The sequence below is a fragment of the Hesperophylax consimilis genome, chromosome 27 (assembly GCF_061612785.1).
Source record: "Hesperophylax consimilis isolate HC1 chromosome 27, BYU_Hcon_1.0, whole genome shotgun sequence".
NCBI lineage: Eukaryota > Metazoa > Arthropoda > Insecta > Trichoptera > Limnephilidae > Hesperophylax > Hesperophylax consimilis.
In genome coordinates this window covers 5,172,431-5,244,519 of record NC_142862.1, presented here as the reverse complement: position 1 = coordinate 5,244,519, position 72,089 = coordinate 5,172,431, and the positions used below count along the sequence as shown (strand labels likewise).

Genomic DNA, 72,089 nt, shown 5'->3' with positions numbered 1-72,089 from the left:
TTCCACTGTATAATATTATATCATATGCTTGATGGTGGATCAAATATAGCGATTGTCAAAATGTTAAGACGAGACAATATCCCAAAATAAAGCCAGAACCTTAACGACGTAAGTGAAGCAGCTGTGCACAAAAATATGCCAAGCGAGGTCCTGGTGTATTGGACAGACCTGCGGTTGGATTTGCCCTATCAAATCTCTAAGATACAATAGAAATCTTAACAACATAAGTAATGAAGTCGTGTAAAAATAATATTCGGCGCCTCTTCATCTGTATCGTAAACATTACAAAAATAACACATTAGAAAAGATGTGTAATTGAAATACCTTATTTTGATGAACCTATTAGATGCAAATGAAATGAAATATTAGCAGCCCTTGCTATAAACCACGTTGAAGTACGTTTTTTGTTTATTAGCAAGATTGCCCGAAATTTCTACTATGGCATTCCAAATTAGAAGATTTTTATTAGGATAAATAGGGTAGTGAAGGGATGGAAAACGAGAAAGTACATTATTGTAAGATAGTTACGATATTGTTTTATCATGTCACAAATCATATCACACAAGTTTTGCTTAGTAATTTTTATTACACGTGACAGCTATTTCAAAATATCATACTGTTTAAAATGCCAATTAATTAACACTTTCAGAAGGCGAAAAAACTGTCACGCTTAGTAATACATACATAGCGGGAGTAGTTTAGAAATATTTTTTTTTTATGAATTGATTAATGAAAGAAAAAAATGGTAATTAAAATTATAAGTGATAGGAATATTGTTACGCGTTTAGACTTGCTCTATTTTCATTATATATTTTTTATTTAACCTAACCAAAGTCATCACTGTACTGTGCAGCGTTCGAGTAGCAACCTGCCACGGCTCTATTATTTGTATAAAATAGAACAAATGTTGAATTTGAGTCAACATTGGGTATATATTTCTGACGGATGTTCTTTTTCATATAAATGAAAGGCCGGTTCTTACTAATTTATTGAAGAGATTTTAAGACATAGATTGGGAACGCGCCATTTAACCAATTATTTCGATTTTTAAATTTGTTTTCTTCATTTTTGAAAAATTCCTGAAATTTTTACTACTTTTTTGAAAATTCTTAGATTTACCGATTTTTTTTTTTAATTTCTCAAAAACCAGTAAATATACTTATTTTTATTAAAAAAAATGTAAAAAAAATATATTTTCCCATGTTTCCATCCTTTGGAATTTGGACGATGGAATTGCTTTGCTATGGCAAAATGTTTTAAAAAGGGAAAAAGCAAAGTAGTATGCGCAAAAGTAAAACCCTACCAACATTTTGAGAAGCCCTTCTTTGACTTCCGCAGCCATCTATCATTCGCTAATAATACTACTAGAGATGTAGAGCCAACATTATGTATTCATTTATTCATCCCTACGATAGTATCTTCACGGAGAAAATTACAAGCACTTACATAGATAATTGTTTTTTAATTGATAATTTCAGTTGGCAGTGCGATCTTGATTGAGCAATTACTGTGAACCTCGCAAACGGTCTGACTTCAGAGAAAGCCATCTATCCCTATCTACATAAGCAGACAGAAAAATATTCATACCTGAATTTGCATTTGATTGCAAAACGAACTCGTAATCTTCAAAATTGAAAGAGTGGTAGACACATTGTAATCGTTAAAAGTTTGCATTGGTTTACTTGTTCAAAATCTTTTTTACTGCTTACTAAATGTAGCGCGATATTTCATGCATAAATTCACACGTTGAAGAAGGAAGGAAGATTGATTTTAATAACTCTAAACGCAACATGAAACAGAACAATTCACAGAAAAATAATAGATCAATTTTACCAGGACAACAGCTTTAAGCATTTTCATTTTTGTCCATATCATATATCAAATTCAGAATTAACTAATAATATCATCTTGCAACAATTTTTACAATATCTTTGGCAGTTGTGTTTTTGAATGATTAGATAGTTCTAAAGAAGTGGTTTTGAACCTAGATAGTGTCTCGGATAAAAATATCCGATTTGTATTTATATAGGATGTCTTTTTATAGAAGTCTTAATAAATTAAGTATTATTTTGTAGAATAACACTGACGATAATTTTTTTTGAAATGCGAAAATATTAGAATTTTCATGAACACGTGTTCCAACATACTCATAACACATTCGTGTTTCACTGACAGTTTGTTAGTTAAACTGTCAATTCATTGGTTAACCCCTGGAAAACCATTCGTGCACCAGTGACAAGAATTTTTTTCTGCCAACAAACCGTATGAAAATTTTTTTCATTAGCGATTTAAACTTGAAAGAGCATCATTTTACATAGTACAATCGTTTGCAGCTGAAACACTTAAGAGTACATTTTTGATTTCCCTTAAAAAGGGTCTGGTGTTCCAAAGGTTGAAGTCCTGCAGTCCCCTTTTTAACAAGAATACAAATAATTTGACCAGATTTTCAATAAATTTGCAATACTGATATTACAGTAAGTTTTCTCCGTGCCAGACCACTTCATTGCAAAGGAAATGCTCTGACAACTGAGCTAATTCCACCAGATCATCTAACGTCATTTTTATTGTATTCAACTTCGACTGAGAGTTACCAACATTATCATCATGTTTTTAACGCATATTTTGATTGCTTGTGATGCATTTTGAAAAAATTATATTGATATTATAAATTTACTATCCCCTGTTGATGATGATGACCTATCAATAGTTATATACAAGAAAAATTTCAGCCTCGATATTAAAATTGGAGACAACTGCCTCGAAAAGAAAATGAACACAAAATATTTGGGTCTGATCGTAGATTCCCAACTCACGTGGGATCTCCATATAAATCATATAAAAGAGAAAATTACCCCTATAACTGGTGTACTATATAGGCTTCAAGGGTTACTACCCATTCCTTTACTAACTTCAGTATACTATGCCATGGTACATTCACACCTTTCCTATCTCTGCTGTGTCTGGGGTTTTGCCTCAAAGAAATTGATAGCTGACCTGCAGGTGGCTCAAAACCGAGCTCTCAGAAATGTGTTTGAACTTCCATGGGACACTCATGTTAGGGACATCTATTCAGTTTCTGGTATCCTTCCAATTACAATCCTTCCTAAATATGAAATCACAAGCACCATCCTACAAATTACCCAAAAATCAACTCACACCAACATCAAGCCACTTTACAATCAAGACATCCACAACCACAATACTCGAAATAACAATAAAATCCGCATTCCTCAAACACACACTACAAAATATGGGTTAAAATCACTGAACTATATTGCCTATACACTATATAATTCGCTTCCAGATATGTACAAACACATCCACCACAATAAAAAATTGCAAAGCAATGCTTTAAAAGAATATTTTTTAACTACATTTAAAAATGAAAATATGTAACTGTGTTGTCATTTCTTGTTGTATCTTATCCATGTTTTTTTTTTTTTCTTTCTGTACTTGTTTTCTATTGTTGTTTGTTCTACTTAACGTGTCATTATTTTAATTTTTAATTTTTATGCTGTATTGAATGTGAAACTTATATTTGATATCAAAATACCGTTGTAAAATTGTTCCTACTACCTCCTACATATGAATTGTAAGTTCATCCTGTCCTAAAATGAGTTCTGTTACTCATCGGGATTGCTCTAGCAAGAAATAAACACAATAAAAAAAAAAAAATATATATATATATATATATATTCTCGCAGTATAATGTAAAGCGTCTGGTCAACATTCTCAAATCTAACCCCTGACCGTATATAGATTTTCTATTTTTTTTTCTTCACAATATTTTCTTTTCTTCTCGTCAAAAAATCCCGACCCTAAACGAAAAATTCGACACTTACGTTCAGATGACGATAATATTATTGGTGGAGACGAAATAAATTTCTTCCTTAAAAGCAATCGAAACATTCCCGGAACATTCGTCCAATCATATCGAGGATTCGCTCCGAGGGAAGACGTAAAAGCGCCGTATAGACATCGTTTAGCTTGAGTATAAGCGAAATACTCTTATAAAGTACTAGCATGAAGGGAGTCAGAATACTGGGTATTCCAATAGTGGGAAATTCGGCGCTGCGGTCTCCATTGGTACAATTTTATAAAAATGCTTAATATTTTAGAAATTCGGAAACCCTTCACGAAAGTAAGTAATGATTATATTGTAAATTATTTGTTTCTGCAAGGTTATAGTGCTATCCTTCTGTGTTTCATTGTTATCGTTATAGTGTCAACAAATTATCTTTGAAAGAAAGAGCTTTCGGTAGGTAAAGGTTAAATAGTAAAATAAATCCTCCTGCGGTTTCTCTGTTTTAATATATTCCACTATGAAATAATTGCGATTAAATAGATAAGTAGCGAGAACTGCGTTTCACTGTGACCGATTGCGAACTATTGTCCCGGGAGGAAGTGGAGAGAGGGATAAGGGACTAAGGAATAAATTATTGCCACAGCAAAATCCCGATTCCAAAATCATGAAAGCAGTTCGCCTTCATTGGCGCAAACACTATTTTTCGTAACTGCCCGGTGCCTGTATGGAATCCTTATTGTCAGGCTGAATAGAGTGCGAAGGGATCGGAGAATGTGGAAGAGGAATGTTGGTGAGTGTCTGACTATTCAGATCTGGTAACTGAATAAGTGTCCTGCCATTTTAACACGTTCACTGCCAACTCCGCCATTTGGCGTAGTTCGAATGTCTCGAGAATCTCCGCACCCGCCAATTGGCGTGTGCTTCAATACAACCTTCAATTATCAGTGTAAATCTGGTAACTGATGCGAGGTGTTGTATGTATGCTGGCCCATTGCTTGAAATAATAATAAAAAATATTTGAACGTGGTTTTTGATTGCCTACTCTAGTTTTATAGTTGTAACTTGGTGTGTGATAGAGCTTTCCATGTTTATATATATGAGTTTTCCAAGTCTTCACTCTCTAAGGCTGGCAGTGCACAAGATTTTATCTCATTACACCGTTAAGAGTTAGTATAAAAAATGAATCTAAAATTAATGCGTGTATTTATATAATAATAACCAACTTTTTTAACATCACTCTTCTTAATAAAAATGATCAACAAGTTTCAAAACAAAAAGTTTATTCAACAGGATACAATGTAATACACTATTCTAATGAAGACTATGCTCTCGTTTAAAACATGTTGATATTTTTTATTAAAAATAGTGATGTAAACACAGGTAAGTTTAATGTAACCATAACTCTAACCATTCATACCACTCACCATTAGTGCGATTTCACGGAATTGCCAATATATCGCTTTGACAAAGTTTTTGTCCGAACGGTACATACGGTTATAACGATCTATACCCCAATCACGTTATAAAAAAATGTTAAATTATAATTTAACTAATTACTAACCTGAAAGACAAATATATATTTGGACAAATCTTACAGGTCCGCTTATTTTTAACCGCCAAAAAATATTGCTTATAATAATTTGCTAATAATAATTGATTGCTAATAATTACTATTTATTGTTTTTTTTTATAGCTTATTATAATTTGTTATCCTTTGTGCTTTTCATAAAAAACTTATCTTGTAAACATAAGTTTACCTTTAAAAAAATAACAAAATGATTTAGTTGTGAAGAAAACTTATGCGTTTCTATATTATGTTTGTAATATAAGTATTTATTTTGGCTTCTGATATACTTTATACGTACGTATTTCTGCATAGTGTAAAATTTTGTTATATGCTTCTGCAGAACGTAAAATTATATTATATATTTATGCATAATGTAAAAATTCCGACATGTATAAAAAAAACCAACCACTATTCTCACTATAGAGTATAATTCCACACTTTATGGATTTTTCTTCTACCTTCAGCTTACGTATTTATTCTTAGCTTTCAGAGCTTTTTCTCGTACTTGTCCCCACAAAGGCAGACGTCTGACAGAAATAGAGATGAGGCATAACCGCACTCTTTGTACGGAGCAGTATCAAGAAACGTATTATCTTGATAGCTCCGGGGCTATAGCTTTGGAGGTGCGATTTGTCAAATGGAATATGAATACTTCAAGTTCAAAATATGGAAAAAATAAATAAAAAATATCGTGGGAGTTGCCAAATGGAAACCATGTTGAATACTTTGATTATATAAATGTCTAGATAGAGTGTCGCACTGTTATTCCGACAGAAAGAACAGGCCAGATTTGAAATACTTGTGTGCGTGTCACGCACACAAGTATACGCAAATTATATCGTTGACGTAAGCGCTTAACGTCACTGTAGGCGTATTGAGTGATACCAGCTACCTAGTATTTCCCAAAAAAGTTGGGAAAATTTTGCGGGACCTATAATTCGTTTAATTTTGAATTCATTTAAGTAAGATAGTTTTCTACATAAATATAATGATATAAATGAAAGTATAAATGAAAAGAAAATCATTGTTAAAAGAGATTTATTTTTATTTGATTATTTTTAACAAATAAACAAGAAATACGGAAAATAAGAAAGATACATTCCTAGACGCTGCCAAATGGCCGGCAGGTATCGCTGTGTCTAAATTTAAATTTTTATCATCATCAATTAAAGAAGGTGGCCCACAACCAGGTAAATCTTTACCTACCTAAAAAGTAGTGTCTGGATACCTTATCAACTTAAATACATAAATATGATCGACCAAATTCAAAAAAAATTCCTAAGGTACGTTTACATGTGATCATACGGAATATATCCGAAATTCATGCATCACGTGGAAATGCTAAAGGAGACAAATTATCAAAGCCTGGAGACCATGCGTAATGCCGGACTCATGGTATTTGAATTAAAGTTATTAAAACATCTTATCGATTGTCCATATCTCCTGTCATGCTGTGGCTTATTCGCTCCTGATAAACACTGTCGAACTCGTAGCCACGCCCTATTCTGCATACCGCACAGATGTCATGGCTCAACATAGCATGACAAGAGGTATGACATTGCTTAATGCCCTACCAGCAAATATAGATGTGTTTAATATCACTATACCATGTTTAAAATAAATTATGTATATGTATTGTTAGTTGTAAGAAAATTGTACCAATATTGGACCTACCTGTCTGTTGTACAAAATAATAATAAAACATGTCACACTAAAAAAGACAGTGCAACTTTTTAAAACTAAATCTATCGATAGTTATTATTTATTCTTAATGACCTTCCCTTTGAATTTGTTTTTTAAACAGATTTCGTTTAGATTTTACATTCCGGTTAATATTTTCCAATTTTGTCTTATAGTGATATCTTAAGGTCAAATATTTTTCCACGACCAATCTTATCAAATTGACTTGATGCAGAAGACCGCAAATATGTTCAGTTTTTACTTCGAAATAATTATCACCTCCAACAAATTGTTTCATAACAGCGGATACTATTTTTGCATAAGTTATGGGCGTCATTATAAAATCATTTGGAGCAACGTTTCAATTCTGAATGGTGGTCTTACACCAGGGCGATACTGGTAGTATCTTCCACTCTGGATAAACAAATTTCGAATTCATAACTTTTTAAAATATAGTGTCAACGCGAAGAATTTACAAACACTTAAACACAAAGACAAACTTTCACATTTATAATATTATTATATATAGTGTACTTTGGGTAATTATTAAAACCTAATTTAAAATTAACAACGCACTCATGGGAAATTTTTTTATTTACTAGATTCTTATATTTCTTAAAGGGATGAATCATTTAAATTTACTGAATTTAAAGTTAATGTTCTTTATAAAAAGAACGGCGTCATTAGCGCCTTGCAATTTTTACCTTATGTGGGTATTTTAATTTGAAGAACAGGCAACCCTGTAAACAATGCGTCAAAATATGGCGTTGTCAAGACTACGGTAAGACTAAATTACACTATTAAAACTGAAAATGGTTATTATATGGCTTTGAAAAGGTAATTTACCTATGATAAGTAACGTTTTTAGTTGTTTTCAATCGTCCTTTGTAATTTCTGCACACTTTTATAGCGCAAATCGTCATTTTCAAATGTCACACAACACGTGTTTACCGCACAGCGATAGTTTCACAACTGAGCGGACTGAACGAGCTTGTCAGCCAACAGTTGGCTGATCTTTTTTTTGGCGTTTCGTCGCTCGAACGCTCAATCTAGACATTTATATAATCAAAGGTTGAATAAAACACTAATATGAAAGTTACAAGCTATAATATTCAACTTTTATAATTTTTCCTTTCCGATGCTAACAAGTGAGTTGACATAATTTCTAATGATTATTTAAATACTATCGCAGACCGCGAAAATCACGGGATTTTTAGTCTTAACCCTAGAACCGTACCCATCATAGATCATACACTAACAGTACCCAGGGGTAATGGAGTACCCCGTTAAATAAAACATCTTTTTTAGGTGAGAAAAAACATTTATTCAAAATAAACTTACATAGACTGTTATGGCACTTATTTCAGTCTTACATCATACAATAAGGCTTAATTAAAAGTAACTTTTCTTAACAATTTTGGCAAATCTTTGTTTGGTGCTCTAAACATATGAAACGTTTACATTTCTGACATTGAGCGCGTGACTTACGATCTTTTGACCTGGGACAAAATGAACATCTTCCAGATTTTGATTTTGAAGGGGTTGTAGCATCATAAGACCGCTTTTTTCCTAATATTCCGCTAATACTTTCTTGGAGATGCATCGACAATGTCTTGTATAAAAATCGATCTTCCAAGTGAGGTTTTATAAGGTCAAAAGCTAAAGTCTTCAGATAAGTTCGTCTATTCTTGAAAACTTGTTTTCCGGTAGCGTTAGATGAATGCAGTAATATCATAGAATTGATTCCGACGATATTCAAAATTCCATAGAAGACACAAAGGCTCCAGCGACGAGTTTTACGAGACACACTGTATGTATGACAAAGTTGATCAAACGTATCCACACCCCCCTTGGTTTGGTTGTAAAAACTTATTATTTCTCGTAAATCAACAGATTTTTCTTGGTGTAGTGGAAAGCATAAGCACGTTTTTCTTTTTTCTTTTGTTTAGCTTTGGAGGCACATATGATAGTAAAGTAAGTTCGTTATGAAAAGCAAACATTGATGTATTCATAAAGTCAGCAATAATTTCATCAGGTTCATCTTCCAATTCATCCCCAAGAATAATATTTTTAATAATAATAATAATAAGAATCACATCTTCTTCATCATCAGCATACAGAAGAAGGCGATAAATTTCATCTCGCGATAGATTTTGACGTAAAGCCATCTAAAAAAAAGAATTATTCAAGTTACACGCAACTAAATGCAAAATACCTAAATATAATAAATAATTACACATTTTTTCCAAAACAAAGTTATGTGTAAGGTTATTATGCAAATAAAAATAACATTCAAATAAAGAAACACGTATCAAATAGCACAATAACATGCTTTATTTCGCAAAAACATTAAAATCATAGTAATGAAAATAATTACCTTAACCGTACCCTGGGGTACTGGAGCGCCCCACGCACGTTTTGCCACGACCACACACTAGCAGGACTCCCGCTCGACTGATGCTTCGAAGCGACTCCCCCCCACTTGCAAATACGCGGCGGCAAGAAAAGGTCCGTTGTAAAACGAAAAAGTTATCGCAAATTTTCAAATTTTTTTTAAATTTGTACCCCAGGGTACGGTTCTAGGGTTAAATATCAAAACATTTAGTAATTTTCTGTTTAAATTTTGTATTATGAGTAGGTAACTACTCTATTGCTTGTCTGAATTATTCACACTATTTGTTCCAATTTGGAAAATGACAATCAATTCAAAACATATTTGAGTTCGTTGAACCGAATTTCCGAATAAAGTATGTTAGATGATCTTTGTAAATGTACTAAGACATAGAGTTAACTGTAATTTACATGTCATGGCATCTCAAATGTGAAAGAGAGAAAAGGTATCTGACAGTATAATTCACAAAATATTTAATTATTATTAATAAACATATTGCTTTTTAGAAAGTTATTTTGGTTCAGTATTTTATCAATCTGCCTTTGTATAAGGAAACTAAAATTAATGTCTAAGTGGTTCAATATTGTATCAGAATGCCTTTTTACAAGAAAACCAGGTGTCTGAATGATTCAGTATTGTATCAATCTGCCTTTGTATTCAGAAACCTGCTAGTATCTGAATTATTCAGTATTGTATTAATCTGCCTTTGTATGAGGAAACCAGTTACTGTCGGAATGATTCAGTATTGTATCAATTTTCCTTTGTATAAGGAAACCAACTGCCATCTGAATGATTCAGTACTGTATCAATCTGCCTTTGCATAAAAAAACCAGTTAGTACTTGAGTGGTCTTAAGTCTACATCATCTGGTATACAACCAGGCGTCACTGCCCACTAGTTTAATCTCTAATCTTTCTAAGAAGAAAATATTGTATGAGGCCTATAAAAACTGCTTTAGAGTTCAAAATCTCCGGCTTACGAACCTTTTTTTTGGTTATGGTTTTATTGTTTAATGTGGAAAATTTAGTTCTTTACAACATGATCGTAAAACATTTAAATGTTTGTGACTAAATCTCGTAAAATAAGATAAAACTCACTTTTTTTCTTGCATAAATCAAAACAGGCGGTTGATGTTAAACGGGAATATAAACTTTGTTGCCATCTACATAAGGAGTGTTATTGTTAGCAGCCCGATTGCAAATTTTACACAACCTGGTGCTGAGGTTGATTTCGAAATTAATGAAAAGTCTTAGTGGTTTTTTTATTGAATTCCTACAAGCGTAATATAAATAATAATACATTCCGCGAAGGAGTTGTTCATAAAAGTGTTCGTCGCAAAATACAAAATTTACATACTGATGTAAAATTTATTCACTGAGTTCATAAGGCACTTCTATAAGCTGGTTCATATACTTGAAAGTTTTTTGTTTTGCTCTTGAAGATAAATTAACGTACAATTCGAAGTCAGGTCACGTTTCGCCAATGTATCGTTTTTAATCAAATCTGTACTCATTTTTCATTTGTATAACAAGTCGGTCCCAATGGGTTAATTTAAATTGATAAATCAGATTGGTAAAATATTTTTTTTATTATGAAAAATCCTCATTGGTAGTAGAAAAGAACGAGTTCTTAATAAATATTGTACCTTCGAGGATTCAAAGGCACACATTTTATTTTTGTTGCGTACGTAGTAGGGTATCTGTATTAGTATACTACGTATAAGTACCTACTTGCTTCAAAAGTAGTGGGGAGAGGAAGAAGATGAGGAAGAAGAAGGTGGGGGATTACCTGGCTATTCAGATCTGGTCACCAAACACGGCTTATGCCATATGAATCGACGATTCAATTTTGAATGTTGGTCTTACACCAAGACGATATTGAGAGTATTTTTGGCTCTGCAACGTGCCGCATATATTATTATAAATGAATAAATTGTGATATAAATAAATTCATGAAATAAAATGTACTTCCGTACGCCGGGATTTGAACCCGCGATCTTTGAATTGCTAGTCGAGAACCTTACCCCTTGACCACGGAGGCTGTCAGGAAAGATAATACGGGAAGAAAAAATAATTCGTTTTTAGTTTATAGCCAACCTTTTGGACAGCATTACAGAGTCCATTATCAGGACTGATGTATCTGTTGTAACGTTGGCCAAAGAAGGAGGTAGCGGAACACGGCATAAAACCCCAAAAATAAGTTGTTATAATTCTTTTGGCCGTTAAAATCTTAAACCATATCTTATTTTAGCATGTTCTACATATTGCAAAAACGTCAAATTAACACTTTTTAATTAATTACTTAAAAGTTAAAATATACATATTGACGCACCTACGTACCTCTCCCTTTATGTATGTTCCTGGATTCCTCCAACCATTTACCTATTACCCAATTCGAGTCATTCTATCCCCTGTCTGACAGTGTGGTGTACCTACATACCTACACGAGTGACATTTCACCAATTTATTATGCTCGACTAGTCTGTTAAGAAGACTGTTGCAGTGAACATGTTCCTTCAGTGTGTTTAATTTAAGTCGATTATGGAAGCTTGTGCATTATTAACTAGCATTGTCCCTAAGGACCAAGGGTAAATCAGAATTCCATATCCAATTTATCCAATAGATGTGTCAAACATTGATTCGCATACAATATTTGCAGCTCCAATTTGTACATCACACCAACCAGGGTATAAATATTTTCTCAAATAACCAGCAAACTGTAGAATTTTCATTTAAAAAAATGTAAAATCTTTTCCAATTCTAGTAAAAAAGGCATAATTAAAAGGATATTCCAATTTGAAACCGATCTGCCCGAAATTTGATATAATTCAGTTAGTAGGTTCGTACCTACATAAAGCTTAAATATAATTCCCATTTTAAACGTTGTATTGCTTTATGATTCTTGGCTCGTAATATTCCTATGTTGAATTAATTTGCTCTCGCAATAATAAAGCTTTATTATTTCAATAGATAAATACAATGAAAATACATTTTATAAAGAAAATAATCAGTTTTTATAAAAATATTTTTTTAGGTAACAGGAAATGTTATCTGAAAAAATCCTTGCTTTATTTGGTAATAAATTTTGAAAAAAATGATATCCGAATATTACTAAAAACAAAAATTGATTTATTTTAATTTTTGGACAGCGCCCTTGAGGTCGTTTTTTATGAAAACGGCGCTAAATAAATTACCTTTATTATTATTAAGCTATTTCCAATTGATGAAAAAAATAAATGAATACCTACCATTTTTATATTTTTAAATAAATTATTTGCTGTAACTGATTGACATAGGGAACTATGTTACCAACCAAAGGAAAACTGCTTTGTTCCTAATAAATATTTAAATATTTAAAATAGAAAATAAAACATTTTTTAACTTAAAATATTATTAATAAATATATATATATATATATATATATATATATATATATATATTATTTATTATTATTATATTATTTATATATTTATTTGTTAACCGGATAAATCATCACAATGATAATTCATCACATCTTTAAAAAGTTATATAAAGTCATGGAAAGTGATGAAACAAAAAATTTATTAACTGGGTTATGTAGGTTTGGTTTAGTTTAAAAAAAATCATCGTTTCTAATGACTTTATATCACTTTTTAAAAGTGTGTTGAATTGTCACTGTGTTGAGTTATCATGGAACCATTTATTTAGAATTAAGAGCACAAGTGCCATTTACACTCATGGTAGTTATTGACAGTAATAGTAGGTACAATTAAGAAAGAAGAAAGAAAATAAAAATTATAAGATGAAACTGATAAGATTATATGAGAAAAGAAAACAAAAGGAAAAGAAAAAAAACATTTGTACAAAAAGTTAATGAAAGGAATCATTTATTTTTTTCTGTATTCAGTGTGTGGTTATCACATTTTATGGGTATCAGACTACCAAGCTAGGCACATTCCCATGTTGCGGTGGTTGATTATATAAACAGTACATTAAAATAATAAAAAAAAATTCATTGTTAGTATTTTATATGTGCGAGTTAGTGTGTAAAAATAAAAGTATAGAATATAAGACATAGTTAAAAATAAAAAATTTAAAGAAAATATCTAATAAGTTATTAAAATTATATACATATAGCATCAAAGTGAGTGTTTAATACTTGGTAAGCAAATGTAAAAATATGGTAAACTGAAAAAATTATTGTAAAAAATTATGGTCACAATATTGTTATTGACAAATACTGAAGCGATCCTTACGTACATGAAAGTATCAGAGGTATCAAACCATTTTTAATAATTAATGCAGAAATTAGTAAATCTTTCTGCTAATATTATTGTAATTTATATATGAAAACTTTTAGTGTTGGTATAGATTCATATGTTACTTAGAGAAATTTCGCCCCTTTTCAGATATCAATTTTCGGACATCGGTTTTAAATTGAATAATTGATATTGATCTTTTGATGTCATTATTTAGTGCATTGAATATTTTAGCTGCGATATATGAGTATTGTCTGTGTGAAAAGGTGGTTTTTGTTAGAGGAATTTTGCATTTTATATGCGTTGAGTAGCGTGTATACATTTTATATGCGTTGAGTAGCGTGTATGTATATAATTTTGTGTAGAGTTTATCAAACAATGAGATGGATCAGATATGGATGAGAATTGTCTTGATGTATAGTTGGCGAATATCTAGGACTATTATGGTATGCTGCGACCTCGTTAAAATTGCATTGCCATAGTGTTTAATTAGTACTTCTTTAAACATCAATAGAGGCACATTAAAAATAATTATCAAAATTAGAGTAAGAGTTCCCAATAGCAATCTATCTATAACAAAATTGTAGGCTGAAACCGTAGTATAATTATTACAACAATATATACTAGAAAAGAAAGGAACATGAACTGGAAGGAACATGAAAATTAATCAACATCAATATATCAGGGTTATTCAAGTGAAAATTTACAACTTTATGCAGGGTTTCAGGGGAGTCTAGAGGTAGAGCACCCCTAGGGCTATCCCAAATCACACCCCCCCCCAGATAGATTTTTGTAGTTTTCGAGTTACGATTCTTTCGTATTTTTTTGTTAAACCTTAACTTAAAAAAGATTATTGGTCGCAGAGACATGAATCACTGTTTTTTTTCTACTTATGTGAATATTATGTCATGTGGAGTATTGTAGACACAAAACAATTGTGGGCACATCTGATACCATTGCGCCATAATAAAAAATGTTGAATTCCGAAGTTATTTTAAATTCTAAACATTTAAAATTTTCGAACGATTTAAAAAAATCACTGAAAAAATTCCGCTAAATATTTTTTTTCGCTGATGTCATCATCTGTTTTTACCCTGTCAATTTCATTGAGCTGTTTTTAATAACCCCAGACAAAGAAACGCCCCCACGCCCAGCTTTTAGTCGATGTCAGCCACCAAATTTTATTGGCGATTGCCAGCAAAATCACTGATAAAAATATTTATAACGACAATGTTGATAATTTTTAAGCGTATCAGCTAGACCACCCAGTGTAATAATATTAAAATATCAAACTTGTTTTCTAGGTGTACTAAGTTAAATCAACACGCTTCTATTATAAATGTGAAGAAGTTTCGTCATAAGCCGGGCAGTTTGTTGATTTTAATTATAGTTTAAACTAACTTTAGTTCATAAGGATTAAAGTTTTAAATTTTAACAATTAATTTCCAATAAGCTTTGGCCTTTTAGAGCGAAAATAAAACAATATTTAGTTTAAATTTAAATTAGGTTTTTTAATCAAGTTTGCAAAGGAAAACAAAAAAAAACAAGGTGAGTAAGATAAAACAATAAGTTTGAGGGCGCATGACGGAAAGACTGTTCGGCCGCTAGTGGGATGCATTTTTACCATAGACGATCAAACTAATAGACTTGCCTTAGTACGACTACAATTTTGGCACCAGAAGGGTTCGACAATTCTTTAAATCAACTATGAAATTAGTCGTATATTTACCACCTAAAAGCGTACATTGAAAAAACCAGACAAAATGTTTGCAGCGCTGTCCACTGTTGGACTTTTCTTTGCAGGAATTGAATGTTCGTCATTTAACGAATCGCCTAGCGTGGCTAGATACTAAATGGAGTAAGTTGGGTAACTTTTAGCACAATTTGTAAAAGTATCAATCTAAATAGTATAAGAAAATATAAAATTTTGGAAACAAGCCCGAAATTTTTGTTTTTGATTCGTAGTTGAGTTTTTTACGCAGCCAGCAAAAAGGACTAGTAATTCGCAAACAGATTTTATTTTCGAGGACCGAATGGTGAAATTACATTGCCTGTATACTGTCAGATTCATTTATATATAATTTTATTATTAACTTGGTTCGCTACCCTTTCCCTGTTTGGTTCATCTATTAATTGGATTGTCTATGATTACATTTGATCGAAGACTGATGAACTGATTAATGCAAACTAATCTGAAAGCATGAATATTTAGCGATGACATAACAAATAGTTCTTCAAGTATGAAAATCTAAACTAAAGATTTTTCAATCACATTAAAAATCTAATTACGAGAACAGGAATTTTTTTGCATTCCGATCGAAACAGAATTAGTATTAACGATAAAATAAGCATTCTATATGGTAAGCAATTATTCATCAAATATTAGATAAGTGCACTCCGCTTTTCTACACAAGTTTTGCTGAAAAGCAAAACGTAGTATTTTAAATAAAAAAAATCTGTTTCAAAAAAAAGTTATCAATAGTTATTTTTATGACAAAATGAAAATATTCAAGCTGAAAAACGCATTATTTGTTATTTATTATCATGATTCTATATCACCTACCAAACAAAAATTTCTCGCAAATATACATTTCGCCCTTCAGGTTTGACATTTGAAAGAGGCTTTTTAAAATTCCACCCAAAGATCATCTCCCCGTGAAATGACAAATAGCGACGGGGTAAAAATATCAGGGTGCTCAAAACGAGGTTGCCGCTTTTGATGCGATCATTGGTACCCCGTGGGAACGAAAAAGTTAAATTACATGGGATGGGATAGGAACATTTGTACTTTCACAATTTTTTAAAAATATTTATCTACGTTGGAGGATTTTACTATGAACTGTTGAAAAAATGGATAGGAATTATATGCTTAAGAAGATAAAACCTGGGTAATAATATTGTAATATGTATTTTTGTTGGTAATATAAAGTATGATCTGGTCACTGATAACAAACTGTCGAAAAGATCTGGCTGATAATATCTGATCTGGTCACTGACAACAAACTGTCGCAAAGATCTGGCTGATAATATCTGATCTGGTCACTGACAACAAACTGTCGGAATGATCTGGCAAGTAATATCTGATATGGTCACTGACAACAAACTGTCGGAAAGATTAGGCTGGTAAAATAGTAATGATTTGGTAAGTGGTAACAAACTGTCGGAAATACCCGGATAATAATATATGTTCTGGTCACTGACAATAAACTTTCGGAAAGATCTGGATTATAATATCTGATCTGGTCACTGACAACAAACTGTCGGAAAAATCTGGCAAGTAATATCTAATATGGTCACTGACAACAAACTGTCGGAAAGATTAGGCTGGTAAAATAGTAATGATTTGGTTAGTGGTAACAAACTGTCGGAAATACCCGGATAATAATATATGTTCTGGTCACTGACAATAAACTGTCGGAAAGATCTGTATTATAATATCTGATCTGGTCACTGACAACAAACTGTCGGAAAGACCTGGATACAAAATATATGATCTGGTCACTGACAACAAACTGTCGCAAAGATCTGGCTGATAATATCTGATCTGGTCACTGACAACAAACTGTTGGAATGATCTGGCATGTAATATCTGATATAGTCACTGACAACAAACTGTCGGAAAGATTAGGCTGGTAAAATAGTAATGATTTTGTAAGTGGTAACAAACTGTCGGAAATACCCGGATAATAATATATGATCTGGTCACTGACAATAAACTGTCGGAAAGATCTGGATTATAATATCTGATCTGGTAACTGACAACAAAGAGTCGGAAAGATCTGGCAAGTCATATATGATATAGTCACTGACAACCAAACTTTTTAAGCAAGATTTCAAGTTTCCATTGTGTTCCCTTGCTAGGGAGATATTTATTGTCTTTTCCGCCCTGTAATGAGATGGTACTACAATAATTTTATTTATTTATTAAGACGCTCTTTTGGGTTTTACATACATAGAATACAATAAAAAAAATACAAAAATCATCAACACTTAATCCAAATCAAAACACATAAAAAAACATTTTATGCAAATCGGTAAATAAAAATTATTTATAATTTTTTTTATTTATACATTAAAAAATATAGGAAATTTAGTTTCCTAGCTGGCATTTTGTTAAAAAAATCACTTTCTTATTTTTAATTTTCTTATTTAATACAAAAGTATATAACAAACATGTGTATGGTGTATCGTCTCTTTTAAAGATTAACTAGGTAATATTTTAAAGAAATACGGGCTTAAAATAGTTATGTAGCTTACCATCTCAGTTATTATGTTAATTCCGAGTGCATATTGATTACTTCGTATATCGAAAACTTTCTCATCCCCGCATCGCTTCGTCTATTACTAATTGGAACGATGCTATAGGTTAGTTTTTCACCTCGTTGCTCTAGCTTACAAATGTGATCCCGGGAATGGATGTCACAGCTGTGACGACCAATAAAAGGTCATGTTTTTCTCTAGAAAGTTAAGTTAACCTAACTCTCTGGCAGGACTAACTCCAGCTACGCTTTGAAAACTGTCGGCTGCGAGATTAACTAAACCAGAGAGATACCCTTTTCTAAAACAAAGGGTAAAAAGAACATATTATTTTCCCTTGAAAGTAATGATACAGGTGTAACCTGTTTCCTCGGTGAAGCTACACAGTGGCTGTTAAAGTTCGTTACACTGTCTTACTAATGTTGAACTGCTATAAATTCGTATTATACAAGCAAATTGATTGTTCTAAAAATAAAGACAAATTAGGTTCACCGTTAAATTGTGCATTTAAAAATTTGTGACAAGAAAAGTTGATAAAAATCTGATAAACCCAAAGTTCACCTTTCGAGAATTTTTGTAGTTTCAGATATCAAACAAAGAACTGCCTTCTTAAAAGCACTGATATAATAGCAAAATAAAAATAATGCGACTAGAATCAATAAGAAAAATGTGATATCACATTTTCTCTCTTGATTCCCGAATAAGATATATATAATATACCGATAAATAAGCACGAATTTCAAATAATAAATATTATTAGGTAATTCATACTTTACACAAATGGAAGTTTACCATGAATTAAATGTGAAGCGACTATATGAAGGCATTTATGTGGGGATTAATAAAGTTACTTGTGATGAATGGCTTCAATCAATAGTGAAAACAGATAAACCGTAGCTCCTACCTTACGGATTAAAAATATATCAATTATTTATAAAAACGAACATCCTAGCGACATCTGTTGAGTTAAAATTTGATCCAGTTATGTTTGCGGTAGACATCTGTAATAGTGAAATTATGTCGAGAGTCTAGAACGTAAACACAGAGGTCGTTAAAATCGACTAGGATAGGGAAGAGTTCCCCTTTTTAGGCCTAAAAATAAACAGTGAATTTTGTCAGCCAATGAGATTTAAACAAAAAGCTATAAAGTTTTGAGGAACCAATCAGTAAACGCAAGGCGTGTTTCAACGAGAGACAAAGGGATGAACTTTGGACCCAACTATTAAGAAGATAATTAATGACCTTTTCATTCCCACAGAAATTAGAGGTGAATGCACTTTAATACAAACATCGAACGGTTCAAGGTTTTAGTATAAAAAATCCTAGGTAATGTTTAGAATAACTGATACATTCATGAGATAGCGAACCATTGAAATCGAGGGCTTTGGGGCCTTTCCATGTTGAAAAGACACACGCGAAAATACAATGGAAAATTTTTAAATTAAATATAGTATAAAAAAGGGCGGAAAAGCGAAGGAAAGTTGCTGGCAGGATTTTCAACCGTCGTGCAATTACTTATGATAGCGGGAGGGTGTCAAGTTCGATGAAAATCGTAATAAAGAAAAACGAAAGCGTTGAGGACATTAGGAACTAATCGTTATCAATTCTAGATGGAGCGGGTATTAGGAAAACGATTGGGAATAAAAATTTTGCATAAAAAATTGACATTTTAGAAAAAGTGCAGCGACTGAACGAAGGGACAATTCGGAGATTTTGAGCTACTACAAAGGTCCTAGGAACATGATAATAGAATACCAAAGGAAGACAGTAAAACTAAACATATTATAGCGATAGATTTAATTCAGAAAAGTAGGCGTTTTAAATTATTATCAGGGCAGATAGATCTTAGAGTTACACAAGACTACAAAAGAAACGAGACGAGATAAAAGGTTGACGATCTCATGTGTATTTTAGGATACAAACAATCAAAATTCGAACATGGGTTTTGTTTACGTTAGAGTAATAAGCCATTAGGAAAACGATTAAATTTAATATAGGGCTTATGAGATGTTTAGATAAAGCAAAAGATATAAAAATTAATTGCTCTAAAATAAAATGAAATTTACGAGCGAAGTACCAAAAATTTGAATCTAAACAAATGTCTAGACGTATGGTTTATGTGAATTTTGGTATGAAAGGGATGGAAAGTGGGGAGGATTTTAGGTCAGACAATAAAAGTGACGGGTATCCCAGATTCAAATTAGGTATATCTCCCATAGAAGTATGGAAAATGATATATTAATTAATAAAAGATTAAGGATGAAATTTTCCTAGAGACAACACACATCTGGAAAAGTGTGGAGAAGATAAGGAAAGGGTAAAGAACGGGGATAAGGGATGATCCAAGTGAAGAAAAGCGATACAATTCTAAGTTATCCGTGAAATTAATAAATACGACTTGAAATATAAATAATTATAGAGTTCTGAGAAATAAAATAAGAATAAAGAAGAAATTTGTGGAGAAAAACGTCGCGAATAAAAGAAATTTCAAAAAGAAAAAGGGAAAACTCAAATCTGCGACATAAAGAGAGAAAGTACTGGTGAAAATGGAAAAGCTCACATAGGTGACAATAAAATTAAGTAGAATTTAGACAAATTAAAATTCAAAAATGCATAGTAAAGATTTCGACATGGATTTAATCATTTTTTGCACGAGATGCATAAAATTGAGATCTATATTTATGTTATTGAGGACAGACCTATCACAAATTGAGAAGAAAAGGGAACACAAAATCATGATAGTCTAACTAAATTTTGTATGGACCTTAGAACAAAGGGATATCGGGCAATTAACGCAGGCTTACTCGATCCGGACCCTGTGAAATTGAAGACCTGAGATAGAATCTAACCACCGCCCAGAGTTAGACGACGAAAGGTCATATGTCGGTACATACGAAAATAATAAGGAAATGTCAAATGGTTACGAGTTGATAGAAGATAGAATTAATTATCAAAAGAAATTCAGATACGTCTTTTGCAACCTGAGATGAGTATAAAATACGGTGCACATCAGTTTTCAGACAGTCGAGCCGTGGATTTGAAAAGTTGTTACGTGGCCGTACTACGTTCTTGGTAAAATAACAGTGGAATATCACTAAGTGTTAAATTTTGAACAAGTCCCTGGACTTAGAGAGTTTTGTGAAAAGTTAAAATTCTTAAATTCAGTTTCTAAATTCCTTTGAAAATCCCATCAGTGAAATTTTGTTAAGTCAGTTTAATTTAATTAAACAGTGAAAATAAATAGAGTTTAAACTCAGTGCTTAAGAGTGTTAAGTGATAAGTGTTAAACAGTGAATTGTGGATTATCTAAATTTAAAATAATTATTTCATTCAAAGTGAAAAACATTCAAATTCAATTTAAGAATTTTTCGGAAATCTAAAATGAACGTGATCGCGGATTGATATTTAAAAATAGATTGTAATTTAGCATCAATTTGTTTAAAAATATTAAGAGTAAATACTTACATCTTAGTTTAAAATAAACACAATTTAGACAGTTCGAAAAGAAATAACAACAAATGCTCAAACCTTTGTTCTAAAAGTAACAGTTCGAAAAAAAATTAATTGTGTATAGTTTAAAATATTGGTGAAAACAGTGCAATTTGGGAGAAAGTTTTAACAGATATTAAATTTATTAAGAATCGAGATAATTAAAAGTTTGCGCAATTCGGAATAATTTTTTTTATAAATTTATATAAAAGATATTAATAAAAAAGGTGAAAATAACAAAAATAGTTAGACCTAAATAATTTATAATTTTCCGGCACATCTATATCACAAAATATTAAATATCAGCTAATTTATATGGATCAAGCAAGAATAAAATATTGAATAGGAATAAATAGTCAAAAAGATTTATTTTGAAATTAGTTGAAAAATACAGTTAATTAGGTAGGGATTCTTTGACAAGGTTGTTGTGTAGCTCCCAACCGGAAAAACCTTGGTGGGGTAAGTTTTCCTTTTATAAATAATTTTCAGGCCCTAGGAGTGAGAAGGTGCTGCTGATTATGGTATATCAATTAAATTATTAAAACAACAAAACAAAGAATTATACGTAAATATATGTATATTGTGTATTTATATTTATTTATTGTTAGTTTGTAAATATTACATAATACAATTAATGAACTTAATGTCAATTTAACAAAATATCTGACATTTTCTAAAACAGCCAGAGGGCAGCCTTCAGAGGACCTTAATCTTAAATTACATTCATGCCAAGGAATTTATCAAAAAAATCAAGGCTTATCATGCCTCTGTCCCACTATAGCACACTCCAAAAGCATCAAATATCTTGGAATTGAAATTGATGATAATCTCCGTTGGAACTCACATATAGATGTAATTACAAAAAAACTAACCAGGTACATATACTTCTTTAGAAACATTCGCAATATCCTCAATATAAACGATATTAAAAAAGTATACTATGCTTTGTGTCAATCACAAATAGAGTACGGAATAACTGGATGGGGGTCTGCCTTGAGCACTCACACAGAGCGGCTCAATATAGCACAAAAAGGAGTATTAAAGACTATACTGAAAGTTCCGCTTAGAACTCCGACAGAAGAAATATTCAAAAACTTCAATGTTTACAATGTACAGAAACTATATTCAAAAAATATTTTATTTAAACTGAAAAAAAACATATCCGAATACTCCACTGCCCAACATAAATACACAACCAGGGCAAAAAGCGAAAATATCCTGATTACTCCCAGTTTGAACACATCCTTTGGACAGAGAAATAATAAATTCCATGCTATAAAATTGTTCAATGCTCTACCAAATGAAACCAAAAAAATAAACGAAATGAGTATATTTAAAACAAAAGTCAAAACATGGCTTAGAGATCAAAGTAATAATCAACTTGCAAACATTATGAAGACAATGTAAAGACAATTCAAAACTAAATAAAAAAATTTAAGAAAAACTACAGGCCGCCTCAGAACAGGAAACCCTAGTGAAGAGGACTGTGAAAAAAATATACTTATATTATACTTTAAACCTACATAATGTACAAATTTTGCTATTGATATTAATAAAAAAAAAAAAATATTAAAAAAACTTAAAATGTCCAACTAGGCGATTGCCCGTTTTAGTACATTCCAATATGATAATGTTTTTACATGTAAATTATAGTAAATTATAGTGTTGACTATTCTGTTGTTAAAATAATACATATGTATATTCATATTTTAGAATACTTTCAGTTATACCACGACATATTTTACTATTGTTTAGCTGACATAATAAACTAAAGAAATATTAATAGATAAAAACAAGAAAATGAATTTGAAAATGAAACTGAATTGAAGAAATTCTGTTGGTAAAGTAATACAAATGTATATTCATAATCTAGTATACTTTCAGTTATACCACGACATTTTTTTTTTACTATTGTTTAGCTGATATAATAAACTAAAGAAATATTAATAGATAAAACAAGGAAATGAAAAAAAAAAAAAAAAAAAAAAAAAATGAAAGTAAAGAAGGAACTTTTCCTTTAAGGAAAAATATCACGAAGAATTGAGCAATTTTCGAACTTTCTTTATGTAAAAATACAGTTCGTGTAATGCTAATATAATACCAATATAAATTAAAATGTAAAGAAGAATGTAAAGAAAAACAAAATTAACAATTCAATTACTGTTTTTTAGCATATTCTCGCATTCAGCTCTCCCCAAGACCAGAAGCCAATTATTTACCTGCATACGCAGAATATTAGTACTCTTTGCCTTCCATGCGTCAGGTATGAGATTGAGCAGTTTAGGACCTAAGTATGAGAATTGTCTCTGTGCTAAAGATGAGGAAGTGGTGGGCGGAACTGTTGGGTTTTTTTTTGCATGTCTTGTATTATGACAGTGGTTTACGGAAGCTAAGTAGTGCCTCTGTTTTTGAGTATGTAATATGATTTTCCTCATGTATAATTGTCTTACATCAAGAACACGAAACTCTGCGAACAATGAATATATATAGGTATATAAAGTAATATATTGTATATAAAGAGTATATATGAGTAATTTATGTACCTATATGTAGATATGTATATGTATTTTATTTATTAATCAAAACATCGGAATGGTAACGATTTTAAATACCTACCCATGGACATATCTATATTATTGGGAAAGAAAATATGTACCTATTAATGTATAAGTCCATGTAGAATCATATATTTATATTTATTTATTAATATATGTACTATTACTTGACATATTTTGGCAATCGAGATATGTGTACTTATATATATATTTATATTTATTCTCCACTTACCTCTAGTAAACTTACTAAATTCGGAAAATGAAATAAATAGTTAACTTCGAAAAAGGAATTAAAAATATTGAATTAAATACTAAAGTCGTGAGGTTTTAATTAATAATGCACAATAGAAATAAAGAGGCACAACTGAATTATGAGAAGAGGGAGAAATTTCTTGGATAAACAATTCTCACATGTAGGTTAGTGTGTCAGAAGAGGTGTTTACATTATCGATTTGTTTATAAATAAAGCGTTCACTGGAGAACTGGGTCAACTACATAGTTTAAAACGACCTTGGCCGTAACTAGATATTTATCAGGATATCATTGCGCAATGTGCAGCGATTTGGGTATTCTCAAATACCTATCATTCACAAACAACAATTGAAAAATCACGGGTTAGTAAGTTTTATATCGAAATATTATATGAAACATTTGATCATTGATTAGGTAGTCGCATAGGTTTCTATTAGTTACCTGAAACAGCTGGAAGCGGCGTGCTCTCAAATATCTATCATTCACAAACGACAATTGAAAAATCAAGGGTTAGTAAGAATTATATCGAAGTATGATACGAAACATTTGAATATTATTGATGTAGTGTTCGCATAGATCCCATCAGTTGCCTGAACCAGCAGAGGGTTGCGTACTCTCTTATGTGGGAATCAATTACATGAAACATTTGAAAAATCACGGGATAGGATGAACTAAATCTAATGTCGAACCCTGGTAGAAAAATTTAAAATAAATACAGTTCATCCAATAGGAGGCAGTGGTCGCTCCTATAACAAGACCATTAACCAAACAAAATAGAGATGGCGATTCTCTTAAATAAAAACGTCGAAACCAAACAAAAAGCCTGGAGTTTGATAGCTCTCCAAAACAAACTATCAATAAGATCTTATTATATTAGTATTTATTCGTATCACCTTATTCTTACGTATTTATTCGGTAACCAAACTTAGAATTTCGCAGAATTCTTTGTACGAGATCCGAGCTTGGAATGCGAAGCAAGTAGCCTCGTATTGCAAGTAATAAACCTTTCCCAAAACGTATGTTTATATATATTTATTCGTATGTACTGTTTATTGGAGAATGCGGACCTGCACAGATTGCATTTTAGGTCTCTGGACCACCCTCGCATTTTCTGTTAAACGTGGAAGGAGGATTCACGACCCGTAATTCCATACCAACTGTGAGTATATGATTGTATATAGGACGAAACCGGTTCGCCCTAAGTAAATTGTAGTCCAAGGAGGAGTAGGAATTTGGGAGTTTCGAGACTCCAGAGAAGACTTGAAGGCAGTGCATGATGACGAAGGAAGGTTCTTTGGGACGCGGTAACTTAAGTACCAATCAGTTGAGCCGTGTCACAAGATTGTGCGAATTTCTCGTTGACTCTCGATCACCTCGTTTACTTGCAGGAGGACAGGAGCCAAATTATGCCAAGCAAAGGGTTATTCTGAGTTCGTCAAATATACAATTAACTAATAACACTGACCTACTGAATCAATCTTAACATGTACCTTATAGCAGCAGAATCATAAAAGGAGTGACTTCAACCAGACACAATAGTTGATCATAGCCAAATTTACTCACAATTAACCATTTGAGTTATATTAAATTACCTGTTCAAATAAACATGTATAATATCTTCTACCAGCGTTAAGCTACGACTTCGTTAGGGTGCAGGGGATCAGAATAGTTACAATGGGAAAGTTAGCTCATTTTAGAGAAACTTATTAAGTCTATATTTGCAATAGAGAGACCAATTCAATTTTGAAGCTCAACACCTTGATCAGAATGAAAAGGGTTACCACAAAAATGAAAGTAATTAAAATCTTATATCATAAACCAAAAAATTACACAACGTTTGATGGAATTTAATTACAATATAAATACGAAAATATTTACGTTCAAGGTCGTAAATAACGTATTAATTAGTTAAGTACATATGTCTAAAAAGATATATAGTACAAGAGAGCTAAGTAGCTTTCTGTAGTTATCAAAGAAATTAAGGGTCCAATTTTCATAGAGGCTTATGTGTTGTAGGGGAGGAATTTTCCATCCCTACAAACACATATGTAAAGCCTTAGAAAAAAAAAATATCGGTCATAGCCAAGAGAGAAGAAAATTTTATATTGTTTTAAACAAATAAAAAGAATGGCGAAAAGTTGAAAATATCACATACTTTAAAAGATTGTGACATTTGCAGAACTAAGGAGAGAAATTATTTTTGCTCAATCGTCAATCATTGTATATTAAAACGAGTGAATAACACATGATTATTATTATTTTATTAACTTAAGAGTATAACCTCATATCGTTATATTAATCATTCAATACAATATTAGCGATTCTCAAAGAAAAATTTGAAACAGAAAAAGAATTTGGTGGCAAAGCCTAGACAAGACTGCGGTCCAATTTGCAGTTCAATTCCTACACGCTACTGAATCTTTTTCTGATTTTTCGGTTTCAAATTTTCGTTTGAGAGTTACTAATATTGTTTTCCTAACCATAATATTAATACAATCATAACCGAAAATGGGTTCTTAAGTAGAAGATTTTGAGCTTTAAAGCAGTTTTCAAAGGCCTCATACATTATTTTGTTCTGGGCTTATAAAACGACTAATGTAAAAAATACTCGATTTTTTCAAAGGCCAAGATGTAGATATTCTACTCGCAATATTTAATTAAAGCATCTGAAACATTTCTAGGCGACCAAATTTTCAAACCAAAAACACATGTTTTGCATTACTACGTATGGCATCGCCTTAAAGATGATTCTCTTTAAAAGGTTTGAGCTTTCAGAAAAGCTTAAGTAAAGGAAACATGTTGCAATAGCCTGCGGCAAACTGTCATCTTATTCGCATGAGAGGATACCAATCAACTTGTGTTAGTTTTTTTTAATCTATGTCAGGTACACTTTGGGTCAATATTAAATTTAAATGAAGATTTTATTTTAATTTTCTATACTTTTCGAGAAAAGTAAACGCTATTATCTCGCCAGATTTATTTATTTTGATGAAAGTGCAACACAATTCAATATTGATACTTATTAATCTAAATTAAACGTCGCTTGAATTTTATATAAATTGCCCTAAATAAGTTCTAAGCCGCATTTTATAAAATGGGCAAACTATACAGCATGTTTATTGTACTTTGTAGACATGGACGAATAACATTATCTACATTGAAATACATCTCCATTAGTTAGCGATAGATTATGCATGAAAATCTAATGGTGCCTTCCCACTTGATTTATTCTTTAAGAATCTATGGTCAATTTAGGTAGGAATTTAAGGATGAATAAAATTATCTACATTGAAATACATCTCCATTTATAAGCGATTTTTTATACATGAAAATCTAATGGTGCCTTCCCATTTGATTTATTCCATAAGAATCTATGGTGAATTTAGGTATAGAACGAAAGTAGAAGTCAATTCATCTTTGAATTTCTACTCCATATAAAAGCCTATTCTCACTGATGTATTCCATAGGTTCTATGAAATAGATCTTAAAATAGATCAGAAGGATCCCAGAATACGAAAAAATAAAAATATTATTTTTAATTTTATATGGTGCAATAATTTTTCTATATCTACAATAATTTTTGTATATCTTGACCACATACTTTAAGTTATTTTTTAAGAAAAATAAGAATATTAAAAAATGCACTAACCCCATTCAGGAGGCCCTGAGGAAATTTTTTTTCTTCAATACCTATGTCATTTTTGGGGATGCTGTGTGGAGTTCTGGGAAGGAAAAAGCTATGAGGGGTGGGTACAAAACTAGGGGTCAGTATGTCCAGGAGTGACGGATGTATGAACCCATCCCTCCCGCTGTGGTATAAGTCGATGGGTCGAGAAAGACCAGCTGTAAAGAATAAAGGGTCTCCCCAAACTGGTTCAAATCTTCTGATCCGGCCCAACACGCATGCTGGTTGGCAGACGCATCCGCCACCAAGATCTAAACACACCTCACGCAATTAACTCGGGCGCCCCTATCAAGACACCAAACGTAACAAAAACTTGGGGTAACCTATGGCAAAAGTGCTGGTTATCCAATAAATGGTTCCCGGAGCAGCGGTACCTACACCCGCCTTCCAAAATTGTGGATAAATTATTGTCAAAATGATATGTACTAAAAACGAAACAATTGCTTTTTTCTTAAACGGCGATTGACAATTCTTTATGTTTATTATTTTTAAGCGGCGGTATTTTTGAGAAAAAATTACATTCTGAGCGCTGAGAAAGAATTTTGAAGGTTTCACATTGATTATCTAAGGAAAAAATATCTTCTATCACCATTACACAAAATTCGATTTTCGACTACCTAGAGGTATCATTTTGAGGACTTGTTTAGTGATGTGGGTCCCTATCGGATGGAAAAAAAGTTTTTGTAAAGAAGCTGAAAAATGAAATAGAATAAAAAAAATTCATAGTCGAATTGAATTGCATGTCTTAATAACGGAATTAATAAACAAATAAACTACAAACTACAAACAAGCTACAATCCCAGTGAGATGGGACTGCTGCTGAATTTTCCACACTTTAAAAACTGTACACAAATACATTTAAAAATGATTTGCCTGTGCTTTTATATTTATATAATAAGAATATAATATGCCCATACGATTTCATCCCGATATGCCCGCTACCCCCACCCGTTACCAGCGTCGTATCGTGATAGGGTCGGGTATTTCTAGTTCAGGGCAAAGGTCACGCGATAATGGAAGGGTTAGATAAAATATCTTTGTTCCTTTGTACGTAGGTACTCAAGTAAATTCAGTTTATTGGAGTTGCTGTGACCGTGGTCCAATTTGTGATCTTATTATGATAATATATAAATCAAAGAGACCTTCGGCGAAACAGATTTTTACAAAAAATAAACCCATTTTTTAAACATCTTTATTTAAAGTTATTTTTGGTTAAGCATTATTTTTATTGTTGTATTTTTGATTATCGAACAATAATTACCGCCCGACCAAAAAACCCATATTAAAACTAATATATATATGTCGATAAATTTAAATCAAAATTATTTGACTCAAAAAACCATCTGACGTACCCTTTTTTAAATGTTCACTCTTCAACATGAACGGTTCCATGGCAAATCAGAACACTTTTTACCTTACCGGCTGCGCCACTGTTGTGTTATAGTTTGTGAGCTGTACCACTATTATATTAAGGTTCTGGAATTATTCCAAGAATGATACACTGAGAGTACTTTGTTTATTGGTAATCGAGAACAGAGAATACGGACGCGAGTTTACTAATTGCGAACTAGGATATGAGAGAGAGATAAAACTTCTACATGAGCTTGTGTACTATTAGAATATCTCTGTCTCGTTCTATAGTTACATGAATCAAACACCTGTCTTTATTTTTCCACAAAGTGATATAGAGTCATGAAAAAAACTAAATCCAATGTAACCTAATAATAAAAATATATATATTACATTCGTACTGATAACAGCTGATCCGATGAAACTCCACGTTTTTTTTTCTTATAAACGATATATATCACAAAAAGAGATGTTTCAAAACGGAGTTCTCAGCGCCGGCACAAAAATAAATTAAAAAATCAATGTCCTTAGTGTATTTTAATGACGTGGAAACTCAGCCAGGTAACATCCTGAAAAGGTCTAAAGTAGTCGTATACTTGATCGAGCAGCGTACATATGTATCCTGTTTTTAAATATTCAATTCTTCCGCCCCCATGCACACTTGAACGAACAAACACGGGTTTTTGAACTCGTCTTTGAAGGTGCCCATTTTCTACACGGGTATACGGGGATGACTGAACATCGAATGTCCTTCAAAATTATTGGAAAAAAGTAGAACATCTTTTTGATAGGAATTTATTTAATAATAAATACTAGTTTAAAACCGTTACTTTGCTTGCGTGGTGCGAGGGAGAAATTACTGTAAAGAATTTTGCCACTGGAATAAAATATTGGGAAAATGTTCTGGATTAAAAGTAGCCTTTATCACTTCCCAGTCCTCTAACTATCCCCTTGTAAAAAAAAACAGGTCGATCGGTCGCGTTGCGTCGTTGCGATGTGAGAGAAGGTCAAACAAACAAACACACTTTCGCATTTATAATATTAGTTAGGATTAGTTTGTAGAATATTTCTCCTTATATTTGTAGTTTAGATAAAAACTAGTTACTAGAGTTCGTCAGTGTTTAAAAACATTTAATTTCAATTAGTCACCTGCGGAATGATTTTTTCGCACCGATGTGTGGGTTGCCTTTGGAATCGCGGACTTTCATTTTTTTTAATAGAAAATATTTATTTCGTTTAAATTGAGATTTCGTCGTTAGGAATTTTGGACTAGATTTGGATTTTGTAAATGTAATACTACCTTTTGTAAATCTAGTTGTGTTTAATTTTCTTTTATTAGAGCCTACACATGAGGGGAATGCATAATGGATTCAGGCTCGTTCCAGTGACTTCTCTATTCACTAGGCAATATTGTACATTTCCCATGTGTGTTTAATGGGGGTAATTATTTGAATAGGGGTGATCGTCCGCATCTCCTCACAGGGTGCATGAGACAGCAGAGTTTAACAAAGGAAGGAAATAAAGAAGGACATTATGTAAAAATGCCTGATAAGGCCAAAAATTCATTAAAATTAATTGCATTGGTTCCAGCTTGAGAAAACAAGGTTGGTAGTGTGATATGATATGATAGTATCATAATACATAAAGTATCCAGATATGATAATAAGCCATATTCTTAAACTTCCGGTAATTGTTTGATTTCGGTTGCCTCCTTATTGAACCTTTTTAAAATGTCTGCTCAAAAGATTCTCATTTCTGAGCACAAACTGCCTCCTGTTTTTTTTATTGTATATTAGTTTTAATGTTCTTGTTTTGTCTTGTCCTGCTGTTATTGTTATTCTTTTTTTGTCATTGCTTTGGATAAAATGTACATTTATTGTTATATTATTAGACCTGTATTGGGTAAGACGCACTGTAGGAATAATTTAAAAAACATGACGACTAATTCAAAATTACCGTTTTTAAGTTTGTTTTAGTAAAGCGCACTTGAAGTGAAATGACACTAAACTGTGCCATATAAATGCTATGTTATATTATTATTATTGTTATTATTTCATAAGTCGTCTTAAAAATGTGAGATGATATAATCACCGGTCCCATATAATTCTTTATAATCATATTTTGATGATTACTATAATTTTGCTTTTAGTTAATTCTTGTCAAATCACACAAAGGAGGCTTTATTAATTGAAAACTTACCAATACGCCAAAATAAAGTCGTAACATGGAAATATTACCAAAATAAATACTGATTTGTAAATTTTCTACGTAAATCATCCGAAAATGTCAAATAATAAAATTATTTACCTTCCAAACTTCGAAGAAGTCATTATAACTTTATTAACTGGGGAGCTATACTATAAGCCAAACTTTTCAGGGCCATAAATGATTTTCGTTGAGAAATTATTCCATTGATTTCTACAGAAGTTGACACTTTTATAGTTGTATACTTAACTGTGACTTTTTTCTGTGAGAGTTTTTGAATAGTTTTCACTAATTGTAAAGATGTAATGTAAATGAGTCTGTACTGGACACATACGCCAATGACATTGACTGTAAAATGCCGGTTTCCTCTCAAGGGTACCTTGGGTAAGGATTTTTAATTCAACATAACTTCACGAATGTCGTCGGAAAACTGACTGGTTGGGCCAGTCGCTTTCATATTTTATGAGCTAAACGTTTATATTCTCTACTCCCTCTAGTTAATAGGGTTAGTTATTCTTACCTCTACACATGTTAATAGTGTTAGTTGTTTTTATCTCTACACATGTTAATAGGGTTAGTTATTCTTAAATCTGCACGTGTTAATACAGTTAGTTATGCTTATATCTACATGTGTTGATAGGGTTAGTTATTTTTATCGCTACACGTGTTAATAGGGTTAGTTATTTTTATCTTTACACATGTTAATAGGGTTAGGTATTTTTAAATCTGCACGTGTTAATACGGTTAGTTATTTTTATCTCTACACGTGTTGATAGGGTTAGTTATTTTTATCGCTACACGTGTTAATAGGGTTAGTTATTCTTATCTCAACACGTGTTAATAGGGTTAGTAATTCTTATCTCTACACGTGTTAATAGGGTTAGTAATTTTTATCTCTACACGTGTTAAGAGGGTTAGTTATTCTTATCTCAACACGTGTTAATAGGGTTAGTAATTCTTATCTTTACACGTGTTAATAGGGTTAGTTATTCTTATCTCTACACGTGTAAATAGGGTTAGTTATTCTTATCTCAAAACGTGTTAATAGAGTTAGTTATTTTTATCCCTACACGTGGTAATAGGGTTATTTATTATTATCTCTACACATGTTGGTAGCGTTAGTTATTCTCATCTTTACACGTGTTGAAAGGGTTAGTTATTTTTATCGCGAAAAAGGAATGCATGGGAACCTGCATCAAACAAAGAAAGAGCAGAAATTTAATTTCCATGTCCCGCGGTTTGTGGTGCGAACCTTGCAAAGGTTATACAGCACGTGTATGGTGATATGAACCATATCAAATAAGTCAACTTTTTAATATGTGAGAAAGAAAAAACAATTATTTTAATTAGAGAAAAATTTTGGTTTTAATCTTCAGTGCAGAGTCCATGCGAACAGAAATAAAAGAGAGAGGGTTATTTTGTAGTAGATCAGATTACAAAGTGATTGAATCCAAGAACGATATATTGAAAAAAATATTTTAAAAATTAATAATATGTATCCAAACGTGACACTTTCATGATCCAAGAAATCTGTTCCGAATGTTGCAATATGATAAAAAAAATTCATATTGCATCATAATATGTTGGTAATATAAATTCACACGAAAAAATTAAACAACTACACAAATTTATTGATTGATAAATTAATAAGAATACATTAAAATATTTATCATAATACTTATTGACGGCCGGCGTGGTCTAGTGGTATACGCTTTTGACTACAGATCCGAAGGTCGCGGGTTCGAACCCGGCGTGCGCAAATAAATTTTATTTGATTAATTTGTGTTATTTCACAATTAATTAATTAAAAATAATATATAGTATATTTGCGGCACGTTCCAGAGTGGAAGATACTCTCAGTATCGCCCTGGTGTAAGACCACCATTCAGAATTGAAACGTTGCTTGAAATGGCTTTAGCCGTGTTTGGTGACCAGATCTGAATAGCCAGGTACTTCCCCACCTTCCTCTTCCCCATCTCCCTCCCCTCCACGATACCCTCAGCCTCACAACATACCCCAATTGGGGATGCCATAGTCTCACTGGCTCCAGACGGGAGCAGTTGGGACTCTTGTGCGGTAATACTGTAAAAAAAAAAAAAAAATAGTAGGTACTTAAAGGTTACCTCTTACTTCCCACCGGATCACTAGTAGGTAGGTTTATTAAATTATATTTAATAAACTGATCTTGCATCAAGCTTTTGAAAATGTCCCTGAAATCTGTCTCTGTACCCTCTGGATGGAAAGATACGGCCTTTCATCCTATTCCAAAGATTACATGAAAAAAAAAACACGACTCTATGCAGAAACGGGCGGCTAGTTTGATAGATTACGCAATCATAACCAGCGAATTGCAATCTTTAGAGCACATGCGTCAGGTAGGCATGCTATCCTTGTACTACCGGTATTACAATGGAATGCTCTTATGAACTAGCGTCATTGATTCCTTCAACACCGGTGCATAATCAGAAACACGCCAAATGCGCGCCCAACACACGTGCACGGTTGACATTTGTCATATGAGAACGGGTCGCTTCTATGATTCGTTCTTTAGCAGCTTACAGCTTTGTCGGGAAACGATTTGTCAGCCTCTGTGTATCCTCCCATATATAACATGAGTCTCTTCAAGACCCATGTTTACTCCTTCCTCTCCATAAAAAGACCCTCCACACAGGATCCCCTCATTTCATTGTTTTCATTTTATTGAAGATAATATTAACAACCAAACGAAATATTTCGTTTGAGAATTGAAGATAATTCTATTCTTCTGCATGGGTTCTATATAATTGCGTCAGAAAATTTTACATCATGATTAGGTACTGTTTCACTAAATTATTTTGTATATTACATATTTGTAAAAGCCCATATCGGGGTATAATAATATAAATAAATGTTCGCCATTCTTTTTATTTATATAAAAAGCTATTTAACTAACGATTGCATTTTCTTTTGTTTTAGGTGAGTACCATTTATCATCTAGTTTGGAAACCTGCAATTCTACCTCTGCATGCAAATGGTAAGTGAATTTAACATAACCAGCGAGAAAACTACATAAATACCAAGCTTCATTATGATCGGACATAAAGTCCCGGTACATCAGTCGGTCCAAACGTCCTTGCTATGTACCAGAGCAGCACAAGCCTTGATAAGCCACATAATATTTTTTTTTTAGACACCGAGAAGCTACTAGTAACACATGTCAAATCTGACGTTAATATGACAATAATTATACACTTCCACGTCACGGAAATTTACGTTAAGTGCTTAATTTTATATATATTAAGTAGTGAAGAATTTTGATCTTATTAAGTAATAATCAATCTTAAATAGTCTGGTCAGGATAATAATTTTAAATTAAGCAGGTTTTATTAACTAATAATAATTTAAAATTATTATTCTATTAAAAATAAAATGAAAAACTTTTTTAAAGTTCTGATAAGAGAGATTTTTCAGCGTCAGGGCAGTTTTTTTTTTTTTTAATTTTTTTAAGTAAAAAAAAAAATATTAAAAAAAACAATATTACGCTGAATCCAGCAAAACAAATACTATTAAAAATTTATCAATAAATCAACTCGTAAATTAAATCCGCCTAAAACATTATACACTTTGAAAGATCTGCGATCTCGCGATGACAAAGAAAAAAGATACACGTTCCTCTATTAAAATCATAGAAAATACCTGTGACGTTGATGATATCGGTAATGGGTGGGGGTTGTGATATGTATAATATAATACAACTTTGGAAATAATGTTTAAAACACAATTATTATTACATACACTTTAGGGTTCTCTGCCAAAACTAAGGTATTTTAGAATTTAATTACAGTTATGATTTCTAGAATCATTGTTACATCGATTGCCTTCCTCGTGTATGTTGGTGCCCTCAAACGAAGTATTTGATTCTAGACCCTCGTATTAAAATTGTACAAAATAATGTAATTTCGGGGAAAAATATATACAAATACATTTTTTTCCATTAGCTCCACCCTAGAGACCCTGAGGAAAAAAAATCCCTCAGGGCCTTTGTATCTTTGGGGATGCTGTGTGAACGGTTTTTTCTTAATAAAAAGAAGGAGAGGGAGACGTAGAACGAGATAGTCTTACTACAGAGGTAAAAGGATCGTAATTATTAATCTAAATTCACAAATTTGTATTGAAACAAAAAACTTCTTCGAAAGCTGCTGGAAAAAATACACATTACTCAACTCTCTTCATTTTAACAACGTAATTAACGAATTTCCTAAGTATCAAAGTGAGCAGAATACTTTTAAAGGGTAAAATAAGATAATCTACCCTTGAACTGAAGGTTTTACATCAATCCTCATGCTACTATCTACAGGCCTGAAGGACATGGAAGGGTGAATACTGACAAATTGCTGAAATCATCATTAAGGGCCTTAATATCTGTTCTACCCTCTCGGAGAGACTACGAGAGGGAACCCGAGTACCGTAGTGCAGAAAAGGATGTGCGGCCATTTTTAACAAAACTTAATTTTGGATTTGCAAAAATACTCAATCAAACTGCGTAATTTGTTAAAGCCAATATGTGGTTTGGATATTTTTTTCATTTCTATGTGTTTAATCCCTTACGCTGATTTCGTCAGAGGGTTTTATTTCTGCTTTGCAATAAAATCAAAATGAATTGAGTATTTCCAAAAACTAAAAACTGTTTTGGAAAGATGGTAAAATAATATTTTAAATATTATTATTAAAAATAAACATACTTTTTTCTAAACACTCAAATTTTGAAAAGAAACATCAACCCAAATCCTTGTAAACTTCCTCAAGCGTTGGAAATATTCCTTATATCGTCCAGCATTTTCTCTCTAATTCCCACACATTCTCACAAAATGCGCTCGGCTGATTGGTTATCATCACAACATGCGCAGTTCGGATGAGGAGACAGAGCCAGGCTATATTACCGAACTGCAGTTGAGTCACGTAATGATCCAAATTGAAACAAGGATTGAATGGATTTGCCGGCCTGATGAGATACCGGGTCACTAGAGCCAGAATGCGGCTAGTGGCCTTCGTCAACACGGTGGTGACCGCAGCCTATCAGCATCAAGCACCAATCCTGAGTGAGCGCTGGGCCATAGCTCGCTCAAGACCACGCTTTACATAGTTCTTCTTAATTGATTATTTTTCATCTATTTTTTGATTTATCTTGTCACTCGTAAAGTTTATTGTTTTTTTTTTAATTTATTTATTTAACCTGCAGATTTACTTGTATTTAAAAAAAATCGTTATATTCATACATCTATAGTACAATAAATATACATATTTATATAGGATTGCATTTACTTCCCCACATCCTCGGATAAAAATTATTGTTTTTTTTAATTCTTCTGTGGTTAACTTCTATATTTACTTTATTTTTTTATTTTTATTTATTCCTTTAGATTTATACACAATACAATATGATACAAGATATGATTAAAATATTTTTAGTGATTATAGATTATTGTACCTTATCAGGTCGAAATTATTGGTTTCTAACTAGGCAAATTGTCCGTTCCGAGGAACCAAAATATGTGATTTGTCTATGTCTATAATATATCTCATTAATGTTATAATTTGTGATGTTTAATCGTTACAATCTTATGATAGAATCGAACTTGAGCTGTTGTGTATGTTTCAATTGTGTACGAGCAATAGTTAGAATAGTGGAAGATACATATAGTGTGTGATTAGTCTTTGTGTATACTATGTCTATTTCTTGTCGAAAGTAGCCAATATGGAAAGTAAGAATACATATGTAGTGCTATAAAATAACGGATAAAATCATTTTATAAAACAAACATTAATGTAAACACTTGATAGATTATAGAAGAATAATTTATATCTCGTTTACAATATCATGGTGGTGTTATGACTCATAAAACAAAAATAAATAAAAAAACATTCGATCTAGATAAAAATAATATCAGATATGAATATGAAGCGTGGTGTTTTCTCTTTCTATGTACCGTTTAAAACATGTTTCTCACCACGACAGAAAGAGAGATAAAATTTTAGAAATCCTTTTAAGAGTTGTTCCCAAATGCGTTCAATTTAGCCTGAAAGGATTATCAAATAGGCTTTCGATACAACTATAGCAATTTTTGTGAGTTTAAAGTAATTGTTTTTTTTTTAATCTTGTACAATTTACTTTGATACTAAATTAGAATAAAAATTATACAGGTATCTTAAAAAATAGGTTTTTTTAATTTTAAATTGTCGAATTTGGGTACCAAAGTAAATCATCCATTTATAATTTAAAAATTATTCAAAATTTTTAATTTTTTTTTTTAAATTTTACTATTCATCTTATTTAAATGTTAGATAAGCCAAAAAGATTTTTTTTAATAATTTCCACAAAAGAAATGAAATTTCGAATTCAGAAGAATGAATTAATATTAATTTTCTGCGATAAGTAATTTTCTTTTCTTAAAAACATTAGGTTTGATTATAAATTCAAGAGCTTTTAATGAATTATTTATAATCAATGGTGAATTCTGAAATATCGCAACGATTACATAATCAATTCGGATTCTCCATTCAAGAGCTAATAACTTATTTGGGCAAAATCTATATAGAAGATAGGAATCAAAATGGTGAAGCGAAAGAGAGAAAAACAACAAACCACTTGAAAATACAAAGTTTTTTTACGATACAATTTATTTTTATTAATAGATGTATTTAAGAATATTTATTTTTGAAGATTTTTTTAATTTGGTTTAACAGAACCTCCCTAACAACTGAACCAAATTCCATTTGGGAGAACCGACATTTATTTAGTATACTAACTGCTGTAATGTCATCAAATTTCAGAGAAATGCGTATGTTTCCTGTACGCATGCGTGAGTGCCACCAAAAGTTAATAAAAAGCATTGTCATCGTCATCAAGTCTATCTTCCGAGTATAAGCTCTATCGGATGTCGTAAAGTGTGTTTGTAGTTTCCATTTCCAAGATTCCACATCATTCATGCGTACATTCAAGAAAACAAAAGAGTAATTCGAATAGACGTATTTAAAAAAAATACTAAATCTCACCCACTGAAGAGATAATTAATAGAGGCGGGTCGTGGACGTAAATGTGTACGTCTAGTAATTTGATTTTTATCTTACTTCGGGAAACTGAAAATTCATTTTAAAAATTTAAAAATCCTTTTTGATCTGGTAAGTGGCTATCTGAGGCCACCTAAGAGTCAAAAGGGCTCATGTAAATATATGAAATCATTGTTTTTTCAACCTATACAGATAACGGAATTGACTGATATATATTTTGTTTTCTTGCTAAGAACAGTAAGTTAGAAATAATTGATGGACCATATTTTATTTTTTCAAACGCGATAGCTAAAAAGTTGTTCTAAATTTGAATGAACGAAATTTGCTTTCTACCTTCTTTAACAGATGGCCTCTTCAGTAAGGTACCTACCCTAATCAATCACGTTCGAATTTTGAATATTATTTAATAACGTATTAATGTTGTTTGAAGGTTGAAGGTTACACGTGTTCCAATATAACAGGGATGCGAGGTCACAATTACGGAAGAGATTTTCAATATTGTTTTTTATACCCACATATATTTTCGAGTTTGCATTCCGTTATAATGATATTCTATGCGCAATTTTTCGAAATCAGATGTAGACTGTGACCGTCCTGAGCTACCATGTGGACAGTAACATTTAAAACGTCAAGTGTGCAAAATTTCATCAATCAACTGTAGACTTATATAAAAATCAAACTCACGCCGCTCTCTTCTTTATATAAATGGATGGATGATTTCGTTATTATATTTTCCTAAGAACATAATATTTTTATGAAAAATGCAAAACGAAAGTGATTGAAACAACACACACGTAAATAACAAAACGAAAAATAAACATCAAATATAATAAGTAACAAAATAAAGGGTAACTTAATTATTTATCTCAAAAGCTGTAGGACTTTTTATAGATTATACTTAGAGATTTATTTTTTTAAAACGAAAGTCACTAAATTAATAACATTCTTAGATGTCACATTTTTTTCCCTCACTATTCCATTATTTTTAGACGGCAGAATAACAGCACAATTGAAAAACAGCAGTTTAAATTGAAAAACACCACTTTCTCTCATTGTTATTATTGATTTATGTTTAAATATAAATGTAAAAAATTATAAATTAAAAATTTGTACCTTTAATTAGTTACACTTTATCGTAACTGCTAATATTATATTGTTGTGTATTTTTATTTATTTGATACAAAATTTTTAACTGTCGTTATTTATTGAGTGAGTTATATAAACAATTCCTAACACGGTAAGATATAAGTGTGTAAGGACTTTTTATAACGCAAAAAAACATGTAATTAAATTAATAGAAGCGGCAAAGAAAGAGGATTAGATGAATTAGACAATAATCTTCAGACTGAATACAAAAACAAATATTATTCTCTTTCCGGTTCCACGCAAGTTCTCTCCAGTGTTTCTTTATAAGGTTCTTGAATAGGACTGACGTAATTAAGTTAGACTTCGTTCCGAATATAGAACTAAGATGTATTCCACGAAACAACTGGTACACAACCATGATGAAAATAATTAAATTACTGCCAAGAAGCTGAATAACAACACTGGCTTTATTTACAATAACTATCGGATAAAGATAAAGACAAAGAAAACTGGTACATTAGGTATGATAATTGCAATTTACATCTTACATTGAGAACAGATGAGCAGAATATCTTTGTTTAGTTATTAGACAGAAGAGATTAAATTATTATTGCGGTGAGCTTTGGTGGTTCAAATGTTTCAAGGTTAATACAACTATTCATTCCACACCACCGTCTTCAACATCATCATATTATAATAACTAACACTTGTATGAATTTACTATTTATTAATTTTATGTAAAACTGAATAAAATGAGTATACTATAATATTTGTGTATTTTTTCTTTAACAGTAATTTTAGCACAGTGTTTAAATGAAAAACGTAATGTGAGCATTTTTTAAAACTTTTTTATGTTTGCATTCCAAATTTGAATTTGCTTATTTCGTCACCTTTCAAAACAGTTTTTTCTCTCTCCAACTTCTTTAATTTTTTTCTTTAATAATAATAATAATTTTAATCTTTTTTAATCTCTCCAACTGGTCTTTGTTGACCCATCGCCTTGCGCCTCAGTGGGAGGGATATATTAATACGTTCGTCACTCATAAACACCCTGATCCCACGATTTCCCAATCCCTCATACCTTTTTCTTGGCCAGAACTTTTTACTTTAAAAAATCTCCACACAAAATCCTCAAAATGACATAGGCCCTGAGGAATTTTTTTTTCCTGAAAGCGGAAAAAAAAAACGGATAAAAAAAAATTATATTTTCTTAAAAAATAAAATAGACTTGCATATAAGTTAGAAGGTTTTAATGGGAATAGTAAAATAAAAAAAATGACTGCAATTATTTTCAGCTCTTTGACATTTTGAATAAAGTGCGGTAAAACGGGTATTTATCTCCTTTACTATTTCATTTCTCACAGTTCCAGGGGACGTGGTCTGTATGGTCTACCACACACTATTAATGATCTCATTTCCTTTGGATTCATCTGCTTTTTCCTTCCTCTGGCAATTTCAAGCATCCAAGAATTTTCAACGTTTAATGGAGAGGCATTTAATGCGATAGGAAGTGGAATCTTCAACTGAAGTGCCACTAAGTTAGTTTTGCTATGCCAGAGACCTAACAAGTTCATATAATATGTATATATTTACTACAGAAAATATACCAAATTGCATCATTATCATCAGAATTTTAATTTAACTCTTTTTTGCGGTAACGAGTTAATACAAATCTTGGAAGAGGAAATTAACCCACTTCGGGTTGTGCAATCGTGCTGACGCTTGGCTGCTGGACTCGTTGTTGATGACAATGTATTATATCAATTGGTGGCAATCACGTACACATACGTGGACATATACGCATTTCATGGATGACAAAACATCAGTTAATATGCGTAATAAATTTAGGTCCTACCCGATCGGTATTTGGTGAAATTGGTAGAGTTTTCGACTCTAATTCTTGTTTAGGAAGGCTTAATGTTGGTAGGTAAGTTACCCGTTTCACAATACAACGTCTGTTCTGATGCGGATATTAAATAAATAATATAGAAGAAATAACTTCATTTGAAGGAGAAATATTAAACAGAATTTATACAGAACAAAATTGATATAATATAGTGATCAAAAGAATATAATATGTCTCATTTGAGGATAGTTAAGTAATACATCATAAAACCTATAATTTAAAAACGTATAAAGACATATAACGTAAAATGTACACATTCAGATCAAGAATGAAAGTAAATACGAATCAGACGTATATGGGAGATATCTCCTTTGAGGATGGTGATAGTTAATTAGTATAATGTGTGTTAAATCTAGTTTTTTTTTCTTTTTAAATTAACGGCAAAGAAATATAATACAACATTAAATAGACAACACTCACTCACTGCAACAAACAACATATTAATATTAACACACAGGAAGCATTCCGTGAATACATATGATGTAATATTATGATATCTAATAACATAATAATACAAAGCACAAAGGAGTCTCGCAGTTAATCAATTCAGTCAATTAATTTCAATAAGCACTTGATTGATTTCGTCACCAGTAAATAATCTCTAGTATTACCATTAAATAGTCAATATCAGAATTATTGTCTCAGATATAATGGCGGCAATTTATCAACAGTCGATTTTCGATAAACCTAGGAGAAAGTAGGTCAAAAATAGAGATGGTCTTTATTATTCCTGTCCCGGTTACTTTATACCGGTGACTTTTTTGCCACGGGAACCGTAGATATTATTAAAAACCACATTTTTTTTCTTGTTTTGGAATGGTTCTTTTTGGATTTTTAATCGAAAATGGAAATTTTTTCTTTTCACAGAAATATTGCCAGTAGCCACCACTTCATTCAAATTCTTCATTTTAAATTCACTTTTGTTTTCGTAAATGAATGTAAATCTTAGAAGTAGAAATTAACCCATTTCCTGACATCAGATCGCGCTGTTAGTCGGCAGATAGACTCGTTTTCATGCTGGTAGCAATCACGCACGCACACACGTGGACATACACGCATTTCTCTGAAATTTTATGACATTACAGCAGTAAATAAACGAAAAAATTACGGTTCTACCCAATCGGGACGAGGTTAAGTTGTAAGCGCGGTTGATTCCAGTACCTGGGCAGAAAGGTTCAATCCTCAGTCAAACTTTTTTTTAATACATTTTTATGAAAATAGATGTATCGTAGTAAAAAAAAACGTTGTTCTTTTTTTTTAAATATTGAAGACAATATTAGTGATTTTTAAACGAAAATCTGAAACAGAAAAATCAGAAAAGGAAACGGTCACATCTGGGACTCGAACCCAGGACCCTTGTCTTTCCGGGACAAGGGTCCTGGGTTCGAGTCCCAGATGTGACCGTTTCCTTTTCTGATTTTTCTGTTTCAGATTTTCGTTTAAAAATCACTAATATTGTCTTCAATATTTAAATATTACAATTTGAGGTTTTACTCAATAAAGTTATTCCGAAAAATAAATAAAGTTGTTCTTTTTACTTTTGTGGAACCGGTTCCAAAATTAACAGGATTTAAATCTGTTCCACTCAGTCTCTGGTAACTGGAACTGTAGTGACCACCCATTTTCATTTCCAAACATCTCTAGTGAAATAGCCACTCCGCGCTTTCGTTATCGCTAACGAGCTTTGATTCTAAGGATAGGGAGGCGATTCTGCCGATTGGCCCATTATTTTTGTGAAAATAATAATAGCTATTATGTTTGGTAAATAATATTACGTTTGAAAAAAATTACATTAAAACCAAAAATTTTAAAAACTTACCCGTTAATCCTTTTCAGGATATTTTATTTAGTAAAGCAAGAGTATTTATTTTTTAATTGAAGTGTTATTTAAATTATATCATTAAATTGATTTGCATCATCAATGTTACTAGCTCCTTAGAGCACGCTACGTTAAAATATCAGTAGAACAGACTCAGCAGCTCACATTGCGTCTGTGTATTGGAGATGGCAATCGGTCTGTTAAAAATGGATTGTCAATCAGACGGACCGCCTTCCTTTGTACAGAATCAAGTAGGTTTATCAAGTATTGTTGGGCTCCAGCCCAGAGGTGGCTCATCAAACTCACTATTCTTATAACAATTGAAAAGGGGTGCTAGATCTTGGAAATAGAGGCACATACCTACGTATTTATGAAAACATCACTGAAACAGAAGTTGGTTCCAGTGTTTAACTGGAGTACTAACATTCTAAAAATGGCATTATTGATGTTGTTGTAGCTGAAAACGATTTTTTTTTTGAAAATTCGATATACGGCCAAACTGAAATTTCCTGAAAATGAAACTGACTAAACAACATCAATGATGTCGAATTTCTTAAACATGGCACTACATCACACTTAAAAGTCACGAACTTCCCACTTGCTTCACCTTCCTGAATATTCTTATCATTTCTCAATGTATTTACACCCGCAATTGGAGATTCCAAAATTCTTATATAAATTTCATATAAGTAAAAATCAGTTAAATTGGCTCCTTTGTCAGGATAATAGGGTTAACAGTCGATAGGTCAAGTCAAACAGTTGCAAAGTTAATGCACACCGAATGCTGGAATACTATCTCTCCATCCCCTAGTAAGGGTAGCTTAACTCGGTATGTGCCAACTTCGGTAGCATAGGGTAAGTCCTCTTCCGGCTTGCGTTGGAGTTATCTCTCGACTTGTATTATTATTCGTTCAATGGGCGTCCAATTAATGTATGTTTTAGCTGGTCCATAGATGCTTTCATTAGCTTCTTCACTGTTTTATGTTAGTTTTGCAAGTTACGCTAATATTGAATGAGTGATTAACTTTGTGTGTAATTTAATGGATCAGTGGTGCAATTATTAAAAACTATCTATGTAACAAATGTTTTAATAATAATATATTAGAACAACCAATATTACAGGATATTATAATTGTAGTGAAGGTGAAAGTATTTGAAAGGACATTCAAAAACATATGTTGCCAATTTACTTTTTAAAATCTTATATTTTTGTTGACACATTAAAGAGACGTCGGAAATTAACCTGCCGATTCAACATCGCTATTATACGTGAAAAATCATCGGTCAAAAATATAAATAATGTAAGAAATACATTTTTCAAATACAAAATTATTAATTAATATAAAATAATATAATGTTTTCTCTTTAAATGTTCCTACTTTATCGCTCGTCTGAATTCATCAGTTCTAATTTTGAAAATTTCGAAGCAAATTTTAGTTCATTAGGAAACATTTTTTATTTCACAGACACATTGCGGGAAGGACAATTGAACAAAAACATTTATTTGACATTACCTAAACCTACACATAAAATAAAATTGATTTAATATGTGAAATGGTAACCTTTCTGAACATGAAAAACAAAACAAATGTAATTAATTTGATCCAGCGATAATAACATATATTTTTAAATATGTATTAATTCATATTTAATTTATTATATAAAAGGGAGTTCCCATCTAACTCTGAACTAAAGATGGGAATGAAAAGTAGTTCCTAATCGAATTTGCAGTTTTTGTTCAATGTATTTACGTTGCTTGATGTTTAAGTTCAATTCGATATGCGTTAATTATAAACACACTGAAATAGTTTCTGGCTTCGTTAACCATATATTTTTACCGTTAAAATAATTTATTTTAGTCAGCGTGACAGTCCATAGTCAAGGCAGAAGTATGTTTTGATGTATATAAAGCGATACCGTGTTGCGCTCTCCAATCCTCTTTGGAGCGGTATTTCAGCATTAATTAATTAGTGAAAAAGAATATGGTTTGCGGCGTTTAGTTTTGGCAAAGCCATCAAATACACGATGCCAAGAACTCTTAAGTTTAGCTCTCTCACGCCATCACTATTAATTTGAATGAGATTTTTGTGGAATTCAATTGCGTCCGTAATTAGGTGTGCTCGATGCGTTTTTGGTCTTCCCACAACTTCAGGAACAAATGAAAAGTAATGGCTTGTTTCAAAGTACTCGCCAACAACTGACGATTTTGTGTCAGGATTTCAAAGTTTGTTGTGTGTATTTAAACTAATTAAAATCTTAGAGCCAGTTGTTTCACAGAATTTGAACAATTGATTAAGTTCCGTGAAAGCTTAATTCAAGTTCGGTTATTATTCAGTTATGTGAAACAACTGATCAATAATGATATAATAATAGAACCTATTCAGAACTTCAAAATTAACTTTGAAATTTGATGAATTGTTCTAATTCTTTGAAACAACTAGCCCTTAGTTTTCATAGAGTTGTTTAACGTTTATTTTCATTTACCCCCAATACACACCATAAACTTTAATATTATTATAATTCGTCATATCTCTGCCAATGTAACAGTATCATTCTGTAGGAACTTTTCATAATTTTATTTTAGACACTTTCAACATTATTTTAATCGCCACACTGAAACGCATGCGCGTTCAGCCAGTGCGCTTTGTTTAAAATAATAAAAACGCATCCTTAGCAATAAGCATTTAACGTTTAAACTACACTGCGATTATACTCAAATAATAATATAATTGCATATTGATTTAAGGTTGCTGTTAAACCCTTGCTGTTGACACGACATTTTCTTTTTTTTTTAAATACTTCAATCCTTTTCAACCACGAGTAAAGATGAAATTTTGTTGATTTTAAGGAGGAAAATAAATAATTAATATACTGTCATCTGACCCCATCTTCCCAAAAGCACGTCGTTATAATGTCCAAAGTCTCTAGAGTTATTATTGAAATTGACAAGGGTAACTGGGTCGATTAGGTTTGATAGCGCGCCGTTTAATCGACCCCTGGAGTCCCAAAAAGGGATTCGGTTAATGAATATAAGTAACTCTGAGACTATATTCAAAACTGTACAGTTCACATTCATGTCACACTCGAGTAACCCTTCTTACAAATTCACTACAGATTCAAGTGTAGCGACTTTACACATTATAATGTAAGGTATAATTACCATGAGAGGATTTGTTGAAATATTATGCAAAGAGATACAAAAACTCGTCTATGAAAAGATATTCTTTGCAAATATTTATTTCCTTTAACTTTAAATGTTTTTTTATATACATCGGAATGTGATATTTTTTAAATGTGAAAAAGCACAAGAGTCCCAACTGCTTTCAACCGTCAAGAGCCAGCGAGACTGGCATCCCCAATCGGGGTTTGTTGTGAGGCTGAAGATAGTGGAAAGGGGAAAGAAATTCTAAGAGGAAGTTGGGAAAGTACCTGGCTATTCAGATCTTGTCACCAAGCCAACGTTTAAGCAACGTTTCTATTCTTAATGTGAGTCTTACACCACGGCAATACTGAGAGTATCTTCAAACTCTGAAACATACCACAAATATACTATAATTTATGTTTAATAAGTAATTTGTGAAAAACCACAAAACAATTAATTTTTTTATTTATTTATTTATTTTTTTTATTTATTTATTTAACGCCCAGAGGGCTTTTACATGGTTGGTAGTATAATTTTAATTTGACAAATACTTTCAAACATAAAAAATAAGAATAAAATTACATTTGATAAAAGCTATGCAACAAGTCATACAAACACAAGAAAAAAAAATGGGTGTGTCAAGCCTACGCAAGACAGAAGTGAAACTTCTAGTATTCTTCTCTCTCTCTCTTTTCATTTCATTCTCTCTTTTTTTCTGTCTATTGACATATTTATAAGTAGCATGTGATAAAAAAAATTAAAAGTTATAAAAAAAGAAAAAAAAAATTAGTTAAAGCGGGGATCGAACCTCGGTTCTTCACGACCACAGTCGTGCGCTCTGCCTGTAGACAGCGAAGATGAGTTAGGAGAGTGAGTTAAACTAGGTATATAATATTTACACCTTGCTAATGTTTTCAGTATTATTAGGGCTTTTTTATACTAATTTTCATATATTTATTGGCAGGTAGAGTAGAAATTAATATTGTTTAGCGTTTGCCAACGACCATACCATGTTGAACACACCGGTTCTCGTCCGATCACCGAAGTTAAGCAACATTGGGCGCGGTCAGTACTTGGATGGGTGACCGCTTGGGAAACACCGCGTGCCGTTGGCCTATTTTTTATTTTAATTTCATGTTTTTTTTATTTTTTTATCATTACTATAATTAATAATATCATAAAATTCTTTAACTTTTCAAGTATGCTACAGGCCTAAAATATTACTTAGTGGATTGATATTATGGTCAACCATTGAAAAAAAAAATTCCTACAAACTTATTAATGTAATTACGATCTTTTTCAAGCGCGTATGTAATGATTATTTTTATCAACCTCGCACACACCTTGCTAATTTTTTCAATATTATTAGGGCTTTTTTATACTAATTTTCATATATTTATTGGCAGGTAGAATAGAAATTAATATTGTTTAACTTTTGCCAACGACCATACCATTTTGAACACACCGGTTCTCGTCCGATCACCGAAGTTAAGCAACATTGGGCGCGGTCAGTACTTGGATGGGTGACCGCTTGGGAACACCGCGTGCCGTTGGCCCATTTTTTATTTTAATTTTATGTTTTTTTTCATTTTTTTATCGTTAACATCATAAAAAATTTTATATCATTCTTTAACTTTTCAATTATGCTACAGGCCTAAAATATTACTTAGTGGATTGATATTATGGTCAACCATTAAAAAAAAAAAATTCCTTAAAAACAAAAAAATAATATTCCATGGCCGAGAATCGAACTCGGATCAACTGCTTCGAAAGCAACTATGCTGACCATTACACCACCAACGCCAGTTGTCGAGATGAGCTAAGAAGCATTTATATTTTACTATATCAAAAATATCCTTCCTTTGAAAAATAATGATTCTCCATAAAAAAGGAGTGCACTGCCCGGGAATCGAACCCGGGTCGCAAGAATGGGAATCTTGCATGATGTGCTTCCGCATTCCTAAAATAATTGTGAAATTATAAATACATCCCGGCTGCCAAAAGTCCATATTGAAAAATTAACAATTTTATGATTTTTTTCAAGTCACTGCTTGTATTTAATAAAATGAATTCTTAAAAATATCACCTGAAATAATCAAAACACAAATTAAATAAAACAGTATCTCAGAAAATTGACCAAAAATAATTTCCGGTACCGGGAATCGAACCCGAGCCTCCTGGGTGAGAGCCAGGTATCCTAGCCACTAGACCATACTGGACTTGCGAAATTGTGCGTAAATACGTTATTTAACTTGTTTAATAATTACAACGAATTTTGTACACCATTTTTCTGAACGGTGAGCGGTGGTGGGGGTACCCGCTTTTTCGTTTCGATCTTGACTCGGTTTTACTACGTTCCCGAAAATTCATTACGCGGCTAAAGAAGTTTCACTTCAAAAACAGAAAATTATAGCTATTTGTTGGTTTACATGATGTGTTTAGGAGTATTGTTGAAATAAATTTTTTAAATGATCCACAAAACTTGCCAAGTTGGTATTGAATATGTCAACCTCACCCAAGTAATGATTTCCCATGGTGTGAAGTCGTTGTATCGGAGAGTGGGCAATGTAGTTACGCTTATGTCGTCGCTGTGAAATCAAACCGGCATATCTGCAAAATGCTTGTTTTTCACCAGAGCGCTTTAAAGATTTCGCATATGATATTTTCCTTTTTACGTCCGTTTGGTTCACCTCAATGCCACCTTATGAATGAATAAAATTTAGACGAATACTGCTTATTGAAGTAGTAGTTGCAAATAAATCGAAAATTGCTTAAATTAAGAGTAAAATGCAGATATGCCAGTATGGCTTTAAAATCAGTGTAATATTTGCATTTGTGTCACAGTGGCTTCTTCTTTTGGAACCTGTTTAAGGTATAAAAAAAGACAATGTTGTCAATGAAAAAATAATTTATTGCTTCACAATTTTTTTTATAAACAATTAACATAATACTGCTCTTTCCTTTGCTGGTAACTTCAAAGTTTCCCAATCGTTTATGGAAATCTGAATTGACGGTATTATCCCGGCGGTAACTAACTTTAGGATACCATTTTTCTTCTTCTCATCAATAGTCTCTTGGAATAAGCGTGCATCAGAACAGGATTCATGCTCCCATTGCCCCGTTTATTCCTTTTCTTCGCCTCCTCCCAGGCATGTGATCCGTAGGAGGTTTTGAAGTAAAAGTTGCCGTCGTAAATGAGACAAACATCACACTGATCTTTCTTCAGTGTGAAAGTTTGTATGACTTGAAAAAACCTCTGTACTGGTAGTAGCTGATTCCTGCAAGGTTTGACTCCTTTCTTTCTGTTATATTAGATAATCTCTGTGATCGGCGATAGATTTTCCACCATCGATATACTCCCGAGAACTTTGAGATCTGTAGTAATGACTAGGAACACTTGCGTTTACAGTTGTGGCAAGGAGGCTTCATGCTTCGTTGGTTCACTCTTCCACGGGTTTTAGACTCGTATTCCTCACCGCAGTTTCGCATCTTTCAGTTTGCTAAAGTTTTTTTTTTAAATTTGCCTATTATAATTTATTTTTTTAACCGGGAGAAATTTTACCCGGGTCAGACATTTTGGCATATATGCCGGTTTGTTTTAGTTGAGGCTGCTATAAACGCTTTTGTTAAGTGCAAACCGGATTATCTGCCAATAAGTCATACAATAAGTCATATTTGGTAGTAATAAAAATGTACTATTGTGAGATAATCCAGTTTTACTTACATGATGGACGCATTTCCCCCTTGAAAGTTTTGAAGCAACTGGCGTATTGCGGAATAGGTCTGTCTTCTGCTAAAAAAAATGGCGATTCACGCGTAAATGCATACCGGCCCAACGCTATCTGACAGATTTTTATTCAACTATACGACATGCCGGTTCGACATAAAAATAGAAGGGAAAAAAAGAAATTTTTTGACACCAATAACTCAAAATCTCTATTTTTTGCATATATGCCGGTTTGATTTCACAGCGACGATGTGTGCTGCTGCAGAATATTGTATTTTGTCGTGTTGTTACTGTGGGTGTATATATGTTTATAAGTTGCAGGAGTTCACAACAGTCGAATTTAGAGTTAAGTATTTTGAATAAGAACGTTAAATCGTTTATTTTACGTCTATCTTCTAATGTATGTATTTTTTGAGTATTTAATAAGAAATTGTATTTTAAGTCTTCGACAGGGATATTTAATTTAAAATTTATAAAACGTAGAATTTTTTTTTGTATTCGCTCAATGTTGTTAATGTGAATTTTATAAGATGGAGACCAAACTACTGAGTTATGTTCAATTAGACTTCTTACTAGAGATACGTATAATAGTTTAATGGCTTGTAAAGAATTAAAGTTTTTAGTTGTTCTTAATACGAAGCCTAGTGTTTTCATACCTTTGTTCACAATTTGATGGATATGATTGGTGAAACTTAGTTTTTCGTCCAAAATAATTCCAAGATCTCTCATTTCCGTGACTCTTTCTAAAGCTATGTTATTGATGGAATATTCGAATAAAACAGGATTTTTATTTCTGAAGAAAGTCAAGGTTTTGCACTTTACTACATTTAAAAATAAATTATTTTGAAAGCACCAATCTCTAAACTTACTAATATTTGACAATAAATACAAATTACTTGCGTACGCCGGGATTTGAACCTGCGACCTCCAGCTTGCTAGTCGAGACTTCGGAGGCCGTCAAACTGTAATGTGGTGTGAACAATTCTAAACCAAAGTTCAATTATTAACCACCCATTTTATATACCGGAATAAAATGACTTAAACTTTGAACTGTTTTAATTTCGGGCAAACTAGAATGCATTGCGAACCATATCACAGATATATTTCTTTTGAATTGTCAAAAGTCCAACCACCGTACTATCAAATAATTCCAATAAAGAAAAATCATTCTTGAGGCAGAAAAACCTAGAAATATTCAGTATCATGAGACAATATCTAGAAACTTTTTGAAAGAATCTTATTTTCAATAACCGAAAAATGGATTTTATATATCAATGAAACATGGATAATTTTTTTGCCTATTAGGTACTGAATTACTAAGATTACGATTTTCAATGACAATTTCAAAACATTTCTTTTATTTTAGCAAGGATTTAATTTTTCAATGTGTCTTCGCTTTTTTGGTGAGCTGACCCAAAATTTTCTCCGTGCGCCATATGATTCTATTTTCTTAATAACGAACTTGTTTTTCGTGAAATTATATTTTTGTAAATTTTGTCATCTTTCCAGATAATGTGTTTGTTCATTTATAATAATAGTTAATTACATGTGGTTTCCCCAGAAGAGCGAGTTATATTTGGGGGAATTACACATTTATATATAATATCCTTAAGGATATGCTGGCGTAATAGATCATGTCCTGCTCTCAACACACAATACATAATGAGTAAATTTACGGCCTCTGTGGTTGAGGGATGAGGCTCTCGACAAGCAAGCTGGATGTCACGGGTTCAAAGCGGCGTGCGCAAGCTCAATTTTATTTGATTAATTTGTGTTATTTCACAAATTACGCATTAAAAATAATATATAGTATGTTTCATAGAGGTAAATACTCTCAGTATCGCCTTGGTATAAGATCACCATTCAGAATTGAAAAGTTGCTTGAAATGGCTTCGGACGTGTTTGGTGACCAGATCTGAATATCCAGGTACTTCCCCATCTTTCTTTTCCCCATTTCCTTTCCCCTCCCTACTACCTTCAGCCACACAACATACCCCAATTGGAGATGTCATAGTCTCACTGGCTCCAGACGGTTGGGAGAAGATGGGACTATTGCGGTTTTACATAAAAACAAAAAAAATGGTTTTTTAATTTTTCTTCTCGAAGAGTCACAAAACAAAATGTTGTTCGTCGAATAAACGCCAGGCATCCGACATAATACCGCTTGCGTTTTGTCATAACTGTCAAAATGGGTTTCAAGTTTGCAATTATTGGCAGTTGTTCAATTACACCACATGAAATCATTAAAATACGGATATGAAAAATTTGATTTTTAACGATTAAGAAATAAACGATAATAAGTTTTATTAAATATTTCAAAACAAGTTTACTAAAACAGCGATTTCAGTCTATTGTTACGTCTATAATTATGAATTCATCCACTCGTAGATTGCTTCTGTTTCACAAAATAATAATATTCTCGTTTATAATAATTATGCTTTATCTACCTTGATCCATTACGACTGAATGATCACGTACGACAACTTGAGAGCAAAATTTCACGATTTACTGTAGATATATTTGAACTTGCTTTTAGAAGATGAATCGCTCTCACGTTTGCCAACTGACATATTTATTGTAATTCCATGGCAAACCAAGGATATCTCAATCATCACTCATTAAGTATGTATTTAACATATTTAACTATTAATATAAATTAAGCAAGGTGTGTTTGCCGATACAGACGTATGTGACGGCCCACCCCCTCTGCCAACCCCTACGGCAAATAACGTTACGGTAGCAGCAGTACGTAATCACATTTCGTCAAAACAAAATCACGTTATTTAATATCATTATATATTTAGGTTAATTGGATCAATCATTATTATATTTTATACGGAACGTGTACTGATTAATTTTCTGTACCTAGAATGAATGGGGTTATTGCGTGGTTTTTTTAAATCATATTTCTAGTTATGATATTGATATTGTTGTCAATATTTGATTACCGACATCATACGTCAGAGCAAGGCGGCGAAACAAAATAATTAAATCCGCTAGTATTTTTTTATTAATTACGGAGTAAGTTTCCAAAAACAAGTAAAGTTATCGAAGAAAGAAAATGCTTTGTGGCTTGACATTATACAAACGCAAACAGGTTTTTTTTGCGTAAAACTACTTTATTTGATTAATACATATCGATAGGTTTCTGTTGATCTAAACCTTCATCAGGACGATAAACATGCGAACACAGTAAAGAAAGAGAGGCTGGTAGAGGGGTAGGGGAAGGTGCAAACAATCGGCCTGTCTATTAATTGTAACTATAATGTTTAAAAAAGGAAAATATTTTTATTTCATTTTGACATTTCTTATGCTTTCAAATAATTAAGGCGAATTTTTTTATGTTTCACATGGACTCCTGTATTTTTATTTAATGCATCGTAAGTATCAATAATATCCTCGGCAAATTCTGAAAAACCAGTAATAATAATAATTGGATAATTTGTAGAGCGCCGTTTTTGTGGAAAATCACCTCAAGTCTCCTCTACTTGTTAAACACCTGATGTTTTCTTTTACTCTAATAACAGCCCGATTCTAAAGTTGTTCCTTTTCCCCTTATGTAACCCCCACTCTTTTTCTACCCTCTATTTAACCCTTTACCAGCCGGTACCTGATGCTCTCTCCCTCTTTTATATGCTTTCTCACTCTCTTTTTTTTTTAATTTTTCTCTGTCCTGTAATTTAGTTTAGATGTGTTAAGTGTCCTGATGAAGGTTGAGTTCAACCGAAACTGGTAAATCAAGTAAAATGGTTTTGAACAAAGAAATTTTTTCATTTGTAGCAGGCAAAGTCGTGTGTAAATATACAAACTGAACATTAAAAATAATAAAAAATTTGGTCCGAAGTTACTCATAAATTAAATAATAAATATATTGTTTGTATAGTAAAAGTTGGTTTATGGTTCTTATGTCACAGCCATCTACCGCGTATCTCTCAACTTTGACTTCGGTATACAAACACTGTCTCAGGAGGGATTTGTAGAAAGTCAGTGGCGGTTCTTCGTTGGGGGACGGTGGGGTCCATACCTACCAGATATTCCCGAAACACACTTAAAGAGAAAAATACATAGTTGAAACTTTGTCTTCATCTAAATTAATGAATTCTTTAAACGTAACAACAATCAAAATTTGCAAATATATAATACAAAAAATATATTTCGATGTTTTTCAAGCTCGAAATTAAAATGGTTCTTACGGACAACCTTCCTTTTAGTTTACTGAAGCATACATTCACAATAACAGTAGATATTCATAAATTATTGTAAGCAATAATTAGTCGCCTGTAATATCAATACAAATTGAAAATATCTCCAATTAAAAATAAATGCCGCCGACGGGAATTGAACTCGCGCCTTCTGATGTCCGGTCAGACGCTCTGAGCTACATCGGCTTATTTATATGTATATACTAGTACTTCAATCAACAATTACTGCTTATTATATTTATATTTTTTTCTTAATCTTTTATTTTTATTATTACTATTTTTTGTTTGTATTATTTTATTATCCTTTGTGCTATGCATAAAAACCTTGTCTTATGAACATTAGTTTATCGTTAGTAAAAATAATAACAGTATTGATGTTTATTTTTACTAATATCAACAAAGTTACTACTTTGCTCTTTTATTGCTCTATAACTCCTATCAAAGTACCTTAAGTGCTTATCTTGTACTAATGTTATTATATTTAATTATTGAACTCCTTTTTACAACAGAACTCTTCATGATAACTTGTATTGTACCTGCTTACATTGCTGATGCTCGGATTAGTATGTTATGTAATTAATTTACACTTATTATTGTACTCGTGATCAACTTATCTTTTAATGTATTCTTTTAAAAGCCTACATATATGCAAAACAATGAAATTTGAACTCGAGGCGCCTGAGCATTGGCCATGCGCCGTGCGCACAACGCAGTCAGGGGACGTCACCTAGCTTTTCCGCTTGAAATTCGTAGATAGTACATATGGATTGGTTCCTTAGCAATTTCGCACTTATATGTGAATATCATAGGGTTTGAGACAGATTTTATAAACCCCCTGCAAGAATTGGACGGTTTGCTAAGGCAAGCACGGGCACGGACACATGGCGCACGTTTAAATTTATTTTATTATTCTGTATTAATTGGTTTAGGTATATCTAGAGATATTTAAAAAAAATATTTGTGTTTAGACAGCTGAATAAATGCACGACCTGTTAAACTGTTCGTGAACATTTTTGTTTTGGAAATTTTATATTTTATTCGTGTAGTTAGATTTCAGTTTCGGAGAAGTGCTCAAGCCGCCGCTGTAGAAAGTTATACCGACTAGATAAAGTGGGGAGATTGTGTACGCATACATAACGTTTGGGGTGTGTATTATATAACGTTAAATGACAAGTATTATATTACATTCTGGAAACATTTTTCATTAAAATATATTTCATATTTGAAGTAAGTCTGGTGGATTGCAACAATAACATTTGGCTGTCATCAGTTGTTTTGTTTTGCTCTATCTAAAATTAATTTTTTACCATTCTTTTTTGTTTTCTGGCCAAAAAAAAAGTGTAGTGTGTTGTGCCTTGAGGTTTCTTCTCCCTCCTGATCTTCCAGGAGTCACTTTTCGCTGCTGATTTCCAGATATTTATAAACTTTTTTACTTCTGTCATTTTTCATACTATTATTGTAGTTGTTTACTGTTGTGAATAGTGGAGGAAGATTTCCCTCCTGGACCCCCTACAAAGCCCCCAGATCCCTCTCCAGACCCCCCAGACGGGGAAAATGTAGAAATTTCTGACAGTGATTCTGTCATCTTGACTTCTACCAAAAAAAAGAAATTTACTCCTTCTTCCCCAATAAAACTTGACTCGCCTTCGACTTCACTGTCCCCACCAGCACTTTCTCAACTTCCTCCAACAAACTTTTATTCTCCTCATTCCCGTGGCCCATTCATAGCATACGCCCAAAAAACTGAGCAAGGAAAAACCATCCACCCTCTTGAATTTGGCAAATTCCTATCAAATAGCAAGAATCTTTCAATCAAACCTGGAGGTGTAAAAGCCGAGGGTCGCTTCCGAATCTCCGTCGAATTCCTCTCAGGGCCAGCTGCCAACAGTTTCATCAAAAATATCTTCATTTCATCTAATTCAAAGTTCAAGGCATATATCCCTACTTTCAATGTCACTCGCATGGGCCTGGTCAGAGGTATCTCGACCGATCTGTCCATCGAAGAAATTCTGTCTTCACTTTCAACCCCCCAACACATTGGCAATCCCATAAAAGCCAGGAGGCTAAATTACAAGGACTCCTCTGAGGGTATAATTACCTGGAAGCCCTCCCAATCTGTTGTTATCACCTTTGAAGGTCAATCTCTTCCCTCCCATATATATTTATTCTTCAACTCATTACCAGTTGAAATGTATACATATCCCACCACTCAATGTTTCAATTGCTGCCGTTTTGGTCATACCAAAGCTGCATGCAGATCTCAACCCAGATGTTTTAAATGTGGAGAAAACCACGCAGCTGACCAATGTCCTTCTTCCTCCTCACCTAAATGTTTTAACTGCTCAGGCTCACATACAGCTATCAACACATCTTGCCCAGAACAATCTCGCCAAAAAAATATTAAAATTTCAATGGCCTCTCAGAACTTGTCTTTTCTGCAGGCTTCTAAATTATTCCCGCCTGTCAAAAAATCATTTGCTGAGGCTTTATCCAGCAACTCCTCATCCAACCCTCTTCCCTCCACTACAACAACTTCTTCTCGTTCAACTAAATTCACATACAAAAACGCTATCTCTAAACCGGCTCCTGGATACGATCAGCAACAACACAACTCACTGCTCTTAAATCCCAATGGTTCAACTCTTTCAAATGCCACAAATGGGTGTGCAAATAATTATAATCCGTCCTCAATGAACTCTCTTAAACTTTCTGAAAAACTCTCCCAAGACAATTCTTCATTTATCCAAACTCTTATTATGCTTCTAATTGACCTTATTTCTTCTCAAACTAATCTACCGTCCAACGCTGCTACTATTATTTCCACATTAAAATCATTTATTCAAAATGGCTCTTCAGGATGTCAGAATACTTCAGTGGAATAGCCGAAGTGCTATTTCTAACAAATCTGATCTCCTTAACCTATTAAATTCCAACTTTATTTCTTTGGCTGCTATCTCGGAGACTTGGTTTACTCCATCCACCCACTTTAATGTGGGAGGGTATTCCTGTCTCCGCGACGATCGCCCGGAAGGTTCGGGCGGCGGTGCTGCCCTTTTTATTAAAAAATCCATATCATTTTCCCCAATAAATAATATCAAACCCCCCAATGCTGACTTCCAAATGGTTGCAGCTAAAATAAAGGACACATCCTTTATTTCAGTCTATCTTCCCCCAACAGCCCAATTCAATAAACAAACTTGGTTGCAAATTGTAAGTCAACTAAGCCCTCCTTTCTTTATATTAGGCGATTTTAATGCCCATTCCCCCGTCTGGGGTTCTGCTTTCTCCGACCGAGATGGTCGAAGTGTGATGGATTTCCTAGATCAATCCAACCTTTTCCTTTTGAATGACGGATCTCCTTCTAGGATCTCACGCCCCAGCACAAACCCCAGTGCAGTGGATCTCTCGATATGTTCTACTAGTCTGGCTTCTCTCTCCTCGTGGGTGGTGTCCCCCGACCCTTGCTCCAGTGATCATTTCCCGATCATTTTTTTTTTTTTTTTTTTATTTTTTTTTTTTTTTTATTTGGGAAAATCAACAGATTATTTACATATATAAGAATAAACTAAATAATAAAGATAAAATCCAATAACAGATTTTCACTTAAAATTATAATAATAATAACAAATATTAAAACAAGAAACTAAGGGTTCTGTACCCGTGGCCTGAGAAATTTACAAAAAATACAAAATTGTAAATAATAAATAAAAAATAATAACAGATCTAGGAACACAAATAATATACTAATAACCAGCTAAATTTCAAAAATTTAAATTTAACTGATATACTAATAACCAACTAAAATTCAAAACAAAATGTATTGTAAAATTTCAACACAGCAGCAATCAATAACACTACACAATAGCAATAATAACAATATAATAAATGTATACCTACAACTAAATTGAACACATGAGTATAAATTGGAAGGTAAGTAACTGGAAAGGATTCAAAGCAATAACATGATAACTTCAAGTAGAATATTTAAAATTATTTAATGTTAGTTATTACATATCTTTTAAAGGTTCCTAAATTACTTGAGAATATGTCCATATCATTAAAATTCTTATTAAATATACTACAGGCTCTGAATATAAACGCATTTTGTCTTATATTAGTAGAACATTTATGGAGATGAAAAAGTGATTTTTCTCTAGTTCTAACGCTCGGAACTCTAAAATTAATTTCAGACAGAAGGGGAGAACAATCAATAAAGCCATTGATAATTTTATGGAGATATATTATATCTGCGGAGTCTCTTCTAGTTTTTAATGGCTTAAGTCCATAAAGGTCCATCGAGCTGTTTACGTCAAGGTTTGAATTTAGTTTGAAATTTAAATGATGGACAAATTTTCTTTGGATGGCTTCAATGCGATTTATGTAAATATTATATTGAGGATTCCATATGGGAGAAGCGAATTCAAGATGACTGCGAACATAAGAAAAATACAATATTTTAAGTGTTATGATATTATTAAATTCTTTTCCAATACGGAATAAGAATCCTAGCATTCTAAGGGCTTTCTTAACAATCATATCAATATGAGCCTCAAATGTAAGTTTACTGTCAAGTATAACACCTAGATCACGAATTTGTGTAACTTTTTTGAGTAGTTGGCCAGCTATATGATAATTATGGTCAAACTTAATTTTATTTCTAGTGAAGGTAATTACATAACATTTAGAAGTGTTCATGTTGAGACGATTGCGGATACAATAATCATTAAGCCTATACAGATCTTCTTGTAGTTTAAAGCAGTCAATTATAGAATTAATAGGCAGGAATATTTTCATATCATCAGCGAAAAGTAGAACATTTGCATAATTAAAGCATTTTATAATGTCGTTGATGAAAATTGTAAACAGTAACGGTCCCAGGTGAGATCCTTGGGGCACACCTGAGGGTATATTTACAATCTCAGAGATGAAGCCATTTATTGTTACTCCCTGAGTGCGCCCATTAAGATAGGAGACTAACCATCTATATAAATCCCCATGAATTCCCAAAGCTAGTAATTTGGACAAAAGAAGACTGTGGTCAATTTTATCAAACGCTTTTGAGAAGTCTGTATAGATTACGTCAACTTGGATTTGATTATCCATTGATTTAGTAATATTTTCAATGAAAATGGCAAGATTAGATACAACCGATCTTTTTTTCATAAAGCCATGTTGGTTCACGAGTATTACAGACTCGATGCAGTTATATAGTTGTTCATGAACAATTTTTTCAAAAATTTTACTAAAGATTGGTAATTTAGATATCGGTCGATAGTTCTGGACATCATTTTTAGCCCCAGACTTAAAAACAGGTGTGATGAGAGCACTCTTCCAACGATCAGGAAAGATACCTTCTTTCAATGAGGATTGAAAGAGCAATAAAAGGGGCTTCGAGATTACCTTGCTACACATTTTGATAAAGAAAGCCGGAATTTTATCACTACCCGCACCCAGTGAGCTAGAAATAGTATCGATTATTTTTTCTACTTTTTGTTTTGAAACTGATACCGAGGAGATATTAACTTGATTGTCAAAATGATAGTTGGTAGAGTGTACATCGGAAATAGTGTTGTAATTAAAGGTGGAGACGAAATGCTGTGAGAACAGGTTACATATTGCGAAAGGATTTTCAGCAGTCACTTCGCCCAGTTTCATAACATGAGGCAAACCAGAATTATTTCTTTTTCCTTTAACATAAGACCAAAAGTTTTTAGGGTCACGAGATATATTAAGTTCAGCGTTTGTTATAAATTGTTTAAGACATTCTCTAGACAATTTCTTTTGCCTTGATCTAAGGATACAGAATTCATGGTAGTCTAAAGGATTGGACCACCTTTTCCACATTTTAAACACTTTATATTTTTCCTTAGTCAGTTTTATTAGGGCTGGACTAAACCAATAGGGATAAGAATTATTAATATGAACTTCCTTTGACGGGACGTTTAATCGAATGATTTCATATAAAATTGTATAAAAGCGGTCAATAGCAGTATTGGTTGATAGGTTTAAAAATTCTGCATCCCAATCAATACTACTAAGGACGTTATTTATTGTTTCATAGTTAGCTTTCCTAAAAAGATTGATTGTTCGTTTGTTGTCCACCATAGGAGTTTCCAGAGATATGTTAATGTCAACAAGAATGCTTTTATGATGTTTACATTCAGGGATGAGATACTGGTCAGTATTTGATACAATTACAGGGATCGAGCTAAAAACAAGGTCTAGGTATGTATGATTATTATTTGGAAAGGTGCAGTACTGTGATAGATCAGTAAATGAAAGGGTGTCAGATAGTTTAGAAATAATTTCAGATTTAGAGCCATTCGTAATTTGCATACTATTACCATTACTTAAAGACCAGTTAATTTGAGGTAAGTTGAAATCACCCGATATGACAAAATGATCATCGTGATGTAGTCCTCGAAGTTCACATAATTTATCCATGAATTCATTTATATTTTGTGAGTGATTGACTCCTGGAGGTATGTAAACACAGCATAAATGAATTTTTATGAAATTATTAATCGTAACAGTCACCCAGATGTCTTCAGCATTCGTGTTAAAATCCTTACGTTCATGAGCTATGAGGTGCTTCTTCAACGCAATCATTACTCCACCTCCTCTTTTTTGCTCATTGCGATCGCGCCTAAATACCAGGTAACGGTTGTCAAATAGCTCTTCACTAGCAATACTGTCTACAAGCCAAGTTTCAGTTATCATAATAATATCATAGTTGTTATTGGTAACATTAAAATAAAATCTATCAGTCTTAGAACGCAGTCCAGTCACATTTTGATAATATACATTCAACATTTTAGTACATTTAGTTGATAAAATATATAAAATATAAGATTGATAAAATAGTTGTAAGCATGTTCTAGTAAATTATAAATATTAGAGTGGTGTTGTAGTAACGCAAGCAGAGTAATTGTAGGATAATTTGGATTAAAGTTGGTAGTATTAAAAGAGTTAGTTGTTAATATTATACAAATAAAGAAAAACCAGTACAAAGGATGATATTTTAAAGTAGGAAAAAAGATAAGGTAGATAGGAAAAATAAATTGATAATAGCTTATAGTCACACGAGACGATGCTAAATCTAAGAAGATTATCAGCAAAAAACCTGAGTCACGTCAGATTCCAATGTCACCTGAATAATGGGACTAGTTTCATTTTTGCGTATAAATATTTTTCCGTATTTGATCCATCTGAATTTAAAGTTTTTATCCTTGCTTAAGTCTCTCACTGTCTTGAAGAGCGCACGGGTTGCAGCAGTCAGATGCTCGTTGACATAAATTTTGGAGTCCCCGGGAAGCTTCAAATCACTTGAGTTGAGACTGCCTTTCTTCCTTATAGCAGCAAGAAAGTTATCTCTACTGCGGCTGGCTGTGAACTTTACTACAATTGGACGAGTAAATTTAGGATTTTCTCTGGGTAATTCCTTGACCCTTGTACGAGAGATTCCATCAATATCATTTGGGAGAACATCAACACCTGCCTTGGCTCCTAGCAATTTTATGATATCTATTAAATTTTCATTTCTTTTTTCCGGTATGCCAATAATTTCCACGTTATTTTTTAATGAGGTTTGCTCAAGACGGTTTAATTTGGACAATACCAGATTATAATTAGTTTGATGTTCATTGTTTTTGACTTCGAGGTTATTAATTTTGGAGTGACACTCTCTTAGCGCATCATTCATTGTTTTTAATTGCATAAACACTTTATTAATTTCTTCTTTAATTTCGTCCTTAAACAAAATTAGTAAATTACCAAAGTCTGGCTCTGAACCAGCCTCAGCAGCGGGGCTCTCTACGGCAACATTACGTTTTGACTTAGTACCCGCTTTAGTAGGTAGAACAGACATTATGAATAGGTACTGAACTGTCAAGGTTATGAAACAATGAATTGTAGCACTCTGTAGAGTCAACGAAATCACACGATCACTTACGATGTACAATATACAAGTGAAATAATTAATTACGCAACAACTTTTTGTGGAATTGATCACTTTTATAAGCCCAAATAAACATTAAATTAACAACGATTTTACAGTCGACCACTTGGTTCAAGAGTATTGTTAAGAGTGAAATCATCATTACTTATCAAACTTCTTTCCAATCGGACAAGTCTCATATTTCGACAAAGATTAAAACGAAACACACCAAATGGGATGAATTTAACTCTCATATGGACAAGTTCCTACTAAATTCACCCGCCACCGATATATTTTCCGTCAAAGATGATTATAATAACTTCAAATCAATGCTCATAACTGCAATAAATAAATCAAATCCTCCCCCTAAAACTAAATCTCTCAAAAAACTCCCTCCAACTCCCTGGTGGGATGAGGAATGTTCCAAAGTAGTAAGAATTCGGAAAGCTAAATCTCTTTCCTATCGTTACAATATGACTATGGAGAACTATCTTATATACAAAAACGCTGAATCCAATGCCAAAAGGGTATTGAGGTCAAAAAAAAGATCCGGGTGGTACAACTTTTGCAGTTCAGTATCTCCGAACACTCCAATTTCGGAAGTTTGGTCTATGATCCGAAGATTTCGATCCTCCTTCAGTTCACCATCTCCTCGAGCGTCCCATTCTAAATGGATAGATGAATTCTTGGAAAAAATTGCCCCCCCTTCTGTTCCTAACTTAGATGAAATAACGCCCATCTATAATACTCCCATGTCTAATCATTGGCTAGACTCTCCATTCACCTTAATTGAGCTAAAAAATTGTTTATCAACAGTCAAGGAATCTTCTCCAGGCAGAGATGGTATACCTTACAGCATAATCAAAAATAGTAATGATAATGTTCTAAACCACTTCTTAAGCATCTTAAATAAAATCTTCCAGACTGGTATAATGCCTGATGACTGGAGTTCTCAAATAATCATCCCTATTTTAAAAACAAACAAATCTCCAAATTTTGGATCCAACTACAGGCCAATCGCTCTTTCATCCACCCTCAGTAAACTTTATGAAAAATTAATTAAAAACCGATTAGAATTTTTTGTCGAGAGTAAACAGCTTCTCTCTCCATCTCAATTTGGATTTAGGAAAAAAAAATCCACTCAGGATAACCTTGCCATCATCAGCACTGATATTAATTTATCGATTTCTAAACAGGAAGTTTGTCTTGCCGTCTTTATAGATATAGAAGGCGCCTTTGACAATGTTTCCATCCCAATCCTGAAAAAAAAACTTCTAGGCCTTGGCCTTCCCCCCATGTTTGTCCAATCAATTATTAATCTATTTCTAGATAGAAAAATTTTCATTGAACTTCCAGATATTTCTCCTCAAAGTAGGTCTATTTGGAAGGGTTTACCACAAGGCGATGTATTGTCCCCCTTACTGTATAATATATACACATATGATATGCATGTCACTATTCCTCCACAAATAAAAATTATCGAGTTCGCAGATGACATAGCTTTCTTCTTATCATCCAAAATCATCCCTCTTGCCGTCAAATATCTTAACGAAGCCATGAATGCCCTTTGCACATGGCTCACGTTACATGGTCTTGAACTTTCAATCCAAAAGACTCAGTGTGTCACCTTCTCAAACCACCATAAAAACCCCCCCGTTCAAATTTTATTTAAAAATTCTCCAATCTCCAACGCTTCTGAAGTAAAATTTTTGGAAGTAACATTTGATAGGAAACTTAAATGGTCTTCCCATATTAATAATTTAGTTACTAAATGCGAAAAAAATTTAAATATCATCAGATCATTATCTGGCGTTTGGTGGGGAGCTCACCCTACTTGCATTAAGTTGCTTTACAATGCACTTATTCGAAGCCATCTCGACTATGCCTGCCCACTTTTTAGTACTGCCTCAAAAAATGTACTTAATAAATTAGACAAAATTCAATCTAAATCTTTGCGAATAATAACTGGAGCGATGCAATCGTCACCCATCAATTCCCTTCAAGTAGAATGTTCTGATCCTCCTCTTTATTTAAGGCGTCAACTATTTGCTGACAAATTTGTTCTTAAATGTTTAAATTCTAAATGTCATCAGGTTATCCCCAGCCTCTCGTTGTTCATTGACTCAAACCATTCATCTACAATCAGAGCTTCAACTAAACCTATTCCTGACATCTGTAAAAATTTTAAGTCTCTCTCAGAGCTCCACATCATCCAAAATGATCTACTTCCCTTATACAAACTAAAATATAGTCACGTCACCCTATCCCCAACAATATTAGAAGGGATCGGAATCTTTAAAAGTCATTCCAATCTCCCGGCCCGAACTGTCAATAATATGTTCAATGACATTATTTTATCTAAATGGCCCAACTTTTCTCTTTTATTTACTGATGGATCCAAATCTCCCGACTCTCCTAACTGTGGTATAGGTATTAACGTTTACCACAATAATTCTAATGATAGAATATTTCATTCAATTTCAAATCAATTTTCAATATTTTCAGCTGAGTGCATTGCAATAATAGAATCTCTCAAATATATAATCAAAAATAATTTTGAACATTCCCTCGTTCTCTCTGACTCTCTCAGTTCCCTCCAAAAACTTAAATCCAGTCCTCTTCTTCATCCTGATGATCATTTTGTATGCCTTATTCGAGAGATGATAGCATCCATTCAAAGCTCTGGTAAATCTGTAACTCTGATTTGGATTCCTGGACATGTTGGTATCATGGGTAATGATATTGCGGATGCCTTGGCAAAACAAGGAGCGTCCAACCCTGTTGTTACCCTCGTAAACCACATTCCCTTATCTGACATTTTTTCCATCATCAAAGAAAGATCCCGCAATGTTTGGTCAGAGTATTGGCACATTGCTAGTCAATCCAAGGGAGCCTGCTATGCCTCAATACAAAGGACTATACCATCAAAACCGTGGTTTCAGCAATTCCCTCATTTTTCCAAAAAAGAAATTTCTTCACTCATTCGAATGAGGATCGGTCATTGTTCCGTTCCTTCCCATCTTTTTAAAATTCACGTCCTTGACTCCCCAGATTGTACATTCTGTGGTCTAGAAGTGGGAACTTTAGATCACATATTTTTTGGTTGTCCCTCTCTAAACAAATATCCTCTCTTCTATCAAGCCTTAACTAAAATTGCCTCCCCTCCATTCAACATTTCATCTCTTTTAAGTCTGAACTCGACTCCAATTTTCATTATAATTTTGAAATTTGCCTATTTAAATAAAATTAATATTTAAATTCACCTTTCAATACACATTTCTCAATAATTTTAAATGATGGCCAAGAACACCCTTGAAGGGTGAAAGCCAGAAATAATGGAAAAAAAAAAAAAAAAAGTAAGTCTGGTAAATCATACTTAATGTCAAGCGGTTATGTGGAATTTGCTCGGTTAGCGGAAGATTGCTCTCTTTTCTTATATGTGTTATTTTGTATTTATTTATTTGTATTCATTTTATTTATTTATTTAACGCCCAGAGGGCTTTTACAGGGTTGGTAGTATAATTTTAATTTGACAGATAATTTGAAACATAAAAAATAAGAATATAATTACATTTGATAAAAGCTTTGCAACAAGTCATACAAACACAAGAAACAAAAACAGAAAATTACAGCTATTTGTAGGTTTACTTGATGTGTTTAGGAGTATTTTTAAAATAAATGTTTTAAATGATCCACAAAACTTGCCAAGTTGGTATTGAATATGTCAACATTACCCAAGTAATGATTTCCCAGGGTGTGAAGTCGTTGTATCGGAGAGTGGGCAATGTAGTTACGCTTATGTGTGCTGCTGTAGAATATTATAGAAGTAATATAGGAAAACACTACACAATGTGAATAGTTCTTTTTCCGGGCTGTAACCAGCAGAGTGGAGATCACTCTGATGATAGTCAACCACCGATAGGAGAGGTCGACAGATGATCAAAATTATTTGATCATTACGTCTTTCAATGTTTAAAAGTATTTTATTTACATTAGTTCCCCACAGGAGGCACCGAGGAAGATAATTTTCCTCAAATTCTATGTCATCTTTGGTAATGCTGTGTTGAGGGTCTTTTTCAGGAAAGAAAGAAGAAGAAATTCTAGGTGAAGTCGGTAAGAGTGGGTATCAGTGTGTCCAGGAGTGACGGACCAATGAATTCACCCCTCGCACTGCGGTGCAAGGCGATGGGTCGAAATAGTTCTGCTGGAGAGGTCGAAAATCTCCCTCAACCAGTCTCTTCCGATTCCCGATCCAGCTTGCCACGCAATTGGTAGGCAGTCGCCTGCACCGCCAATACCTAGACAAACCTCAACCCACGAACCCAGACACCCCTACTAAGTCACCAAACGTAGTGAACCACTTGGTGTGATCTACGGCAGAGGTGTTAGTTATCCAATAAATGGTTTCCGGGGCGGAGGTAACCATTCCCGCCTCCCACATTAGAATGCACTTTTCAATTACACTTCTCAATTTTATTTAATTTAAAATAATCAATAATTGTACTAAAACAAAACACATACCTTGCAAAACATGTTACATTATGCTTCAAGGCTGGTTTTCAGAAACCTAATGATGAATCAACTTCAACTTTTGCTCTTTTCTATACAGAATCGACCATAGAATAGACGAAGTGCGAACTCGTAAAATTTCCTTTCCATTTTCAAACGATTTATTCACTTAAATAGATCATAGAATAGATCAGGTGAAATTCCAGCTTAAAGAACAATGTTATAATGAAGTTTTTTTAAGCTTTCACCCAAGTGTTCTGGGCCATCATTTAAACTTATGGAGGGGAAGATGAATTTTTGTATTAATATTATTTAAATTTGGTAAATTTCATACATGGAAGATTGGAGTCGAGTTCAGACTTAGAAGGGATGACGTGTTGAACAGAGGGAAGGCAATTTTAGTTAAGACTTGATAGAAGAGAGAATATTTTTTGGTTAGAGAGACATATGTCGTCTAACGTACCCACTTCTAGACCACAGAAAGGGCAAATAATATTTTAAAGCTTCAAGATTGAATTGAGCACAATTGAAATAACGGTGTGAGAAATAGAAATTAGTAGAAATTCCCAACTGAAAATCTTTTCAAATTTCGCGATGCCAGAACTCACAGTTCGAGAGCCTTTACTTCTTCAATAGACAGATTTTCTAATGTAAAGTAAATTTAAATAAAAATATTATCTTACAGTCCCATATTAGACGTGTTCCCTTTCACCGACCGTTTCATCTCCTCCCCCCCTCTTCACTAAACCCTAGGCACGCCCCCACCCCCACTTCAACACTAAGTAATATATTATGTTAACCCATTATTTTGTAATAATAAGTTAGTATATTTTGCCCTGAGGACTAAAACGGTTGTTCCGAAACCGGTCAGCATTATAGAAGAAAATAGTGTTTCAAACAATATAACATTGTTTCATTTAAATATAATTACTTTTTACATCTACCAATAATAGTTTTAACATTAATTAACACATGCAATTGGGCTGATGGGGTTAAAAGCGGCAATTTGTATTTCGTTTAGTTATGGTAATAATTGAACTCTAGGGTTAATTTGTAATTCAACCAACCGAATGATGTAGGGTGGAATCTGACAGGTTAATTATTTGTACCGATATGTCATGGTGTCAGCTGCAGCAGTACGTGACAGAGGGCGCTACATTCCGGGAATCTAACATTACAGTCCCAAAATACCACCGACAGTAATACAACTGAATATTATTACAATAAGCCAAACTTTGCACTCATTGCAAAACAATAATTATATTTAAACATTGATGACAATATTAGCGATTCTGAAAATTCACGGGATAGTTTGAATTCTTGACAAAACAATTTTGAAAATGAAAATTGAAAACATAAGAAACGAATAAGGCTTTCGACAATCAATTCGAAGGTCGCGGATTCAAATCTTAGCGTACGCAATTAAATTATGTTTAATAACTTTGTGTCATTTAACAATTTATTCATTTAAAATAATATATAGTATATATACTTGCGCCACGTTCCACAGTGTTCCAGGTGTAAAACCATTAATCAGAGTTGAAAGATTGCTTGAAATGTTTTTAGCCGTCTTTGGTGACTAGATCAGAATATCTAAGTCCTCCCCCAACTTCCTCTTTCCTATGTCATTCCACTTCCTACCACCTTCAACATCATAACATAACCCAATGCCATAGTCTCACCGACTCTAGACGGTTGGGACTTATATGCGGTATTCACTAAAAAAACTACAAGTAGGTACCTACACTATTGATTGTCTGAAATTTAACGAAATCAGTTCAATTTGAGTTTACTGAACTAGATTTCACGTATGACTAACGCACAAACAACCAAAATTATTATTCAATTCTTCACAGTCAGTTCCAAATTTGAAAATTTGGACAAATTAAAAACTAACTAGCCAAACCTAGCTTCAGAATTCATCGAACCAGAGTTACGCAGGACTCACGCACTAAAATTAGTATTTTTATTGTGCAAACTGAGTTTTGAACACGCTAAATGCGTAGGCTAAATTCGAATATCTGAATTGTGTTCAATTTTTCGATAGGTTTAATAAAAACCTATGTTTAAATTTAACCATCGTAAGCAAGCCAAAGAGCAAAAAACATGAAAACCAGATTCACAAAAACACATTAAATATAATGTAGGCTGGTAGTACTTCTCACTGTTTGCGTTTGAAATCGAACGATGTGAAATTGATAGCTGGAACGCCTCGCTGAAACTTAAAGCAACCGATCTTCTCATCCATCAATCACTATTTTATCCGTGGGTAGGCAGACGGCACCATCGTATTTCTGTCTTTTTATATACCAAGTAACTGTTCATGTTTTTGTTACGTTTGTATTGTAAAGTTTATGTTTTATCGTATTTTATGAATTTATCACTTGAAGTCGTGGTTATTTAAACGTTGTGATGGTGATGAAGGCAAATTTTTAAGCAAATATACGAGTTTGCATCTTTACGATAAAGAACAATAAACATTGAACAAGTTACAGACTGAATAACTCTTAATTAAGGAACGAATATTACATAAGGTGAAGCAGCAGATCATTTTAAACACGGCACGTTTGAATGTATTATTTCTCTTATCCCGCAATTGCCCATATTTACTGGGTGCGTAGCGACATTTATGCATGCGTTTCAATTCTGCAATGTTATTTTTTTTGTATATTTCTTCAGCCTTGTAATAAAAATGAAATAATTAATAATTTTTATTATTTTATCCATCCAGTAGTTCAACCACTAGCAAAGCACTACGTGTAGGAATTCACATATCATCACAGGAAACTATTATTACTGATTTCACTGATAAGAATTCCTCCATTTGAACGAGGGCTTTAATAAAATAGTTTTGATAAGAATCCTCATGAACAGTATTTACAGAATCCGACTGAAAGTTGATTAAATGCAGTGAAAATGAGATTCCTCTCTCGCGTGGTGGCAAACCCATATATGACTGAATTACAAATGGGTAAATCCGAATTCAGTACTGATGAACTGAAGAGTAATGAATAAGATTAAAAAGGGACGCTTAGATAGTTGAGACACGTACACCGGATAGACGCTAGGGGAATATATCGTGAATTAAATAGATGAAAGAAGTTGTCGGGCATATCTCGTGTGGGGTGGAATGAGCAAAAGCGAATCAAGTACTTCAATAGGGACAAAATAGTAGACGGGTATACGAGTATATACATCTGAATGAAATAAGTAATACTGTCAATCTTCCAAATCCGAAAATCGCTTTCTCTTTCGGTCAGGCCAGATTAGATTTTGACAAAGTTCGTTTAGGTTTGGTCCGGTAATAGAAGGTAAGGTAAGGTTTAATAGGTAGTCAATAATTTTATTTTGCCTTATAATAGAACCTACGCATATTTTTTGAATAAGCTCGAAAATAGCTACTTAAACATGCCAACCGAAATTTTTATATCGAAAATAGGAATCAAGGACCTTAAATTCTCTTCGTATTTTATTATAAATTGTGTATTCGAAAAAACACTTGAAGGCCAGAATAACTCAACAAAAGATAGAAAATGATTTTCGGAATTAGTGTACTTTATGATATCATGGTTTAAAAATGTATTTAATAAAGCCATTGTTGAAAGTTAAAGAGAATTTTTTGTAACATCGTTTCATATTTTTCACAATTGTTTATATCGGTGTACGTGATTACCATTGTGCTAGTTAATAGAATGCATTATCATCGACAACGAGTCTATCTGCCGAGTTGCAGCTGGCTCGAATGTCGGAAAGTGGGTTAATTTCCTCTTCCAAGATTTCCATTCATTCATTACCGAAAACAAAATCAAAAGTCAAATAAATGTATATAAAAATCACCACGCTTATTTCGCTACTAAATCGCTGAAGGTTGGCTTGCGTGGATCTTAGGCATATGCAGAAGAGGTCCGAGGAGGTTAAAAAGACTGAAAATGTTTGAAAAAACAAAAAAAATTAAGATTTTCCTGTGTTTTCATTGGCATTTTAGCTTACGAAAAAAATACTTAGTTAGTTAAAAATAATAGGGTTGTTCAAAAATATGATCAATTTTTCACGATGGCCTTACGTTCGAGTGATTTGACTACTCCTTTATCAGCACACTGAAGATCATCAGATATATTTTAGTACTAGCTGTACCCCGCCGCTGTGGCTCTGTCTATCTGTTCAGATAGAGAAACAACAGCGCGTGTTGCTTTTACGTCCAACACATGGCGCTTTACCATGTTTTAACATGTTTTTACCTGTCACAGGTGACATCTATATAATATAGGTATATAAAAACACAAGAGTATTCTAATGCAAAGTTGTGTCAAAATTTGGAAGCAATTGGTAAAGAACTTTCTGAGATTTAAGATTTAAAAAACTAACATTTTATTTTTTATTTGTATAAATGTATATTTTTCAGTTAAGCTCTGAAGAGCACTTTGTTTACGACTGTTAGATCAATAACCTTGAAAAACAAACAAAAATCTGACCAATCTCTGACCGAACAAAAGCCGAACAACTAAATTACACTCGTCCGATGGACTGTAATTTGTGTGATCCGGGTCCGCCCCCCATATCGCCCCGGGTCTGTTCTTTCGGCTCACCGCCCAGATTTACGATAATGGACCAAAAGGAGGGTGAAAAGTGATATTTAGTGAGGTAGCCTACTTGATATTGAAGAACTAAAGCGTGTATATTGGTCCGACTTGTATAGAGCAACTCAGGTACATGCTTTGCAAAAGGTACAGGTGTAATAAACATTAAAATATTACTTTGTTTTAAACACTAAGTACGGGTTGTTTCAGAGAATGAAAAATTCATCAAATTTCGCAGTTAATTTGACTGTTCAAATTTTATGAAACAACCCATCCTTAAAACGTTCGAAAAGAATGATTAATACCATTTTTGGTGTAGGAAATAGTATATCTTTGGGGTAGGGTTTTTATCACCTGAAAAATGGGATTTAGGATATAAAACAAATATCTACAGAACAAAAATATTATTCACGAACAACAAAGAAAGTTTCGCGCCGTAGGCCAATTTTGTAGGATTTTGATTTATTCCATAATATTTTATTCAGGATCAAACCTTTATTTCGGTTCCGATTTACGGCAAAAAATATGTTTGTGCGAACAGATGCAACACGCGGGGAAAGTAAAACAAACGTTGCTTTTCATTTTAAGTATATTTTAAACAAACTTTACAAGCAGTTTATTGAAGTTTTTAAAATCATTCAATTTCATTATTCCAAAGGTTCCGC

At 32.8% G+C, this 72,089-nt stretch overlaps 3 non-coding genes across 3 annotated transcripts; 2 read left to right on the top strand and 1 right to left on the bottom strand.

Moving 5' to 3' along the window:
- The first annotated feature begins 47,468 nt into the window (after positions 1-47,468).
- On the top strand, positions 47,469-47,588 carry LOC149410519 (5S ribosomal RNA). Its single transcript, XR_016305017.1, has one exon. It is a non-coding gene; the product is annotated as a 5S ribosomal RNA (ribosomal RNA).
- Positions 47,589-47,910: 322 nt separating this feature from the next.
- LOC149410518 (5S ribosomal RNA) lies at positions 47,911-48,029 on the top strand. The gene has a single exon (XR_016305020.1). It is a non-coding gene; the product is annotated as a 5S ribosomal RNA (ribosomal RNA).
- Positions 48,030-48,620: 591 nt separating this feature from the next.
- On the bottom strand, positions 48,621-48,692 carry TRNAE-CUC (transfer RNA glutamic acid (anticodon CUC)). The gene has a single exon. It is a non-coding gene; the product is annotated as a tRNA-Glu (tRNA).
- Between the last annotated feature and the right edge of the window lie 23,397 nt (positions 48,693-72,089).